The 63,727-nt window shown below is 32.7% G+C and overlaps 4 protein-coding genes across 5 annotated transcripts in view; 2 read left to right on the top strand and 2 right to left on the bottom strand.

The window, feature by feature from the left end:
* The first annotated feature begins 16,217 nt into the window (after positions 1 to 16,217).
* LOC106752652 (GATA transcription factor 28) lies at positions 16,218 to 22,333 on the top strand. Of its 2 annotated transcripts, XM_014634378.2 has the most exons (8): positions 16,223 to 16,484; positions 17,038 to 17,368; positions 18,525 to 18,611; positions 18,692 to 18,825; positions 20,471 to 20,602; positions 20,691 to 20,796; positions 21,940 to 21,996; positions 22,077 to 22,333. In XM_014634378.2, the coding sequence occupies exons 2-8, from the start codon at positions 17,048 to 17,050 to the stop codon at positions 22,131 to 22,133; spliced, it is 894 nt and encodes a 297-aa protein (XP_014489864.1). In that variant the 5' UTR covers positions 16,223 to 16,484; positions 17,038 to 17,047; the 3' UTR covers positions 22,134 to 22,333. The 2 variants fall into 2 exon arrangements, with proteins under 2 accessions (XP_022632906.1, XP_014489864.1); XM_022777185.1 differs by lacking the exons at positions 20,691 to 20,796; positions 21,940 to 21,996; positions 22,077 to 22,333 and having other exon boundaries at positions 16,218 to 16,484; positions 20,471 to 20,606.
* A 173-nt stretch (positions 22,334 to 22,506) lies between these two features.
* Positions 22,507 to 28,022, bottom strand: LOC106752650 (KH domain-containing protein HEN4). The gene is made up of 7 exons (XM_014634377.2): positions 27,456 to 28,022; positions 26,306 to 26,716; positions 25,553 to 25,801; positions 23,355 to 23,717; positions 23,120 to 23,190; positions 22,885 to 22,999; positions 22,507 to 22,796 (listed from the first exon to the last, which is right to left on the bottom strand). The coding sequence occupies exons 1-7, from the start codon at positions 27,912 to 27,914 to the stop codon at positions 22,653 to 22,655; spliced, it is 1,812 nt and encodes a 603-aa protein (XP_014489863.1). The 5' UTR covers positions 27,915 to 28,022; the 3' UTR covers positions 22,507 to 22,652.
* Positions 28,023 to 51,024: 23,002 nt separating this feature from the next.
* Positions 51,025 to 52,466, top strand: LOC106752640 (B-box zinc finger protein 32). Its single transcript, XM_014634352.2, has one exon. It carries the CDS (start codon positions 51,271 to 51,273, stop codon positions 52,006 to 52,008), a length of 738 nt encoding a protein of 245 aa, XP_014489838.1. The 5' UTR covers positions 51,025 to 51,270; the 3' UTR covers positions 52,009 to 52,466.
* An 8,221-nt stretch (positions 52,467 to 60,687) lies between these two features.
* Positions 60,688 to 63,727, bottom strand: part of LOC106752635 (beta-glucuronosyltransferase GlcAT14C) — a 3,102-nt gene continuing 62 nt past the window's right edge. Inside the window, exons 1-4 of the mRNA XM_014634347.2 lie at positions 63,019 to 63,727; positions 62,516 to 62,591; positions 61,696 to 61,811; positions 60,688 to 61,592 (exon numbers count right to left, since the gene is read on the bottom strand). The exon at positions 63,019 to 63,727 is cut by the window's right edge and continues 62 nt beyond it. Coding sequence (XP_014489833.1) covers positions 61,024 to 61,592; positions 61,696 to 61,811; positions 62,516 to 62,591; positions 63,019 to 63,547 — 1,290 coding nt within the window. The 5' untranslated portion in view covers positions 63,548 to 63,727 and the 3' untranslated portion in view covers positions 60,688 to 61,023. The remainder of the gene's footprint in view (positions 61,593 to 61,695; positions 61,812 to 62,515; positions 62,592 to 63,018) is intronic.

Below are 63,727 nucleotides of genomic sequence, written 5' to 3'. Positions count from 1 at the left end.
GCAACACTTGTATGAAATACTAACCAACCATGTCTATACTAAAGCAACAGGTCCTTGGTCATGAAAATCAACCTTTTAACTCAAAATCCTTCAAACAATCTCACCAACTTAGGACCAAGCACAGACTAGGGAGCGCCTCTATAAAAGCATGGCAGCAGCGTTGAACTTTTAGTACAAATTTCTGTTTTTCCACTGGTAAGCGATTACAGCCACTCTGTAATCGATTACACAGGCAGATAAGTGACAATCTGACTCTTCCTCACAACAACACTTGTATGAAATACTAACCAACCATGTCTATACTAAAACAACAGGTCCTTGGTCATGAAAATCAATCTTTTAAATTAACATCCTTTAAAAAATCTCACCAACTTAGGACCAAGCACAGACTAGGGAGCGCCTCTATAAAAGCATGGGAGCATCGTTGAACTTTTAGTACAAATTTCATTTTTTCCACTAATAAGCGATTACAGCCACTCTGTAACCGATTACACGAGCACATAAGTGTCAATCTAACTCTTCCTCACAGCAACACTTGTATGAAATACTAACCAACCATGTCTATACTAAAGCAACATGTCCTTGGTCAGAAAATCAACCTTTTAACTCAACATCCTTAAAAAAATCTCACCAACTTAAGACCAAGGACAGACTAGGGAGCGCCTCTATAAAAGAATGGGAGCAGCGTTGAACATCTAGTACAGATTTCAGTTTTTTCCACTGGGAAGCGATTACAGCCACTCCGTAATCGATTACACAGGCACATAAGTGCCAATCTGACTCTTCCTCACAGCAACACTTGTATGAAATACTAACCAACCATGTCTATACTAAAGCAACAAGTCCTTGGTCATGAAAATCAACCTTTTAACTCAACATCCTTCAAAAAATCTCACAAACTTAGGACCAAGCACAGATTAGGGAGTGCACCTACCAAAGCATGGGAACAACTTTGAACTTTTAGTACATATTTCTATTTTTTCACTGGTAAGCGATTACAGCTACTCTCAACTCTCAACCGTTTAATTAATTATTGCATAGCAACTGAAAAAGAAAGCTTATTGAAACTTTGGTTGCAAAGAAATTTGGTGTGACAAAAGAGCAATAGAATTCGTTGTATATGGCAACCATTTGAAGGTCGCTCGCAGTAGAATTCATTGTACATTGTTTAGTACGTTATAATATATGTTTTTTTAAAAACAAAATTGATTATTATAATTAACCTACAATGAGGTTATAATCATATTCCTGTTGAGTTCTAAAAATTAAAAGAATGAAAAGAAGAAATTATTTTGTTACTTTAAATAAATACCCCTTTACCACTACTTCCAACATTTCCAGATAAGGTAGTGAAAAAGACACCAAACTATATGTTTTCTCATATTATATAAGCTATGTACATATGTATAAAAAAATGATATCCTGAAATCCAACATTCAATACATTGCATATAGAAATATCAACTTTAAATTGTACCAATCTAGCTATTACAGGAAAGCAACACACTCATGAAAACCAGTCCGAAGAGGATAAAGCCTTTCACATGAATCCTTGAAAGCTCTTTTCCATAAATAAATAGAAAAACTTCCTTGATCTTGATCACCCACACGGGTTCTTCTTTCATCTTCGAGATATGAAATTGTTTTTCTATGTTGCCATTTTCTTCTTTACGATGAGTGTTGCCAATTGCACCACATTCACGTTGATGCATGAGCCATCACCAAAGTGTATATTTTCAACTTCTTTGCTCACAATTGCTCTCAACAATAATATATTTGAGAACCAAAATGTCACATATTCATGGATAAGAAACAGTAAGCTAACAAATAATATCTAATAAATGATTGTAATAAGTATCCACATATCATTTTAAAACTGATGTTAAATAAACCAAACTTCATTAGATAAGCCTTACCCCATTACTTGGAGTTGGCTACATTAATCAAACAATGCCATTGCAACCTTATGCCTTTCTCCCAAACGCACTAGGCTCGGTTTCTATCCCAAAATTTATTATCAAACTTAGTTTAAAGTTTAACATTTTTGGTCTCCAATAATATTAGTTTGAAGCTTCCGATAATATCACACATATTGTATTATTAGTTTATTTGACAGAAGAAGAAAATTCAGCTCAGAAGGCCAAGGTGATAGGTAAAGGTCCAAGGATATGCTCAACAAATAAGAACAATAGGATTTAATCCTAGAGCATGGGAGGGATCGACCAATCCCAAAACTGAAATGACAGAACAATCACTATTTAAATTATATTATAAATGAAATAAAATTTTATATTCTTTCAGCTGATTACTACATATTTCATTTTCAACTAAAACAACTGGTGGTAAATGAACATTAAAGATAACAAAACTAAACCAAAAATCAACATATTTTGCAGCTAGTTGAGTATAAATATTGCAATATCAGTGAAATTAAAATGGCACAATCAAATTGCTCAAAAATCATACAAACTAGCAAAAGTCATCATGCAAACCATGCGAACATATTTCAAGCACNTGTCTTTCATGTGAAACCAAACTAACGTTATATTAAACANTGCTGCATTAAGAAACAACTTACGATTTTGTTANATATGCATGATCNAGAGTTCTCAATTTTTAGAACCATACCTATCTTGTAGCGTGTATCAAGTTAAATATGCATGGGGNTGTCTCAACTTCTNTNTCCCAAACAAGATTCCAGCTTTTCATCTNCAACAACATAAATAAAAGATTAGGATGAAATAAATGACAAGAAACTTAAATATGTATACAAAGTAGGGGAAAATATACGAGAAGTATAANAAAAGACAAGTGAAAGAACCCANCTATGTTATATAGAAATAGCAATATCAGAACAACACAAAGTAATCATTATGTATGACAATCGAACAAATNTCGAGTGAATTTAGTCACAAGACTGCTAGCATCCTTTGCTCTGAGAAAATGTAACAGAAACCTCCAAAGATTCACGAGGCCAATTACTTAAGCACTACCTATAATGAAATGAATGCAACTATTTATTTATACAGGTGGAAGCTGATTAATCCTATCTACTTAGCTCACTAAGGAAGCTGACAATTCATCTTGTCTCCTTAATACTCTTAGTCAAGCTTATTCTAGGGACAACAAATTCCAAATCGTAATATCTCACACATGATAAAAGCTGCACTCATTATGAGGTTGCAGTAGCATAATGAAAAGAAATAAATAACAAATGATTTCTACGAAGTATAATTAATTAGTCAAAATTATAAACTAAAGTTTCTATGGGTATTTTAAGTTGGAAAGAGCATTTTGGTATGGCCAATCTAACATGACCTTCGTGATTATCAAGAGGAAATGATTTTCATCCATTTATTCTCCTCTGTGATGGTTATAGTATGATTTAATGAAATATTATACTACAATTATACACTCTCTCCATTAGAACCGTGACATTCAAATTGATATTGGAAATTCATCATCATTCAAAGTTTTACAGAATCATTAAGTGCATGAGAATCATACCATTCGACACTCTTAGCAAGTCTTTAATACAACATAGCATGCATATCACAGAATAAGCAAGATACAACTAGACACAAGCCTGACAGTCATATCAGAATAACAACATGGTAAGATTCATATACCCAGACTCAAAGTTTCAAGGTAAACATACAAAATTCTACACTAAGTAAAATAAATAGTTTAGCTCTCCTGCCTTTATTCTCAAGTAGCTCCAACTCATCTACATGGTCTAAGAGATCCCGAAACCTTCAGATCTATTTAGCTTGTCTAGTTTCTATTCCCTGCATACTCACCTCTTTTATCTCCCTCTCCCATTCTCCTCCTTTGTTCTTTTTTTTTTTTATTTCTTTCTTTATGTTCTTCTCATTAAAGGAAGAAATCATTGACAAACCAAAAAACCACATGAACGAAGCGCGATATAGTGTGTGAATAAACAATAACTTTCGATAAAAGATGAAAATCGCTGGTAGACAAAGTCACCACCGCACCCACCAACGAAGAAACAACAGCGAGAGCGAAAAAACGAAACCTTTGACTAATGACTTCGTTGGTGGAACGACAAACGGCGCCACACACGACTTAGTCCACAAAGAAGGGTGCACCCAAGCACGTTTCTTCAACAACGCAAATTTGACAACAATGACCAACTCACATAAAAAAAACAATGAAGGGCAAAACACGACAGTGCCAGCAAGAACCCACCAAAAAATCTCCAACAAACCAAATCCAACAAAACGGCACAGAAAATACCTTTCGATTAACAATGCCCAAATCCAAAAAAACGTCTCTTTTCGGTCACCCCTATCGACCCCTCCTCACAACACTTCAATATGGACAGACCTCCACAGAATACCTGAAAACAACGACAAACGACAAAACGGTGAACAAAAATCACTTCGGTGGTGGAGAGAGATTGAGAGAGAAAGGTTAGATAGCTTTGAATGACTTTCGTTTCGTTAGGACTGTGAGAGAGAGAGAGAGAGAGCGTATGCCGACACATTCAAAGGCCTCTCCACAAAATACCTACAAACAACTACCAACGATAAACGGTGAAGGAAGACCACTTCGGTGGCCGAAGAGAGATTGAGAGAGAAACGGGGGATTTCGCTTCGTAAGGGCTGTGAGAGAGAGAAGCAGAGCGTTTCGTAAAAGATGAAGGCGCCATCAGCTTTTCAGAAATTTGATTCTTCCAAAAACACCCTTCAAAAGACATTTTAAACAATTTATAAATTATTTTTGATAACAAATAACAGAACGACACCTGTCGTTGTCAAATTGTTGTCAAAATCCCGTTGTTGAAGAAACATTTTCCTATTTTTAAATGATTTTTCTATTTTCATTTTGTCTCAATACAAATATATTGTTAATGAAAAATAATGTTAAAAGAAAAAAAAAATCAAAATTAATTTCAAGAAACAAATATGTTAAACTTATTAATCAATTATATTTTATAAAATAAAATAAATTTATCAACTTATTCAATTTTTAAAATTATTATATATTTATAAAATGAGTACAATTCAATAATTTCTATATAAATTTTGAATTGGTTTAAAAATAATTTTATAAATTTAAATGTAAAATTTTAAAATAATTTTAAAAAAAATTATAACAAATAAATTTAAAATTTTAAAATAGTTTTAAATAAAGTTCAATATAAAATATAAATATTAATAAATTTCAAATATTTAATAAAAATATTTGTATAACATTCATATAAAAAATTAAATTTTATTTCATTTTAGAGGAAGACAAAATTGATTCATTTAAAAAAACTAAACTAAATTGAGACAAAATAAAAATAGAGGAAATAAATTTAGACTAAGACAATGATATCTGGTATAACAATCACATGTGACACTATTACTACTACATCACACTATCATTGCTATGTGGTACAACGTCACTTTGACGCGTGATAATTTTTTATTTTTTAATTAAAAAATAAAATTAATTAAAATTATATTTAAAAAAAATACAAATTGGCATATGACATATTTTTAATGGTGTTAGTGTAAAGGACCAAATTGAGATGAATAAAAATAAAGTAAAACGATGTGAGATTTTCTTACATAAATCAAGATGAATGAAATTGTTTAACCTTTTTTAAAAGTTCTCTTATTCAAAATGACTAACATATACTAATTAATTAAAAAATAGTAATTATGTAATTATACATGTTAAAAGAAGATATTAAAATTAACATTATTTGCTAACAAATTTAATATTATCAATGTTAGTACTACTTATACCATCTCAATTTTCTAAAGGTTGACTCAATATTTTGGATCGAAAGGTCGATCTAAAGTTTATGATCAAAGAATTAGGTCTATTCTCTTTCATGACAAGTTGACATTTTATTAACAAATATTATTGTATAATAGATATTTGATATTTTGTTATTATCTTTGTATTTTGTTATTAATTTTTGTATTTGAAATATTTTTTATTATTTTTGTAACCAATTTTTGTATGTTTTTATCGGGATTCCAACTATGATCTGTTGAAGAATCTTGATATGTACTCGTGAGGGTTGGAATACAGGGGAAGATTCACTTGCAAAAGACTCTTAAGTTAGTAAAAGAGTTTGGATCATTCAAGTAAAAGAGAGATTGTGAGTGAATGTGTATTTCGTCGTAAAATACCATGTGTATTTATAGGATTTTTGGACCTCATGACATATCTAATAAAAATTGATAATATCAATGAAAATAATTACTTATCATATATATGATAATCAATAAAAGAATCGTAATAATTTGATACCTTAACTGATTAACCAAATATTATATAGATATATGGTATTAAAGAATCTTATAACATAATCAAACTACTAAGATTTGGTCATATATTTTGTTAAGCTTAATACCACTTTTGGTCCATATTTTCGTCGACTTTGTTTAATGTGAGATTCATTTTTTTTTAGTGTTCAATGTTGTCCCAACTTTTGCAATTTATGTTCAATTTGGTCTTTTTTTCATGACGTTGTCTAAATTGTTAACGACAAATGAGTAGTGTGTTCCATGTGTTTGATCGTGGCTTTTTAAATTTTTTATTTATTTTTTTTAATTTAAAAAAATTATCCACATGTCAAGTCAATATTGATCCACGTGACAATGTTAGTGCCATGTGTCAAAACAATGTAAATACCACATGTCAAGTAAGTATCGGTGCCAAGTGTCAACATCAGTGCCACATGTTAGTGTCTTGTATTTAATTCAGTCATTTTCATTATTTTTGTTGAATTTAGTCCCAAATTTTTGTTAATTTTGTTCAATTCAATTCCAATTTTGTCCCTCTATAAATTGAGATTAAATTAAACTTTTATTAAAATTCACATTATTATTAAATATTTTCATTACTTTTAAGCCAACACTAAAAAAGTATGGAATTATTGGCGAATATATTTCCTTAGTGAGGTCCGAAAGTCGTCGGTATTACATGATTTTTGACAGATTACTAACGGATTAGAACCTATCGATGATTCCATTGTCAAATATAATTACCGATGGTTTATATCCGTCAGTAATCATTGACAAACTATATCTGTTGATAAATACCAACGATCTATATTTGTCGGTAATTACCAACAGATATATTTGTCATTTATCTGCCGATAAATGGTGAAACAGGTTCAAGTGCAATGGACAACATTTGTTTCTCACCATATTGAATCTAGACATAATCAAAGGCAATAAACAGTAATCAAAACAAAAGAATCTAGATATATCAAAACATCAATCAACCAATTCAGTGGTAACAATGAAGTTCATATCATTAAAAACATAGTATAATGTCAATAATACTAAATATATTATTGGAATATAATTATTATATTTATGTTTGATTTTTTCTACATATAAAAAAAGGATAGAGTCTCGTTTAAAAATAATGGAGAATTTTTCTTCTAATTTTAAAATAATAAAGAATTTTATTCTAATTTTAAAAATAAATTAGAATTTTGCTTCTAATTTTAGAAATAGATTAGATTTTCTATTTTAATTTTAAAGTTAATGAAAAATTTTCCTTATAATTTTAAAAATTATGAAGAAATTTCCTTCTAATTTTAAAAATAATGAAAAATTTCCTTTTAATTTTAAACATAACAATTTTTTTTCTTATAATTTTAAAAATAATGAAATTTTTTATTCTAATTTTAAAAGTAATCAAGATTTTTCCTTCTAATTTTAAAAATAATGAATATTTTTCCTTCTAATTTTAAAAATAATGAAGAACTTTTCTTCTAATTTTAAAAATGATGAAGAATTTACATTCTAATTTTAAAAATAATGAATAATTATCGTTCTAAGTTAAAAAAAAAAGTTAATCTTAAAAGTAATGAAGCATTTTTTTTATGATTTTAAAAACAATGAAGATTTTAAAATTAACAAAAATTGAAACTGAAACGAAATTAACAAAATTTGAGACTAAATTGAATAAAATTAATGAAAATTGGGACTTAATTAAACAAAACTAACGAAAATTACGACTAGATTGAATACAAGACAAAAGATGTGGTATTGACGCTGACATGTGACAATGACGCTAATATGTGACACTAACACTGACACGTGACATCGATATTGACTTGACATGTAACATTGACATTATCTTGATAAGTGGCACTGAGATTGCCACATGGCACTTAGTTTGTCACATTACACATTATTGAATTGACACGTGGATGGTTTTTTTAAATTAAGAAAACATCTTAAAAAAATAAATAATTTTTTTTTGATAAATATTTAGAAAACCACAAACTGACATTTGGCACACATTGTTCATCTATCATAAATGATTTAGATGACGTCATGAAAAAGGACTGATTTGAACATAAATTATGAAAATTGGGACTACATTGATCACTAAAAAAAATAAGTCCTACATTGAACAAAGTTGACGAAAATATGGACCAAAAGTGATATTAAGCCGTTATATTAATATATGAATATTTACTTCACCAAATATATCTTAGAATATTATATAATCACTTTAGGTCATTAGTACTGGATGCACCTCGTTGAGTCGTGTCACTTAGCATATTTGATGAGTCGAGTATGTACATAAGCTCCTTAAGCTCAGAATTTTGATTAGCACGTAAGGAATACTTGTTGCGGTTGTAATTAATGCTTTGCTTGAGTTGTAGTCTACTTTGTGTTTGTAAGTGGATTGGTTGTTTGGCTAGATTGTATGTGGTCGTCTTTGACTTTGCAGGTGGATTAGCCATTTGATCGAGTTGTAGGTAGTCGTCTTTAACCATGGATGTTGTCTTGAGTGCTTTGAATTATTAACTTCGAAGGATCTGATGCCACTTATTTGAGCAAGTTTTGTGTTACTGATTACTATCGACTTAAGGTGGCTTTGTTTTATGCTGCCAACTTAGTAGGATTTTATTTGGTGTTGCCGACTTAAGTAGTTAGTATTGCTTCCTTTGTTTGTGTTATTGTATAAGTAACTCAACTTCATTTTGCTTCTAAATATCTTGGTAACTTTGTGCCTCGTTTAAGGGCTTTGCTTATGTTATTATCTAAATAACTTGGTGCCTCGTTTGAGGGCTTTACTTATGCTACCATTTAGGTAACTCCGGCGTCACGTTTGTGGGCTTGTACTTATGTTACCATTTAGGTAACTCTGGCGTCGCGTTTGCGGGCTTGTACTTATGTTACCATTTAGGTAACTCGATGCCTTGTTTGAGGGCTTTACCTTTGCTTAGTGCCTTGTTTAAGGGCTTTAATGATGTTATTATCTAAGTAATTCAGTGTCTTGTTTGAAGGCTTTACTTATGTTATAGTGTAGGTAACTCGGGTACCGCGTTTGCAGGCTACTTATGTTATTGTCTAGGTAACTCGGGTGTCGTGTTTCCAAACTTGTATTTATGTTATCGTTTATGTAACTCGGTGCCTCATGTTAGGGCTTTACTTATGTTTAATGCTTCGTTTGAAGGTTTTACTTATGTTATTGTCTACGCAACTTGGGTGCCTCATTTGAGGGCTTTACTCAGCTCAGAGGTTTTCCTCATTGTGCATTTCCTAAAAATATTAACCCTGCCAAGAAGTTTCGTTAATCTCTATTGGTATCATGGCATCATTGTCATATGCTAGTCGGAGCGCTTAGGAGGCTTGTCAGCCATAGACTGAACGATCAACTGCCATGAGACGCACAAACAAATTGTAGCACCCCATTTCAGGATGCCAAGAGTAGGTATAAAGTGTTCAAAAGTTTTAAAACTAAAGCTCTGATACCATCGCGAAAAACGGAATGAATTAAAATTTTACTATTGTATCACACAATTAAAACAATATAACTAATAGTCTCCAAATAAAATATGTAGCTTAAATTACATTGTCTTTAAAATTTATTCAAAGTGAAAATAAAATCCCCGAGTTCTCCCCATCTTCTCGCCACTCTACACAATATCAAGTGCATATGCATTATCACCTACTCCCATATAACAAACGAGTTATATGATCATCGTACACAATCAAACACATAGGGATGAGCTAACTAGAAAACCATAAAATAAAATAAGAGAACTCAAAGCAATAAGCGTTACTCAACATATCGGTGTCATCAACAAGCTGATCAACCATGGTCATCACAACAATAGTTCTAACTAATGGTCTATCTCTTGTATCCTACCATACAAACTTGTTCACCATAACAAGGTAGTTCGAGTCGTCCTGCCATCACAACAAGAATTTGTCTCCCGTGCTCCTTAAGGACTTACAAGTAACAACTTCGGTGCATCTCACACTGAGCATTATACTTAACATTGAGCCTGAACTATCGGGTGAAACATTTTTCCTCTCCCCACTACCTCTCACAGGCGAGAGGGTGCAACTAGGGATGTCAACGGGTCGGGCATGGATAGTGCCTACCCGCAACCCGACCCGATAAAAAAAATCCACCCGCTACCCGCACGGATACCCGTTTAAAAAATATCCGCAGATATTTTAAAACCCGCGGATATCCGTGGATACCTGCAAATATTTAAAAAAATATATTTTTATAAATTGTTAAAATAAAATTTAAATATAATTACAAAAAAATATATAAAATATAATTAAAATTTAATTTTTGTTTCGGTTGAATTGGTCTGAAGGTCAGTCGTTCTTCTTTGCTTTGTTCTCTTTTGATCTTCAATCCTTCCTGAGAATGTCATCCACTCCGATGGGTTGTTGACGTGCAGAAGACACTCCCACGTCCAAGATATAAAAAGGTCCAAATTTTATTAGGATAGAAGAGGAAAATTGTACCTAGACATCAATTGTATATTTATAGAGCCTATGGCAGGCAAACCCATTGATTATGCAGTATATTTTTAGGCAATCAAATCCAATAATCAACAATTAATACCGTATATTTTGTAAAAAGTAACACAATCTGACCATTTAATTAGTGCAGTATATTTTTAGGCAATCAAACCCAATAATCAATAATCAATACTGTATATTTTGTGAAAAGTAAGGCACTCTGACCTATTAATACCTGTTAATTGTCCATAAATGACAATTAATTTCGATCTGTATACTTCATATAGTACAATTTTAATTAAATTTAACCTTGTAAAATATAAATTAATGCTAATTTTTATTAGATTTAACTTAATAAAATAAAATAAAAATTAAATTTTTATTTTTATTTTTTGCGGGTAGCGGATATCCGCAGATACAGATAGTATAATACCCGCACTCGACCCGTTTATAAGCAGGTATTAAAATACCCGCTATCCGCGGGTTTCGGGTAGTAAATATTCGCGGGTATCAACTATCCGTCGTGGATTTTATCCACGGGCGCGGATTTTTTTTGTCATCCCTAGGTGCAACACTTGAACCCATCCTTTTCCACTGCCTCGCACAAGCGAAAGAGACATTCCGGGTTTACTAAGTGCAACAAGAAGACCCAAAAAAAACCTGTCTTTCACTCTCATACAAGTAGTCAAGCATGGAAACCATAAAAACCTCTCGACTAACCTAAGCTAACCAAAACTGGCTGCAAGAATACAATTGTCATACCTTGGGCTTGGACAATCCCACAATGCCAAACTAGTGTATAAAATAAAGGTTTTGATCAAAGTAGTCTTCAACTTTTTTGGGCGTTCAAAGTGGTCCCAATATTTGTAATTTTTGTTCAATTTAGTCTTTTCCTTGACTATGTCTAAATCGTTAACAACATAGTGTCCATATGAGCATTAGTGAATGACGTGGTTGCCACATCATCTCATCTTTTTCCCAATATCCTCAACTTCATCATCGTCGCTTCACCGGTCACCAAAATCTCCCTCCTCACCACTACACTGTCATAACGCACCACCATATTCTACCTTATCCCACATCCTCGTACCACTACCGCGAGACAACCAACATCTTCGAGCTAGTCACAAATCGCATATGTGCAACCTCACGAGCAACCTGCGAAAAACCCTAAATTGCATATAGACTGTGAGATCCTCCATGGCCAGCCACCGATAGAGAAAACATGAACCACTGCAAAAACTCCAATTAGCCACCACTTCCTCACACCACCAACAAAAGCCACGACGAAACCTTAACAACTCATTTCGTGCCTCCTCCGCACGAAGCCATATTGCGAGTTCGAGCCTACAAATTAGAAAGCGAAAAACCACAAATTGCAAATGAAACACATCAGGATCCTTATGGCTAATCAAGAATGCACTAAAGGGTATGACCTGGCCAAAATGGGTTGTAGTGGCCCTTAAAAAGGTTTTTAAGGTCCTCTTGTCATACTTGATAAGCTTGCCCCACACCTTGCATCATCTCGGCCCATTTTCTTCCAATTGATACGCATTTGCATAGAACTTTTCACTAACACTTCATCTATTTCGTTAGGGAGGTCCCTTAACACTAAGTCCTAGTGTCTTCTTTCAAGCTCCAGGCGAAAGTCATCATACTCCCTTAGAATTAATCTCACCTTTCTCTCAGCAATAAGGCTTTTTTTCGGATCTCAAGAAACCATTTGGCGGTTATCTCATACAAGAATTTATGTTAATCATAATTTCTCACCAAGTCAGTTTCCATCATGTCAGACCGAGGAGCTTGGGATAGAGCCTTTAGTTACACTTCTCTTTCTAGCTTCCTAAGAGGTTTAAGAAGGAGTCATCTGCAAAATGGAAATCACCATAGTCAATGAGGTTATTATTTACACCTATATTTACAAAACAACACATAAATACGTATAAAAGCAACACATAACTCACTTGGTTAAAGCTAGGCTTGCCTAGCGAGTTTTTCAAAACATAACACCGAGGTTAACTTGTTAGGTGAGTGACAAGCCTATTGAGTGAGCTACAAAATAGTAAAAACCTGAGAGCATCCCTCGATAGGCTCAAGTAGCTCGTTGGCACACATAAAAAAACATTACTCACTGGGCGAATCAACTTCATAGGCTCAACGAGTAACAAAGAAAAAAACCCAAAAATTCGTACAAACGTACAATCGTTTGGGTGAAACAACAACCAATACCTAGCGAAAGACGAAAAACAAAACCCAAAGAGACATAATAAGCACAAACGTGGGGCAAGCCCATTGGTTACCCGTGAAACAACAAAAACATGTGCAACCATGTTTTGAAAAATCACAAGAACAATCAAAGAACATACATGAACATCTTAACCCATCACAAGAAACGATTAAAAAACGTAGAAAATAGTCTAAAACATCACACAAAACAAGCAACCAAGAAGGAAACTTAAAACGAAATTCACTTAAAGACAACAACATACACAAATTTAATGGAAAAACTTACTTGAGAGAGAAGATGACACAAGAGAAGAGATACAAATGTAGAAGATGGCACACAAAAACACAAAGAGTAAAAAGGTTTCGCAAGTGGTGGTTGGACGACTATGTTAAAGTGAAGAATAAAGAAGGGTAAAATAAAAATAAGAGATAACATTGTAATTAAAGTGGAAGAACTGCAACCTCTGGTTAGGCGAGTCCATCCCACTCACTAGGCGAATGACTTTATTTTCAAAAAAAAGCAAGGTTTGACTCAACTACCACCTCACAACATTAAATGCTGTCCCACTCATTGGGCGAGTTAGGTATCTTCACAGGGCGAAAGACTCAATTCCCTCCAAAACTAAAATTATTCAAAATATTTTAATTCTTTTATTTTTTTTAATTTAAAACAAAGGATACTCGTTGGGTTAGTTGCTTGTGGCAACATCTATTTAATCTTCTTCAATCCTCCATTTTTCTACAAAATAAACCAAAAATATATCATTATCTCTACATATGAAAACTTATACAAGTTTGACATCTTTTCATGGAATTCAACACAAAATAAATAACAAAAAGATAAATAAGGGGTTCTAATAAGTGCGAATAATATGTAATTATCACACTTATCAAGCACTTAGGGCAATTTTCGTTAAATAAAATATTCAAGACTATCCTTCAATTATTATAAACTCAAAACTGACACACACAAGCCACAACCATTCTTCACGACAAGTTTAGAATATTTAACTAATTTGGATTCATACACTTATCAAACTAGAAATTTATTTCTTTGAAACAATTGATTGATCTTGTATTGACAGGAAGTAATATTACAATATAGCAACTAAAGCACACTTTAAACTGAACACACCTTACACCACAACATACATTAGTTCTACACCAAGGCAGTCAATCAAAACCTTTCCAAAATTAGGACCAACTAGCACGTGAAATCACTTTTTAAACCAAACATCTTAGGCCAATTTTTATTGCACAAAAAACAAATTGAAGTCTATTATGCTAGGGATTTGGTACAAACCTGGTTATTGTCCTTGCTCTCACAACTTTCATTCTAAGAAATAATTACCTAACCATATATCTCATCCCATTACAAGTAGTGTACACTCATAGGATATTCACATATACAATTAACATTTGGATTCAACCAATCCATCACATGATCATACCAATTTCACATCACAAAAGGGAAAATGTATCCAATCCAACAATGCTTAAATGTGCATCATTTCAAAAACAACATGGCATTATTGTGACAACATAGCCAAAACAAAAATAACATACTATAATTTACAAAATTGAAAACCAGATTAGCATCCTCTTCTTTGTTTTTCATCTACTTTCCTGTCTGTTCACTCCTCATCTCCATCCTGAGGAAAACTCCAGTCTAGGTTTAGAGTTCCTAGGTTAATTGGTGCATAAAACAAAACTGACCAATGAAAGCTTAAAAAATTAATTAAAACCCTCTTAAGTCATCATATTCAAACCCTTTTACCTTAAATGCCATACAACCATATCAACCATCAAGCTAATCATATACATACCACACATGTCAATAATAACATAAATAAAACATTTTATGCATTCGTCGGGATTTAAGTACAAAACCATTAGCCTAAGAAGAAACTCTCACCAACTAAGCTTCAGAACACTTGTGAAAAAAGATACAATTTTTCTTATTAATAAACATTAGTCACGCTACAACATCACTTTCATACACTAAATTTTCTCGGATCTTACACAAACCACCACTAGAACCAGACGGCTAAGGAGTCAGATTGATCGGTCAATGGTCAAGACGATTAACTTTAATGCTGAACAACTTAAAAGTAAAGTGTGATTACCAATAATTGTACTGTAATTAGATCGTTGTTAATCAAAAGCCCACCTTAGAATCTATAAATATAAGTTTGAGGTAAGAAGGTAAGTAATATGCATTTATGGTACACGTTGAGTTAACTTTGGCATTGAAGTGTCTTCTGTGAGTATCTTTCAAACGGTTTAGACAAACAACAACGAGAAGACTTGAAGTTGAAGACAAATTTGGACCTTTAGATGACTTACTAGATGTTAGTCCGTTAACCTCCAGTTATATCCCGATACGAAATATATATATATATATATATATATATATATATATGTATGTATGTATGTATGTATGTACCATATGAAATATACCAATCGGAGTCGGCAGATATTAATGAGTCAGATTGCTTTACGCTTTACGAATATACCATATTAATTATTGATTATTAGGTTTGATTGCTTAAAAATATATCGCATTAGTGGTTAATCAAGGGGTTTGACGGCCACAAGTCCTATAAATATACAATTGATGTGTAGGTGAAGACATCCTTTTCTAACCTTGATTTATCCTAATAAAATAATGACTTCTTTATGAAATATATCTCACTTGAGCGTTAGAGTATCTTCTGCAGGTCAACAATTCATTAGAATGGATTGCATACTCGGAAAGAATTGGACCATTAAAAGAGAGTAGAACAAGAAAAGACAACATATCCTGAAACCAATTCAACCGAAACAATATATATATATATATATAATTTGAAATATTTTTAGTTTTGTGAATTTTCTTTTGATAATACAACAACATATTAGTTTGTATACGGAGTTTTGCATGCTCTCTTATGGGTGCATTCTATTCTCTCTATAGAAACCAAATACAAGTGCAGAAAAAATGGGTATCTATCTTGACGTTACCTTTTAGGGTTAAAAAGCCACATAAATAAAGACATGCTGAAAACTGAAACAGTAAGGAAGGCATGAACAGTGAACTACTTTAATTCGAATAATAGGATGTTTTTAGTTATCCGTGAAGGTGAAAAAAAAAATTAAATTTAAATTTTTTAGTGGTCGCAATCACATTGCACGCAATGATGAAATATTTTTCGGTTTGTGAAAAAAAAAAAAAAATATTGCCTTTGAAACAAAACAAGGCACTGTTTCGTGTCTCCCTGACCCTGATCTCATTCTCCATCACCTCTGTTACCGACCCATTTTAACTCTCTCTCTCTCTCTCTCTCTCTCTCATACATTTCCCCGTTACTCTCTCTCTCTCTCCATTTTCATTTTCTTCTTCTTCTTCTTCTTCACTGTTTTCTTAGTTATCGTGTGACCTTATCCTAACCCCTTTTTCTGTTGCGGAGGTGCCTCTGGGGCGTTGTGCAGATCAACCCACAATCTTCAATTGTTGTTGGTCTGCTCCTTCTCTCTAAAAATGCTTTCTTTCTTTCTTATCCCTTATTCCCATTTAATATTTTCAACAATACTTTATGTGCCCTCTTTCATTCCCATCCTTTTTGCTCTTTGGGTGTTTTTGTATGTCATGAAAAACTATTGCTTTACCTCAGGGATTTATAAAACTCTATCATCGTATCACTCGGATGTTTGCCCTGTTTCAAAATCTCTTTTTTGTCTTATCCGTTGCTAAGTGAGGTGCTCCTTACTGCTTGCTGTGATGGGATAGTTTTACATTTTTTGTTTAGCTCGTTATCACGTTTAATTTCCTAGAAATGTGTTTAATTAGAATGAAATGTTGCACTCTGTCCTTTACTATCATGTTTTACTATCCTTGCACTTTCCTGATTTTCATGTGTAGTTTGGTTTGCTGAAAGAAATTTGTGTTCTCCTTAGTTCGGAGTTCATAATTTGTTTTCATTTCAATCTGTCATTTTTACTGTGTGCTTCTTCTTGTTTTTACTGTTAGTTTTTGTTGGGTTGCCTTTAACAATCTTTCTGGCATTTCCTAGGTGTTTTACCATGGATGGTATTCACGGGGGTGATTCTCGGATACACATCAGTGATGGACAGCATCCTATACATGTGCCATATGTGCAAGAACATGAGCATCATGGATTGCACCATATGAGCAATGGAAATGGGATTGATGAGGATCAGAATGATGGTGGTGATACTAATTGTGGTGGAAGTGAGAGTGTGGAAGGTGATATCCCCTCCAGCCATGGAAATCTCCCTGACAATCACGCTGTAATAATGGATCAAGGGGGTGATGCTGGGGATCAGCTTACTTTGTCTTTTCAGGGCCAAGTTTATGTCTTTGACTCCGTGTCACCAGAAAAGGTGCATCAACTTATGTTTTTTTACCTTTGCATTGACATAATATGACATTGCTCCTCATGTCTACAACCTACTATGTCTCGACTTCTCAAGCCTTATTTGGAAATATTGATTTCCAGTGGCTAATTAAGTATGTTCAATTTAAAGACTCCTATATTGTTGTGCATCGGAGTATCTACTCTGAGCTTGGATATGCATCAGATCATAAAAATGATGATGCTTGAGTTATAAATAATAGGATGCATTGATGAAAATATGGTCTAGTAGCACTAGGGTGAAAGTTTTTTTCACAGCCTCTAAACCATCAGTGTTGTAAGGAACCGAGTAGAAGAAAACAATGAACTCCATACACTAGAGGTAAGAAGTGTTGCGATGGATTAGTGGAAACACTATACATGAATGCAATGAAAGGAAAGTTGGAATAACACCTGTTGTAGAAGAAGAGTGATAAAATCTGTATTAGGTGGTTTGGATGTGGAGAAGACTTGTGGGAACTTTTAGTAAGAAGAGTAGGTCATCCAGTGAGAAAATCACAGGTAAAGTCATCAAGAAATTTAGTGGTGAATGGTTTGTCTTTTAACATGATGTTGCTGCTCAATTCTTGCAGCCAACCTTTCCTATTGGAAAAAAAATCTTGATTGTCAACTAGTTTTACCTGTCAAAACCGAGGTGCCCATTCTATTCTTTTGGAATTTTATTCTTTATAACTGTGGTATCTCTCTGTGAATAATAGGTTTATGTATTTAATAACTAACCCATAATTGCAGGGATTTGTCTCCGTAGGATTAGTTGTCCATATTTCCTAAACTAGTCTGTAGCTTCATGTATTTATAGGTTCAATGACCTCATAATTGATATAAAGTAGAATATTATTTCTTCTATATCTGAGAGAATCAATTGAGAAGTGTTGACTAGTTATTTTCCTCTTACCCCTTTCCAGCATCTGCACAGGCGCAGACGTTTATTTTCAACCTTCAATAAATTCCATGTTAAATTTATCATTGTTTGCAAGTTTAACAAGCTTCTTTGTTATGTGTTATATTGTGATTGTACAAATGGCTTGAACAATTAAAATCAATAATTTAATCCATTATTGACCAAGTTAGGAACTACTACCAACATTGATTCACTGATGAAAATCCTGCGATGTTTTCCTCAGGTTCAAGCTGTACTACTATTATTGGGAGGCCGTGAAATACCTCCAACCATGCCTACCATGCCAGTGTCTCCTCACCATAATAACCGGGTATTACTACTTTATTTGGTTGGAATGCAGTTGATGCTCTTTTTCTTGTCAAATAAATGGCTCATGAAGTATTTTATTAGGGATTTACTGGTACTCCGCAAAAATTCAGTGTCCCTCAGAGATTAGCTTCGTTGATTAGGTTTCGCGAAAAGCGAAAGGAACGAAATTTTGACAAAAAAATTCGGTACACTGTTCGGAAAGAAGTAGCATTAAGGTATGGTGTTTCCTATCATTATTTTTTAGATTAAGCTTCCACGTATTCTTGTTCACTTCTTTGGGTTAAAATTGGGACTTTACTGTAGTCCATTTATGTTTGTAATGTTGTGTTATTGATAACACTAGAAGGTGAAAACAGAACCCAGCGGTGAGTTCCGTGAAGGGTCTGCAATAATCTAAATTTGTTTATTAGAGCATTGTTATCATGTATTGCCTCATTGTACTTTTTGGGATATCATGTCTAAATTCTTTCAGAATCCATGATCTATTATAATTTGGTTTGTTAGGTTTTTTCACTCTTTCAAATCTGCCAAGGGCAAGGATATTCTTCTTTGAGAAAACCATAAAAAGCATAACTTTGATAACAAGTACCAATGATGTGGCTTAGGTGTAACTCAGCAATAAATGGGGGATTTGATTGCTAGACAATCCAATGCACAGTAACGTATTATGCAGTACACGATACAATCATGCAATATGATTATTCTCCCCCAGAATACAAATCGTTGAAACACTCATTGTTGCTCCCAAATCACTCGTATTGTTCGAATTGCTCTTAGAATCGTGTGAATTGTGATTGTTTTTTGAATCCCACCCTGAATCGTAGAAAATTGCATTCGGGTTTTACCAGGTTTGATAAAAACCCTAAATTTACTTTTCAGTGTGAACTTAGCGGAAGTAGATGTGTATTGTTCATCCAAATAGATGCGTATTGTTCATCCGCACTTTCCCTCCAACCCTTAGCACAAACTTACTAGAAACAGCTGAACAGTAGCACAGTGGAGGATTGTGAACAATAGAACAGGAGAACAACGGAACAGTAAAAAAGCGGAACAGTCATAGTGAACTTAGTGACTCTTCAACAACACATGCTGGTGCAGTGATGTTGAAGTAGGATATGAGGAAGAAGTTGAAGACACTGAAGAAGGGGAAGAACTTCTAATAAAAGGTGAAGATGACTTGAGTGACGTAGATATTGAAGAGGAAGAGGATGAAATATGATTGATTAGGATAGAATTTTTGTTTTTGTTTTTGAGGTTGTTTAGTATGTGTAAGCAAAGACCATAGAATGCAGTAATTATGCAGTAGCAGCAACAACAGCACTTAATTTTTTTGGATTTATTTAGTAGGATATAGCCATGGTTATAGTAATCGTATGTAGCAACGACATTCTTTTTTGAAGGTTGTGTTGCTGAAATTGTGTAGTACATACACATAGATACAATACAACCACTGTTTTTGACTACGTGGTTGTTTTGTTATTAATTATATCTTTGCATGTTGAATGTCTTATATATTTAAGAATACGTTGTACTTTTGAATGTTTATGAATCTTATGATTCAATACAATATGGTTCATGCTTTAAAATATAAGTTTTCTTATACATAATTTGTCTCTCGATTCAACTACCATGGTCCAATGAAGTTCCATCTAAAACCTGTGAAATATGTACCATCATCTATCTTCTTATTGCTCTAGCTTTCTTAAAGTGATGTAATAGCACAGTGAATGTATGATATCTTGCAAGTTTATGTGTTTGCTTTTTTATCATGTAAATATATTTCTAAATCCACATCCTGACTGGCAATATTACCTTAATATATCTGCACCACTTGCTAACGAACACAAGTAACTTCTGTAGGATGCAAAGGAATAAAGGTCAGTTTACATCTTCAAAGTCCAATCACGATGAATCTGCATCAACTGCAACAAATTGGGGGCCAAATGAAAACTGGTCGGCAGAGAATAATGGATCCCAGCTGCAAGATATTGTGTAAGTTTACTAGTTCATCCTAGGACTAGAGGGAGATTATGTCTTGTATATCATTTAACAAACAGTGTTTTCTGTCAATTTATGTCAGTTGTAGGCATTGTGGCATCAGTGAGAAGTGCACACCAATGATGCGACGTGGGCCTGAAGGGCCAAGAACCCTCTGCAATGCTTGTGGTCTTATGTGGGCAAACAAGGTAAATGAGAGTTATGTTTATTCCTCACGTCCATTGCTATTGTTTTATTTTATATATTCCATGTTGCGCCATAAATTTAATTATTGTCTGAACATCACAAAATTAAGGTACATTGTGGTGGTTTATTTTTGTCCAATTCATTGTTGACATCCTAATACTTTATTATGGCATGTGTGTATACATGCAGTGTCAATAATTTGATGGCTATTAAAATATATCTATTGACTGTAAGAGAAATAGTGGAAAGCTTTGATAGCTGTTAAGAGAAACCAAACATTGTGAAACTATGTCATAAATACTTCAATTTGTTTCACATATCCGTTTTTAATATTGTCTCTTGATAAAGAGAAGTTGAAAGTTGTTCGATTTATGAACTATTTCAAGAAAGAAAAGAGATTGTGGGTAGTAATTTATGATATGATTATTTATTTTAGCAATGTCTAAAATATGTTTTTGATATGGATTTTCGCAATTTCAATTATTTATTTATGAATTTTTAAACATGTTTCTTGCACGTATTGTGTCTTAATATTTTTAGAATGACTATATCAGAATCTTGTTTTATATATGTGAATCAAAGGCATATAAACTGACCATTGTTGTTGGAGAGGCCAATACCTTATAAACCCCACAATTGGATAAAAACAAAATGTTATGAAGTTTTATTAACCACGTGAAGTTAGGAATCTGTGAATGTAACTCAGCATAAAATCGGAAATATAAAATTACTTTGAGAAGAAAACAAAGATAATAAATAGATGAAAGCTTTTGAATGAATGTTTTGGCACTGATTTTGAGAGAGACCAGCATAGATAAAAGATTCTATATATCCTTGTGGGGTATGGACCACAATTTGCCAGTTCACTCTCAAGCCTTTATTAGGTTTTGAGGAAAGTGTAAAATATTAATTTGTTTTCTTCAGTGCTATCTCACCAAAATGCATTTAAGGAGATTACAACACAAACAGTAACTTTCTCTTAAATATCTGACCCATTTACTATCTGGGAGATGAGGAAAATGTTTCAAATCGATTTAAATTCCGTTGGATTCTTGTACCACTATAGGTATTGCACAAGTTCTCTCATTTTATTAGTAATATCAGTTACATTCAGCAAAATTTTTTTGTGTCGTATATTAATTTAGGGAACCTTGAGGGACCTATCAAGGGCGGCACCCATATCTGGACCAATAAAAAATGAGGTAAGATACCATGCATTCAATAAATTTCTTGCCAACTTAATTTTATGACGTTAATTTTTCCTGGAATTGAATATTTACAGAATAAAAGTTTGGAGGCCAACCATAGAGTTGCAGGAGAAGCTGATGATTTATCGTGATGAACTTTATTTTAGTCACAATGGAGAGATTTCATGAATAAGGATGGTGGGAGAATGTTTGCACCAAGATAAAAAAAATTGTAGAAAGTAACTTATTCTACTATGTTTTTAGTGAATGAAATTGTTTAAATGAGCATTCTGTATTTTGTTTTAAATATATGCAGAAGGTCATTATTGTCCGTGACAGCTACTTCTTTTCAGAGATTTTTATTTTGGGTAATGCTGAACAGCTTCAATCAATGCACTTCTTGTAGCTGTATTTATATATATACACCTTTCAGTAATTAGTGATTTTCATTTCACCTTTTAAGCTTTTCAACATGGGATAGCTCGTTACCAGGAGCAGAATTTGAAAAAGGAACCATCACCCGGGTGTAAAGAACAAATAAATTATACTAATTGAACAACCAAATTCTGAAAATTGGTACAACAACCTTGATATAAAATCCTTAATCTATCATGATGGGTATATCTATTATAAGTCCTGCTGCTTTTAGATTGCCTCTTGTTCCTGCAGTTTCAGGCTACGGTCTGCCCACATAAAATGAAAGCTTGAATCAGGCATTGAGCAGCATGAGTTTGATCTGGTGCTCCAGAGACAATCACCAGACCCTCAGTGGCTCCAGGTTTTGGATCATGAATCGCCACGTTTGCACCAGACGTCTGAGGAAAACCAAATGGAACAAAACTGTTATAAGACAACCGTTCAGCAAACAGTAAGAAATGAATTACTTATCCGATATAAACAGACCTGTCGAATCTGAGTAAGGTTGCCATTCTTCTCTCCGTAAACGTGGGCTAAATACATGTGAGGGACAGTGATCTCAATCGTTAAGTTATTTGGATTCTGTAATGGGTGTCCATTCCTGCAAATAACAAAACACCATTATAAGATATTTAGTACAACACCTGCTTTTATAGATGTTCGAAACAGCTATCGACTTAGATAAAATATAGTCACTTCCAAAAATACTTCCTAAACTCACTTTCCAGGGTTCTCATTTCTGGAGGAAAAACTAGAAGTATCAGCTGTTCCTGGATTTCCTCTGTTAACTGCCTGAAATATAAACCTAAAGCGTTATGCAAACATAGTTCCGAAATATAAAGGGCAGGCTGCAGGGAGGTGTAACCCCCATACCCTTCCTCTCCTCCCCCCAAACTCAAAAAAAAAAAAAAAAGAATCCCCAGGCATTAAACCCTATATTTGAAAGGGAGACTGACCAGAGGATGCCATGATCTTGGAGAAGTTGGCCCTTCATAACCACGAGGATAGGGAACTCGATCCATGTTTGGGGGACCACGTCCCATACCATGTACAAATGCATGTTGCTGATGGTCAATAGGCATGGGGGGAACAGTTGAATGGTCGATTCCATGGTGCCCAACTTGAGGAGAAGGAGGAGGGTGGCCAGAGGACATCATGTGATTTCTTGGCCTAAATAAAGGAGGTGGCATTTCTGGATATGGTGGCAAATGTGGTGGTGCATTAAAATTTGGAGGGTTCCTTACTGGGAAAATGGTTTCCCTAATTCTGCTTGTTATGTGAAACAAAGCATCCTGAACGGATTGTAAGCTCCCAATAACCTGTGATAGAACACAATTTTATTTAATCTGCTAGATCGTACTCGTAGCACAGAAGACCACCAAAATACAAAAATTAAATCTAAATATAAGCATATTGACAGCAGGATTATCAGCAAACAAGAACTGGAAGTCCTTATTTTCCCACTAGCTGCTAAACAATGTGAGTAAACAAAATCCTAGTTAAAATCAGGATTTCACCTCAAATCGGGAAGGTAGGTAAAGAATAATCGCACACTGTGAATAGGATTTTACACAATTCATAATACAATATAATCCTAGAACCTAGATGTCAACAAACGTGCCACAACATAAAGGTTGTTGTGTGGGTTCAGACAACGATAAAGGGTGGGTTTGTAATTCAAACAAGAATAAAAATTCCAAAAGTGAAATGAAGGTTCAAACAGAGGACGAGTGGAGGAAGACGGACAGAGAACAGCACCAGCTCAATGAACGGAGGAAGAACAACAATGACCTGAAGAAAAAGGGAAGAATAGAGAAAGAACGCTTGGCGAAATATGGTGAAGGACAATGAAGCAGAGAATGCCTCACATAGTGATTAGGTTTCACACGTTTACCAAATCAAACAAGAAAATGGTGTGCACTGTTCAAAGTGAGTCGTGATAGAAAAATAAAAAGTGGGAAAATCGTATCAATTGTCCAAACAAGACGCCAACAAAAATGTATAATCAAAGGATTTTAGCTATTTTGGGATTTAAATTGTGATTTTAGACGGATTTTAACTAGGAATTTTTGTCCAGGAACAAGTATTTCTCAACCCACTAGACTAGAAACAAATCTCGCTCGCAGTTGTAACTGGTGCTAGTTTAATGAGTTTCGCACACAGCAAAAGATCAAACAAGGGTTATCCGCTACAGGATCGTTCCCAAAGTGTGTGAACGCAGGAGAACCAACTAGTCCACAGGTTATTTTAACTAGGTTTTGGATATTATTTAGAAGGGATTAAAAGAGCAAAATCAAGGGATTTTATGACTTGAATCTGGATTTTAAATACTATGACACCAGCATAAGAAGTTATCACCACATCCTTGTACTCATTACAATAAGCATTTATTTGGATTCTTAAAAGTGAGAAAGATTAAAAAATTTGTGGGATCCACAAATTTAGCAATCCGTCCAAAAAGCGGAGAGAAAGATATTGTAAATGGCCAGGATACCAATATTTTGTATCTATTTCTTAAGAATATTTATGACATTATATAAATATAAATATATATTTCCTACCAAAAAACATAAAAAATCATATTTGCTTTTGTTCTCTTTCCTTTCATTTTCTTCCCTAAACTGGCAACACGGGGTAGTCCAATAGCCATATGAAGAAAAGCAACTAGCTCAAAACCTGGGCAAAGCTCACACAGGATTGAAACTAATGTTGAACGGTAGGATACAAAGTTGGAGTAAGCCAATGAAAATGAAAAGACATAAGTTGCTTTTCCTCAAGATACACTAAAAATTACAGAGCAAAACTCAAATTAGAGTCAAAAGCATTTAGATTCAAGGGAAAGAGAAATACGACATTTCCTAATGACTTGGTAAAATGGGAAATTTTGCACCCTTTATTCTATCTGTCGTACTTTTACCTCTATTTGATATAGAGGAAAGAAAATGAGGGGAGAAAGAAATGTTTGAAATTCAAGTTAAAGAGAAAATGGAAGAAAAAATTTAAATTTTGTTTCTAAAGATTATCTCTCCTCTTTCTTTTATTTTAATTTTCTCTTTAACCATTGCACACAAAGAAAATGCATCATATAATTTCAATAGTACATATCATTAAATGTGCATAAAATCCACATGAAAGTGTCTAAAGCAACAATTACCTGTACAACTTCTTCATTTTGGGAAATGAACTTGACTTGTTCCTTTGAAAAAATGCGTATACTGGCACCTGTGGCCCTTCGCATTTCAGATATAACAAGACCTCCCTTGCCCAAGAGGCAACCCACCTGTGGTGAACGCACAAGAAGCTTAGCAACAACTGCAGCACTTGGCTCAAATCCAATCTCTGTAAGTCGGCAATGAACACGGATGACAGCTTCTTGTGCAGGGGAATGCTTTTGCTCGAACACCTACAGAAGACTATATCATGTTTAGTTTGTTTACTTGACAAATATCATGGAAATTGTATATCAGGTTTTATAATTTTCTGCTACAACACTCTCATAAGCTGCAAGCATGTTTTACAAAGAAAACTACCAATACAGAGAAGTTACCATGATTAGAATAACTCAACAGCAACTCAGAGTAAACACTCTGAAGATGAACCCCAGCCACAAAAATCAGACAAAGGTTACCTGTTTGATTATAACAAAAGAACAATCATATTTTAGATTTTTAACAAAGATCTCCAGAATAACTTGACACCAGAGAGCCAGCTCACAATAACCTCAACAAGCAACCAAAGTTACAAACAAGAAACTTTCCAAGACAGAATACTGAAGATCCGACAAAATTTACTCCCATCAAAGCAAAACTTTGCAAACAAAGATATAGCAAGGTCAATTTTGTGTAACAAGCTATCATACACGGGTAGAGCATTGCTTATCAGACAAATAAAGTAGTTGATCTCATACCTCTCGTGCAGATATCACAACAATGCGCTCGTCTGAATCAGGTCCAGCCTCAACAATTTGGATAGATGCACCAGTTTCATTTTGAAGAGCCCGCACCACAGAACCGCCTTTGCCAATAAGACTACCAACTTTATCATGGTGGCACAACAGCTTGAAGACAACCTCCTCTTCCACAAACATCCTATGAGGAGGTCCAGCACTTTCTGGACCCGGAAAAGAATAACCTCTGGAATGGTGATCAGGTGGAGCATATGAACCAGACGACCCATAACTACGTTGAGGATAACCATCAACCTGAGCAGGAGCTGCTCCAGAAGGTTTAAACGCACCAGAATTTGGTCCATTGTTATCATGAAGACAAGTCGAAACAGATAAAATCGCTTTCTTTACTGCCGTAAAGTTTCCTGTTATCTACACACATCACAAGACCGAAATCAACACCATTGTATCATAGTCCATAGTAAGAAAAAGAGCCAAATCTGTTTTAATAAACTTCTCCACAGCATTTGCTAGAGAAAAAAAAAAAAAAACTAGGTTAAGTGTATAATTTAGTCCCGGCACATGTAGTGAATTCTTAATTTGGTCTCGATATCTAGAAATCCATAAATTTAGTACCTATACGTGTCAATTTGGTTTCTGTCACCGTTGTCCCCTTGCACACTCTTAATTTAGTCCGTTTGTAGTGTAGTTTTAATTTAATCTTTATTGCACACGTCAATGGCCCCAACTCAACATCATTGAATCATAGTCCATATTAGAAAAAGATCCATCGCTGTTTTAATAGACCTCTACTAAGCATTTACTAAATCGGTTCATATTCGTGTAAACCCTACTTGATTTGGTCTACGCCACCATTATCCCCTAGCAGCTCAGTTTAGTTCCTAGTAATGTCGCATATTTTCATTTTGATCTTCACACGAGTAAAGCATCTTTTAATTTGGTCACATACATGTATCACATTCTTAATTTGTTGCCTACATAAAAATAAAAGTAAGGAAAGTTTCTCCATAAGCTAATCTGAATTACTTATATATCTTAGTCTTGATTAGGGCAGAAGATGAACTTATGTTACAAATTCTGCAAGTGTTTACAAAGAAATTATCAAACGGCAAAGAGTGTGCGCGTTTTGATTAGATAATAATAATAATACCTGAATGAATTCATCTCCGGTAGGAGGAAGAGGAGGTTGATCTTTGGGCAAAACCCTGATGTGGGCCCCACTCTCTTGCCTGATCTTTTCGACGATCTTGCCTCCTCGCCCTAGCACGCAACCAACTTGATAGCTAGGCGCCACCAATTTACACGACACTGTAGAATTGCTGGAATTCTTAGTTTCATCTTCCACCGTTCTTTCAAAAACCCTAATCAATGCAGCCTGCGCAGCCGATTCCTCGGAAGAAGTCGCGCCTGCCGCTGCCACGATTACAACAACGCGCTCCTCCGCCGCGCCCAAGTCCTCCACCATAATCTTAGCTCCATCGCCGGACAGAACCATTACGTCCGCCGCCTTCGAGGCCGGACACACGATGCGAAAAACAGCGTCGGCTGCTGGTGGCGGCGGAGCATGGCGGCGCTTCTTGCTGTTGTTGTTGGACATCACATCAAACATCAAACTCACTCCAACCCAACAATCACTTCCTCATCGTTTATTTCGCATCCCAAATGCTATGCAATTTACACGTGTGCACACACGACGCTGGATTCGCTGCGTCCGTTTTTCCACGAGACTATGGAGTCAACTAATCAGATCCGTTGGATACGATTTGAATCTAAGTCCTTTATTGCATAAACAAATTTTAGTTTCTAAACTTGAGAGAAATACCTAAGTTATTTTAGTGTTAAATTATGATTTAAGTTGATATTTGAGTTGAAATATAATAAATTGTATAAATAATTTTTATATCATTGTAGAAAGTAAAGTGATTGAATTAAGATAATTATATTTATTATTTTTAAAGTTTTATATTATATATGAAAGTTTAAAATAAGAATGAATTTTAAATTTATATTTAAATTAAAAAATAAAAATATATTAACACAATTATAAGATTTGTGAATTAAATATTATATATATTTTTTTATGTCATATTAGTCTTTGTCATTAGAATATTTTTATTTTATGTTTTAGTAAATGAAAGATAAAAACTATACTAATTATAAGTAAAATTAACCAAAAAAAATATATATGGCCTGAGCATACCTTAAAAGTATAAAGTGAAATAACAACTATTAATAGAAAAGAAAATACCTATCTAAAAATTAAAATTCTGTACACACAATTAAGTGAAAAAACATAATTAGTCAGATTTTATTAAATGAAAACTTTAACATGATCTCTCGAATAATCTTTTTATGTATAAGATTGTCCATTTATATATTATGGTATCAATGATATAATTTTTTTGTAGAGAACTGTCTGCAATAAATTGTGGTAAAAGAAATTATAATTAATAATTATAATAATTTATTTAGTAATAAACGCTCAATCCAAAATATTGAATTGAGATGATTATTTAAAAATAATAAATTTATATATATAATATGTGAGTTTGCATATTCTTATATCCATATTTGAGTATATAATTTAGAAGTTGAATATATAAATTTAGAAATGAAAATAAACAGTTATATATTTAGTTGTAATTTTAAGAGAAAGTTCAATTATTCATCCTTGTATTTATTTAACTTACCATTATGAGTTATTCTTTTTCTCTGTATTAGAATTTTTATTTTAAAGATAATGTCACTCTTTAATAATAATTTCTTCTTGATAGTTTCACAAAATTCACAGAAGATTACTTTGTTCAATTAAAATTATCAATTAAAAAATAATTTTTTGTATATTTTTTTATTTCATAATATAATCCCATATTGAAATTGAGATAATAAAATTGGATTAGTGATATTGGAAAAAAAAAATAATTGCATTTTTTTTAATTCTATCACATAAGCGTGTGAGATGTGGTTGAGAAAGGTAATTATAGGTAGTGAACCTTTGAATAGAAGGAGATGGTGTGATGATAAAAACAAATGTATTTGTTTAATTCTAAAACTAGAAATTCTTTAATGTGTGATCACATATGAAGGTTCGAATGAAATAAAAAAAAAAGTTGAGCTTGTTGACTAGGCAGTACGAGTTATTATTATGTTAAACATTGAAAGCATACATGTTATGTTCAATAGGTTTCAAACGATAATAAACAAATTAACGAATTAAGATCGCTAAGAAAGAACATGAAGATTTGAGGACAAATCATTTCCAAGAAGGAGGGAATGATAGCATATCCCTTAGCCATGACCAAACACATTCAAGAAGATTTGGAATTATTTGTGGCAGGTAAGCCCAAACTCTTATCATCATGAACCATTAGTGAGTCTTTAGTAAAGTATATTTATTTTAGATATTGTATTATGGGCCTAGTAATATAAGATTTCCTTTTGGGCCAAGTAGTGTAGGGTTTTTAGGCTTGGAGATAACCTAGAGGTGAGGTGCATTTTGTGGTTGACTATCAAGCAACATGCACCTAAACAAGAAGGCTTACTTTCCAAGGTTGAGGGCTTTTTGGTCTTTCATCGTTGGAAGAGTAGTGACCACTTAATATGTTCCTCATGGATATTAGTGGTCATGTGACACTCTCTTAATGGAGAGGATTTCACTTGAATAATGGGCATATGTCTTTCTCCTAATGGAGGAGAATTTGCCTTGGTCTCCAAGTTATAATGTTAGGGTTTTGCTTCTACAATTTAAAGATATCTTTAAAGTTACCGAAGCTTATAAATAGAAGTGTCTTTCCCATGGAAAAACTACCTTTGAATTTAGTATTGTTATACTGTCAAATTTGTGCTATACTATTCTCTTAGGTCACCAAAGGCTAAAACATCCATTTTAGGTTTATTCTAGCCACCGTTCCTCTTGAGTTGGCCCAACCTCTCTTAAGATCACCTAAACACAATCATCTCACTACCAATATCTCACCAAAATCAAGCTATATCCCCCAACTTTCCATAGCTTCCACATACCACTCACCATTTGGCTCATATACCTTGCTTGAGTCATATAGCTAAGAGGAGCCTATCATCATGTTTAGATTTAGACCATAATTACTTAACCACCACAAGACCAATTAACGCAAACTCATGACCTTAAGTCTAATATTAATTGTTGGATTGAATGCTTATAATTAAACCAAAAGTTATAACTAATAGTCAAGATACAAACAATTCCTATTAGATTATGACTTGGTCCACTTGAACTCCATCACAATACAATTGATACACCCTGCAACAATTTCATTATTATAGAGATACAAAATTATAATCTAAAATATTTAAAATTAAATTACTCACGATTTAAAGTAGATGATTTAAACTATGTATACTTTTAAATATGAAATATAAAGAATCCACAATTTTAAAAATATGATCTAAATTATCCACATTTTAATAATTATTGCTTATAACTTTCTACACTTCTTAACACGTTGCTTAAAAAAATATAAAATGCTTTTATTATACACTCTAAATTAAATATAAACAAAACTCATTATATAATCAAGAATAAAAAGTCGTAGATAATATTGCTATATAAGTGTTGTTAAAATGCTTACAAAATCTCATACCACAATTTCCTTAGCCGTGTAGATCACTGTCCTTAAGGACTTATCCGCGGTGTATTGCGCAAGTCCCCCAGGATACAACAGGAACTTCTCGAAAATATTCGAGGATTACAAAACTAGCAAGAAACTCTGATAGAGTTTATACCCAGAATAATTTTTAGAAGAGAAGAAGAAAGAAAATGAAAAACTCAGAAGAGAGGATGAGAGAATGAAAACTAAGAAGAAAACTAAAGATAAAGAGTCAACTTGGTGTTTTGTAGTGGAGAAAGTGGATTAGGCCCATGACCTAAAATATCTCTTAGAAAATTGTTATTTTTAATAATGTTCAAAAATAGATATTTTGCAATATTATATTCAAAAATTATAACAATCCCCCACATATTGCAAAATATATATACAAACGAAAGAAGAAAAAAAAAATTATTCTGGGTTTCACAAGATGTAATGCATCAGAACTAGTATAGCAAGCTATATGAACCAGTCTTAGATTAAGAAACTTAACACACAGTGTAATTGGTATAGCAAACTATATGAACCAAAGACATTTGATGTGTGTTAGAGGTTTATCAATCACAATACACCCCCACAATCCTTGCTGTTATCGCTGTGTTGCGCTTACTAGGCCATGCGCGTTCCCAGTATTCATGAGTGCTCTAGAGATCATGCCAAGATCTCATGCAAGCGGCCCCACTTGACACTCATATAGGTGATTTCATCAAGTGTATGCTGCAAATCATACACCACCCATAAGGGATATGAAAATCATTAAAAACTTTGTTTAAATTAAAATTCTTTCACCACATAGAATTTTAATAACAAAGTTTAGCCTCTCAATAATGCAGTCTCTAGCACTTTCACACACACCATAAGAAGGGACATAATTGATTAAAATCAATTTAGTGCTATCAGAACTAACAAGTGACTTGTTTTTACCCATATGAACCTTATTCATGGGATCTCCAATCACAAAGGTTGGGTTACCATCACTTGTTTGTTTGCAAGTGGCTTAAGCCTCATTCCCCTCGATGTTTCTAAAATCATATTTCTTCCCAAGGGTTTTGCCAGAGGATCTGCTAGATTCCGTTCTGACTTCACATAGTCAAGGGAAATAGTTCCACTCTTTAGTAGCTGCTTCACCAAATTGTGTCTCAATTGGATATGTCTATTCTTTCCATTGTAATTCTTATTTTTAGCTATAGCTATTGCTGATTGACAATCACAGTTACAGACACCGATGGGGTTGGTTTCATTCCTAGTGGAATGTTTGCTAAGAAGTTTTTCAACCACTCAGCCTCACTACCAGCCATCTCAAGAGCGACAAACTCATATTTCATTGTTGATCTTGCAATAATTATTTGTCTGGCTGATCTCCATGTAATCGCACCACCCCCAAGTGTGAATACATAACCATTAGTGGATTTTGTCTCATCTGAATTAGAGATCCAGTTAGCATCACTGTATCCTTCTAGTACAATGGGAAATCCACTATATTCAATGGCGTAATCCATTGAACCTCTTAAGTATCTCATAAGTCTGGAAAGTGCATCCCAATGTTCTTGATTTGGACATTGAGTGTACCTAGTCAGTCTACCTACTGCATAAGCAATATCAAGTCTAGAAAAGCTCATCAAGTGCAGTAAGCTCCCAATTATCCGGGCATACTAAGGTAGAGATAATGATTCTTCTCTATTTTTCATTAATTTAGAGTTAGCATCATAAGGGGTACTCACGGGTTTGAAATCGTAATACTCAAACTTCTTAAGAAGTTTCTCAATGTATTGTTCTTGGGATAGTAATATACTATCTCCCTTCCTTATGATTCTAACACTTTCACTCATATCTTTCATTTCAAATTTTGATCTTAGAAACAATTTGGTCCTGGCGACAATTTCATTACATGTCATTCAATTCTACCAATCATATTCACCTTATTTCACATAAGCTAAATTATCATTAAATTAACATTGAATATCTTAGCTTCAAAATGTACCTACCGTCAAAATTCTTCTTTGATTGGATTTTCATAAAAAAAAAAAAAACTCATATATGCTTATTTATAATGCACCAAAAGCATATAAAATAATCACCAACACATCCTGTACATTTCAACATCACACATAAAATAGTTTTCCAATCCGTTAATAAAAGAAATTGTCAGCTTAACTCCATAATAACCAATCTATATTAGCATACCGTTTCTACAAAAATAATAGCATCCAAACCCAAACATTGCACCTTTCGATATGCATGTAAATTTCACTATCCACACATTATTAAACATTTTTCTACTAAGGAAGTTTCCAAAGTTTAAATTAAATAATGGTTATTATAAGTGCACCAAAATATATACATCATATCAACTCATTAGCCTAAAATTATAACAATGCATCAGATAATTAACTTAACCAAAACAGCCATTCAAACAACAAATTATAAATAAATATAATTTAATATTAATTCAAAATAATAATTCATTTATTATTTTAATTAATCATCTCATTACTTCTCTTTAAATCTCATTCCTTCCTTTTTAAATCAAATTAATTTATCTTTCAATAAATTAATTTGATTTTCAATTAATTACTAAATAAATAGTAATAACTTTGTTCCCATAATTATAATTATTATTAATCTTTTCTTTTCTCTCCCTTTATAATTTATTTGTATTAATTAATATCAACAATTAATGGGTTAAATATGTTTTTAGTCCCTATACTTTGGGGCGATTTTGGTTTTAGTCCATTTTCAAACTATGGTACAATTTAGTCCTTCAACTTTAGAAAACTCTGATTTTAGTCTTTTTTACCAATTTTTTTCAACTTTAGAATGTTGTTGCACCAGTGCATATCTGCGACAATCTTTCAGAAAGTTTCAAAGGCTACTATGACGAAGGAGATTTGGGATATCCTGCAAGATGGCTATGGCAATTCTGGAAAAGTCACGAAGATTAGATTGCAGTCACTACAGAGGCAGTATGAACTTCTCGCCATGGGGGAGCAAGAAACAATTGTCGAATACATTGGAAGAATTCAATTGATTGTGAATGCAATGAGAGCGTGTGACAAGGTAGTGAAAGACAAGAAAATTGTAGAGAAAATACTCAGAACATTAACCCCTCAATACGATCATATAGCTTTGACCATAGAAGAATGCAAAGATCTCGAGAATATGAGGGTGGAGGAATTGCATAATTCATTAGAAGCGTTTGAGCAAAGATTAGTCGAAAGGAGAAATATAGAAAAAAGTGTAAATCAAGGTGTGAGTCAAGCATTACAAGGCATAAATGATCACAAACCCAAAGGTCGTGGTAAAGGTAGAGGTCGTACTCGGAGAGGTCGAGCTAGAGGCAGAAATTCGAGTGGGGCTGACCAAAACGATGAAGACGAAGGCAGTGAAAATAAGAAGGGCGGCAGGAGAGTCGGAAAATATTCAAAAGGAAGAGGAAGAAGTAACGTTGACAAAAGAAACATTCAATGTTTCACATGCAGTAAATTCAGACATTATTCTTTCGAATGTTGGCATAATGAATCCAAAAAAGGTAAGAATGATGAAACAGCGAACTTAGCCCAAGATGATGGTGATTCAGAATCAGATCTTGTAGTCTTGATGGGTGTTGAAGAAAGTTACAGCTGTGAATTAACAATGAAGGACAGGTGTTGCTGCAAAAACAATGAAGTCTGTAACGCTGATGACGTGTTGCAAGCGAAGATAGTGGAAGATAGGTGTCGCTGCATAGATGGTGAAGTTTGTAGCGTTGAAGACATGTTGCAAGCAAAGAAAGAACGCCATGCAGTGAATAGTTGTGTGGAACACGTGCTAAATAAAGAAGAAAAGGATCATGCAGCGAGTCCCACAAAGGTTGATCATGCATTGCTGACAAGTGATAACAGTGGCTGTGCCGATAATGATATGTGTTGGTATCTTGATACCGGATGCAGCAACCATATGACTGGAAATAGAGAGTGGCTTGTAGACCTTGACCCAAGAAAGAAGAGTGACGTGAGATTTGCTGATGATAGTACTGTGACTGCTGAAGGAGTTGGAAGAGTGTTGATCACCTCTAAGAATGGACGAATGGCTTACATGGATGATGTCCTATATGTCCCAACGATGAAAAGTAATTTGTTGAGCCTTGGGCATCTTTTGGGGAAAGGGTATACGATGAACATGCATCAGAATTTGATAGAAGTGTTTGATAAAAGAAAGCGTTTGGTAATCAAGGCACTACTGGCTAAGAATCGAACGTTCAAAGTGAACTTGAATATTGCTGCAATAAAGTGTTTATCAGCAGCGCATGATGAAGAAGAGAGATGGACTTGGCATTATAGATTTGGTCATCTGAATTTCAAAAGCCTGAGGGAATTGAACAACAAAGGATTGGTGCTGGGAGTACCTCTGATAGATGTCCCAACTATGGTTTGTGAAGGGTGTGCAATTGGAAAACAAGCTAGGAGAAAATTCACGCGATCTGCACCAAAAAGGGCGAAGCAGCCACTTGACGTAGTTCATTCAGACGTATGTGGTCCCTTCGACGTGTCTTCACTTGGAGGTAATAAATACTTCCTAATCTTTATAGATGAATGGACTAGGAAGATTTGGATTTATTTGCTGAAAGAAAAAAAAGAAGTATATTCATATTCTGACAAATTTTGTGCAATGGTGGAGAGGCAATCGGCCCTGCAGATCAAGATTTTCAGAACTGATGGTGGCGGTGAATTCAATTATGGAGAAATGAAGCAGTTCTATGATAATAAAGGAATTGTACATGAGGTAGTAGCTCCTTACACACCCCAACACAACGGCTTGGCAGAAAGGAGAAACAGAATGTTGCTTGATATGGGTAGGTGTATGATCAAAGGAAGAAGGTTGCCACATTGTCTATGGGGAGAGGCCATCTCAACTGCAGCATATCTCCTTAATAGAAGTCCAACCAAGGCTTTCCCAAACTGCACCCCTGAAGAAGCATGGTCTGGAGTGAAGCCTATCGTGCATCACTTGAAGATTTTTAGATCGGTGTGCTATAAACATGTGCCAGATGAAAGAAGGAAGAAGCTGGATGATAAGTGCGAGACGCTTATACTAGTCGGTTATCACCCAACAGGTGCCTACAGACTATATGATGTAGCAAAGAAGCAAGTTGTTGTTAGTCGAGATGTGTTGGTGGATGAGACAACAACATTTGAATGGGAGAAGATTGAAGCTAAAAATGAAGCAGGTTGTAACCCGAGTTGGCTAGAAGATAGAAGCTCATCTATTGCTGAACCTGCAGACCATGGAGTCAATAACAGAAGATCTCAGAGGATAAGATTTCCATCTACCAGACTCATAGATCATGAAGTCTTTGCAGATAGTGATATAACCGACTCAGGTGATCTTGTGCATTTTGCATTCTTGACTGACACAGAAGCACTGACTTGGGAGCAAGCAGTCGACATAAAGGAGTGAAAAAATGCAATGTTGGAAGAACTAAAAGCCATTGAGAAAAACAGAACCTGAGAGCTAGTAGACCCACCCCTACATAAACAACCCATAGAGGTTAAATGGGTGTTTAAAATCAAGCATAGACCATATGGTGGAATAGCGAAGTTCAAAGCCAGATTGGTTGCCAAAGGTTTTCTACGAAGACCTAGAATCGATTTTAGTGATGTGTTTGCTCCTGTAGCTCGGCTGGAAACTGTGAGACTGGTGCTTGTTGTTGCCAACATTAAAAATTGGAAAATCTGTAAAATGGATGTCAAGTCAACGTTTTTGAATGGCCCTTTGGAGGAAGAAGTTTACGTAATGCAACCTCCAGGTTTTGAGAAGAAAGGAGAAGAGCAAAAAGTTTACAAACTGAATAAGGCCTTATACGGTCTAAGACAGGCACCTCGTGCTTGGAACAATCACATCAACGCATTGTTGCTCAAACTGCGATTCAAGAAATGTTCAATTGAATCAGGAGTCTACGTGAAAACTGGTGAAAGGCAAGGTATGTTAGTGATATGCCTATATGTAGATGATCTTCTCATCACAGGAGATTCAGTGATTGAGATTGAAGAATTTAAGAAGTTAAAAGACGAATTTGAGATGAGCGATCTTGGCAATTTATGCTACTTTCTGGGGCTAGAATATGTGCAGACAGTTGATGGAGTTTTTCTTAGTCAAAGAAGATATATTCGTAATGTGCTGAGAAGGTTTAATATGGAGAATTGCAACAGTGCAACAATACCGATTATGGCAAACTTGAAGCTGATAGATAACCCAAACGAGAAGAGGGCGGACGCCACATTATATAAACAGATGGTAGGTTCTTTGAGATATATTTGTAACAGCAGACCCGATATCTGCTATGGGGTTAGGCTGGTGAGTAGATTCATGCAAGAGCCAAGGCAATCCTATCTAGCTGCTGCCAAACATATATTGCGTTACTTAAAGGTAACTATTGATTTTGGCCTGTTTTTTGCAAAGAATCCTGACAACTCTAGAGGAACACTGGAGGCTTGGTGTGATGTTGATTGGTGCAGTGATAAGGTTGATAAGAAAAGCACGTTTGGATATCTCTTCAGATACAAGGGAGTTGCAGTCTCGTGGTGCTCCAAGAAACAGAACGTGGTTGTTTTGTCTTCTTGTGAGGCAGAATATATTGCAACTGCTGAGACTGCTTTTCAATGTGTTTGGATGGAAACTATGCTTGATGAACTAAAGATTGATTACAGCAAGCCGGTGCAACTTTCAGTTGATAATAAATCGACTATAAGCTTGTCCAAAAATCCAGTTTTTCACGGTAGGAGCAAACACATTGAAACCAAGTTTCATTTCATACGAGATCAGGTTAGCAAGGGTAGATTGGAGCTGGTTCACTGCAACACAGATGATCAAGTTGTTGATGTCTTCACCAAAGCCTTGAAGCAAGCTAGATTTGATGAACTTAGAAAGTTGCTTGGTATTAAACTAATAGATTCAGATTAAGGGGGTGTGTTGGCATTAATCTGAATGTGCTAATTGTAATAACGGTCTATTCACTTTCAGTCTCTGTATCAGTTTAAATATTGTTCTTGTACTCATTCTTTGTTAATAAGAATTTCACTCATTCCTTTAGCTCTCTCTCTTCCTCTATGTTAAACACTCTCTACATAATTCATTTCCATTCTGCATAGTCTGCACAGAATCTAACAAATGTTACTCTTTAAGTGAAAATGCGAGAAATTATTTACGATGAAGACCTATTCATTTCGGTTGATTTGTGACGATTGAATTATACTAATTTGTGAGATTTGCTTATTTTTATCATCTCGCTATTTTGGTGTGATTTTCAATAAAATATCATATCTACTCTTGTTACTTTCTAAAATACCACGAAAAAAATAACACGTTAAAATGTGTATTCTATTACAGAGGAACAATCTTGGGTTCCACCTCAAGAAAGAAAATTGAATGGAGCTGTATTCGGTTCTCGGCCAATGTATTCAGTTCCCCTTCTGTGAGATCGATTCACTGTCGTCATTCGGTTCTTCTTCCACAGTATTCGATTCTCGCTTTGTGTATTCGCAAGGAGAACTGTGAATTCGGTTCTCACCTCCATACTATTCAATTCCCGCATTCATGTAGATATATGTTTTCGGTTCTATGGATTCTCACCTTCCATGCTATTCGGTTCCATGATTTTCAGCCTATCAATCGTTGCCCTTTAATTTAGCTAAATATACTCTTTTTTTTTTTTTTTTTCTTTTTGTTGTGTCGTGGTAGTTTGCTTGGCATTGCCTGAAGTCCACCAATTTATTATATTATAAAAGCAAAATCTATTACATTTTTGTGGTCATCTTAACCATTGACTTATAGTATTTGGTTAAACTATTTCAAATAAGCTTAATATATAATAATAATAATAATAATAATACATTTTTTTTCATATGTTAAAAATTAATTTTTATTTTTTTCTTCTTATAATAATTTTTATAATTATATATAATATTAATCATTACAATTTTATATTATTTTTACTATTAAGGATATTTTGGTAATCTTCAATTTTTATTCATTAAACAATTTTTTTTATATGTCACATCAGTCAAATCTTAAACTACTTTTCACAAACTTTACTTTCAAATTCACTCAAATAATAAATAACAAAAAATTTATTCTCAAATCTATTCAATTACTCTCGCCCAAATCATCTCCAAACTTCCTCAAGTGAACACACCATTAAGGATCACTACAAATAAATTTATAGATAACTCACAAAATCCATATGTAAGATAGTTGTATCAATAGATTGCATAGAGACAAAAATTCGTAGACAAAGTAGTCATGGTTTTATGAATTTATGTATAAGTAATTATCTACATATTTATTCATATATAATTATTTATAGATAAATCAGATGGTAATGTGCTTGTTATTTTGTTGATCCTATTTTTTTTCCTAAAACACTATTGCAAATCTGAACATTAAAATTCAAATATTACTTCATTGTAAGAAATTTATTTAATATCTAAAAATTAGTCACTAAAGTAAATAATTTCAACATACAGTATTTGTACCTAGGTTTAACAACGTAAAAAATCCAAACATGATATAATACGATGAGTTGAATATAAAAAAAAATTCAGTCATATGATCATATGTAAGCAAGATTTTCTAATACAGTAATAATGTCTAAAATTCACTTGATTATTTATGATTGACTTGTTTAATATATGGTTGTTGAAAAATATTTTATGCAACCATTGTTGCGGAAGCCTAAAAATCCCAAAGACATCTTTCCTTAGTGCAATACTATCAGTTGGAAATGCACCCCTCTTAAAAGCAATCAACTTGCAACATCAAAACAAAATCTTTCTCACCATAAACATAATGGAAATAATAGCATGCAACCTTATTATATTATTGAACCATCACAACAACAGGTAAACCAGAACAAAAACATTTCTTGTGGCTTACAAGAAACATAAGGGAGCACCTGACTTGAAAAAGGTAACATGGTCATTTAATTCATCCCCTCTAGCTTAAAGACCAATATATGCCACACAAATATAAACATGGTCACCTTTTGTTCGCAGATGTCTACATTGGTCTCAAACACAAGCTCTACAATGATGCCAACCTTGACAAAAGATGAAGGAGAAAGAGGTGTGAGTCTAAGAAAGGGGAATAAGAGTTAGAAATTTGGAAACCCTCTTATTACAAATAAAAAATAAAAATAAAAAACTACTTTCTATATCGGTTATAATTAGAATCGATATAAAAACTTTTCTTACATAGTATAAAAATAATACTACATTCATTTTCTATATTAGTTATAATTAGAATTGGTATATTCTTATTTATTCCAAAAATATCACCTCATTCATTTTTTATACTCGTTATAACTATATCTAATATAGAAAATTTTCTTCTTTATTACAAAAATGTCATAGTATTAACTTTTTATACTTATTATAATTACAAATGGTATAAAAAATATTATCTTATTTACAATTATATTATCGCGTCACCTTTTATATTTGGTAGATTTCAACCGGCATAAAAGTCGTTATAATTTATTTTTTCACCAATGGATTTTTTTGTCATTTACATTATTTTTCTTTTAGTTACTTAAATCGGGTTTGATTTATCTCTCTATTTTTTTCTCCCTGAAATTCAAACAACATTAAACCAAAGTAAATTAGACATCAGTAAAAAGGCTAGATGATCATTAAAGAACAAATACATTGGTTTGCAAAATGGGGTTGGGGTTAACATTTGGAAAATGCATTATCTTACAAGGAAATATTTTAAATAAACAATTAGAAGATAAACGTCATAAACATTGAAATTGTTGAATATTGTGAATGCTAATTTTGTTAAGATATGTCAAATATTCTATTAAAGGATATTAGACAACCAAATATTATATATTAATTATATTTTAGATATTATTATAATTTGTGCATATTTGTGCACATGTCTTTCCTTTAACAGATGAAGGATTATAAGATCCTTCTATGTATATATATGGTACTCTATTCTTTGAAATAATACATCAAAATTATTCTTTAGACTTTTATTATGGTATCAGAGCCAAACATTGATATCCTCTACAGTTTAGGAATCAGTGCTTTTTTACATTTGAATATTTCTGATGGCTTCTTCCGATGACAATCAATCGGAGAAACATGATTCTGGAACTTTCGATGCTTCCAAGAGTTATATTTCTACTGTTGTCGGATTTGTGACCAAGTCAGGTCTATCTAACTCTGCTCTTAATCTTTCTGTTGTTTCTAAGGGTAGTAGTTGGATAATTAATTCAGTTGCTATTGATCATATGACTTGTGATCCTCAGATATTTACTAATTTTTCCTCTAATTGTTTTAAAACTGTTATTATTAATGCCAATGAGGTCTCATCTCCTATTGAAGGTATAGGTACAATCCCTCTCACCCTCTTTATTGATTCATGATGTTTTATTTGTTTCTACATTAAACTGTAATCTTATTATCTCCGTCAGCAAGTTAACCAAATCACATTCTTGTGTTGCCTTGTTTTACCCAACCCATTGTCCTTTTCAGAACATCCATTCCAAGGAGAAAATTGTCAGTCGTAGAGAGAGTGAAGGACTGTATTATCTTGAAAATATCTCACAACAAAACCATAAAAGAGGATTGGCTTGTCTTGTGAATGATCACATACAAGATAAAAACAAAAAATAAATTTGGTTGTGGCATAAACGGTTGGGACATCCCTCTTTTGGTTATTTAAAAAAATTATTTCCATCACTATTTCATAAATGCAATATTTCTGATTTTTTTTTTGTGAAACTTGTGTTTTGGTAAAAAATCATCGTGTTGTGTTTCCTTTAAGCAATAACAAAATTGATTTTCCTTTTTCATTAATTCACACAGATGTTTGGGGTCCTGTCCCACAATTTACGCATAATGAAAAAAAAATGGTTTATCACTTTGTTGATGACTGTACTCGGGTAACCTGGGTATATTTGCTTAAACATAAAAGTGAGGTGTGTAATGTGGTTCGTTCATTCTATCATCTGATTGTTACACAATTTAACACATCTATTAAGGTCATTCGATCAGAATGGAAGGGGAATATTTTAAGACTAAATTAATAGAATTCATGAACTTTAAAGGCATCTTGCATCAAACTACATGTCCTTATTCACCACAACAAAATGGAGTGGCTGAGAGGAAAAATAGACATATATTAGAGGTGACAAGATCACTTTTGATAGATGGTAATGTCCTATCTCATTTATGGGGTAAGGTTGTGAGATTTGTCGTATATTTAATTAATCGAACCCCTTCTAGTGTGCTTAACTTTCAAAGGCCTTATGATGAGTTGTCTGATCATTGTATCCTTCCTCCCATAGTTTATTTACCACCTCATATGTTTGGATGTGTTATATATGTTCACTTACACCCATATCAACGTACAAAGCTTGAAGAACGGGCTATCAAATGTGTTTTTGTTGGGTATGGATGAACTCAAAAAGATTATCATGCTTACCATCCACCATCAAAGAAATTTTATATTTCTATGGATGTGACATTTAATGAGCATGAATTTTTTTATGTTGATTCTCCACTTCAGGGAGGCAATGAAAGTGAAGTGCATAATCATGATGTTGGTATGTTTGATTATAAAGATATATTATCGTGTGAGGATCATTCTGCAGCAAGTGAGCCAATTCTAAATATGGACACTTCTATTCTGGATTATCCAGTGTCTTCTGATCATAACCAATTGGCTCAATCTTCTCCACAGGTTCAATTTGACTCTTCAGAGGTACCTTTTGATCCTATCTCTGATAATACTAATTTAGATGAAATTTATTCTTGTCTGCCTGAAACCACCAGCATACCAAACACTGAGTCTACTACTGTTCAATATAATCTTCCACCTCGTTCTAACCGTGGTCAACCTCCAGCTAAATATGAACCAGACCTCCAAGCCAAAGTTAAATATCCCATTAGTAAATATGTGTCATCTCACAGGTTATCTCAATCATATGCATCATTTGTATCTCAATTATCTTCAATTTCTATTCCTAGTAATGTACAGGAAGCTTTGACAGATCCTAGATGGACCGAAGCAATGGTTGAGGAGATGGCGGCTTTAGAAAAAAACAATAATTGGGATCTTGTGTCCTTACCAAGAGGGAAGAAAATTGTGGGCTGCAAATGGGTCTTTACAATTAAGCATAAAGCTCAATACTGTGAGAATACTTTTGTCGCTAGCTGCAAACCAAGATTGGCCTCTTCTACAATTTGATGTGAAAAATGCTTTCCTACATGGAGAAATTTCAGAAAAAATTTATATGGATTCTCCACCAAGCATGACAAATTCAAATGGAATGAAGGCTTGCAAATTAAAGAAGGCTCTATATGGATAAAAAATTCCCCAAGAGCATGGTTTGGAAGGTTTACCAAGTCTATGAAGGCTTTTGGCTATATAGCAAGTAACTCTGATCACACTTTACTTTTGTAGGATGGAATCTTGTAACTTAGAGGAGTAAAAAACAAGCTGTAGTAGCAAGATCTAGTGCTAAAGCAGAATTCAGAGGCATGACACTAGGTGTATGTGAACTTTTGTGGATTAAAAATGTGCTATCATATTTGGGATTTAAACCAAATGAAGTTATGAGTTTGTACTGTAACAATACTTCGGCTATTGCAATTGCTCATAATCATGTTCAACATAATAGAACAAAGCATGTGGAGTTTGATAGATATTTCATCAAAGAGAAGATTGAAGCTGGAATAATTTCCTTTCCTTTTGTAAGATCAGAGTTACAGTTGGATGATGTTCTCACCAAAGGAGTGTCAAGAAGATTGTTTAATGAGTCTCTATTCAAGTTGGGAATGTGTGATATCCATGCACCAACTTAAGCGGGGTGTTAAGATATGCCAAATATTCTATTAAAGGATATTAGGCAATCAAATATTATGTTAATTATATTTTAGATATTATTATAATTTGTGCAGATTTGTGCACATGTCTTTCCTTTAATAGATGAAGGATTATAGGATCCTTGTATGTATATATATGGTACTCTATTATTTGAAATAATACATCAGAATTATTCTTTAAACTTTTTATTGAATTCAATATTTGGAAAATATTAATCCGTACATATAAAATGTTGGAATGTAAAATATTACCTAAAAGCAATTTACTTGACTCTTTGATGCCCTCAAATTCAATTTACTTGACACTTGCATTAAAGACAAATTATAAGTACTGTATAATTAGAACAGTTAACAAAAAAACTGATGAAAACATGAACAAATACCCTCTTAGTTTTTTCAAGGTCCAACTTAACACATTTAATTTTGTTCAAGGAACTCGTAAGGATTTGCTCCTTCTCCGAAGGTATGCTAACAAGTTTGTGGCTAAGCCCCACCAAATGTTTTTTCCATTATATATATATATGGGTTTGCTAACTTGTGTATGCCTGTTTTTCAGTTGGTACATTTTAGCAATGTGTATCGCATTTTAGTAGACAAAAATATCCTAATATATCATAGACTTTAAGTTTTAAGGTTAAGGATATTTTAATAATTTTCATTCTCAAAACTAAAAAAAGAAAAAAAAAAACCCCCAAACCCTTGCTCGCCTCCATCATTCCTCTCGATCCTTACTCTTTCATCTCTCTCACTCCAACATTTTCTCTATCATCCCTACACTAGTCTCAACTGAAAAAAAATACTCGTTGTTAAACAATTTGTTTTTTGTAAAGAGTTGAGTCGTTGACATATTCTCCTTCAGGGAAAGGTTCATTCAAGATCTCTTCAATTTCATCATTTTCACTAACCTCTCTAACTTCAAATCATCTGCGGATGTTGAATCATCATCTCTAAAAAATACTTCCAGGCCAAATACCAATTCCTTCGAATGTCATTATGCTTTTGAAAATTAGATAAAATTAGATAAGACGAAAATTATAAAATGAAAACTCATTATAAAATCATTTTTTGTAAGAAATTGTTTAACAGTAAGTGTTTCTAATTTTTTCCAGGCCAATTACCAATTCCTTCAGATGTCATCATGCTTGTAAAAATTAGATAAAATTAGACAAGACAAAAATTATGAAATGAAAACTCATTATAAAATCATATTTTTTTTGTAAGAAATTGTTTAATAGCAAGTGTTTCTGATTTTTTTTCATTTGGGGCTACAATAGCGATGACAGATAAAATGTTGGAGTGAGAGAGATGAAAGAGAAAGGGTTGATAAAATGTTGGAGTGAGAGAGATGAAAGAGAAAGGGTTGAAAGGAATAAGGGAGGTGAGCAACGGTTTGGTTTTTTTTTTTTTTAGTTTTGAAAATGAAAATTATTAAAATACCCTTAATCTTAAAACTTAGAATCCATGATATATTAGGGTATTTTTATCTACTAAAACTCGGTACACATTGTTAAAATGTACCATCTGAAAAACATGCGTACACAAGTTAGCAAACCCCGTATATATTTTGTGAATTGACCTTATCTATAATCAATGTGGGACTTTCAATAAACTCTCTTATGTGGAGATATATACTTCTCGTAGGTGAGACTAAACATTAATTAGTGATCCGATAACAGTTTACTCATGGTTCTAATATGATGTTAAGAAATAAATTTTAAACCTAACTCAATCTTACAAAACCAACTTGTAAGATAGAGTTTGCATTTACTTATATATTATGAATTGACATATCTCTAATTGATGAACTTTCAATAATAAAAATAGTAAATGAAAATCAAAGTATTAAGTTACATAATTTTACAAAGAAATTAAACATTCAAACTATTCAAACATCTCTAATAGTAATTAGAACTAGTAAATAATTGTAAAAAACTTGGAAAAAAGTGATAAGATGGTGGGTTGCGAATCAAATCAGAACCTTTTTAACATATGGGTTAAGTAAGCTTCATTTAATTTGATCCACAATTAAAATAAAATAATTTTTCTTTTAATTTAAACTTACTTGAATTTGCGATCAGTCAAGTTAACTAACAAATAAAACATCTTTATGCATAAGAGCATTTGTTTCCATTAATACAGTATAAGGTAAATAATAGAATACATTTATTTTAATTTAGTAATGATAATGCATATTTTATTTTATTTATGTTCTTTAAATCTAATATATTGATGTAAAATATCGTAAAAATCAATTCAAATATAGAAAACGTTTACAAAGAAATTTTGAAATTTAAAATTTAAATTTCAAAATTAAATATATTTATTTATTTTAAAATAAAAATATAAAAATTATACATAAAGTTTGGTAATCATCCACACAATGTTCTCTATACTCTCCTATTAGAAGAGCCTCACAATCACACATTTCATTCAAAGCACAATTCCCAAAAACATTGAAACCAAATGATGAGCACCTCAATTTCGGCCACACCATAAAATGCTCGTTTGTAACACGTAGCATCATATCACACAATGTACCCAAAGAAAATATCGTCATTCCATTGATCTCTTCCCCTTGGTAATTTTCTTGTGTCACTTTCAAAAGGAAAAGGTAAATTCATTCTGTGTCACAAAAATTATCGTACCATTCAGATTTTTTTTCATTATTTCTTTCGAAAACATGAAATGTTTTTGTGGCTCTTGTTTGGTGCAACCAAAGTTGAGGCTATTGCCTTCCTCCATGTGGATATCATATTAATAAACCCTCTCCACTTCCACCTCTTTTCAGGTCCCACTCAAAAACATATTCTCATCATTTATAAACTCTGCTCGTGATTTCGCTTTATCTTTTCAACCCTAATTCTTAATTATTAAATTCGTAAACTAGTAAGACTTTACTTTAAATAAAAATAATTATAAAAATAATATCTTAATTTAAAGAAGTCTACAAAATTATATAATTTTAAATAAATAAAATTTATAAATATATTGTTTATAAAAATAAATATTGTAAAACATAAATATTTGGATTATTGTCATTAATTTTGATGCATTTTATTAAATATATAATAAAAAAAGAATTGTAGCAGTGCCATAGAGAGATAGAGGACATGAGAGATAGTGACAATCAGGTCATGAAATCCTAAACTCCAAACGACCTCGTTTTTCTTAATTTGTCTCCTTTTCAAGCTCGCAAAATCGCTTCAAACTCGTAATTCTACACAATCCTACCGAGTTTATGCAGAAAACGAGTTTACTTCCGAATTAACTCGGAAACCATGTCTAGGAACGTAAACTCGTACGAGGAATTTACGAGTTAACTTGAAAGTTTGATAACAATGTTAATTATCATTAGTGTAAAATAAGACTACAACGTCCTGTTCAATGTTAAAAACCAAAAGATTAATGTTAAAAATAATGCGTTGAATGTTAGAAAACGAAAAATTAAGTTAACGTTAAAAATAATCCAAAATAATAGATAACAGAATTGTCAATATTATGATGTTATTGTTGTAAATAAATGCAATAACCTAAATGTATGAATTGTCAAAATTTTGATATTTATTTAATGACGTCTGAACACAGGTCCTTTAACATTGATTAACCCATCTTGAACGTTATATTGAGTTGTGTTGTATTACAAAAAGAAGAGTAAGTTATGTTGTGTTGTATTACAAAGAGAAAAGTACTTTTTTTAATGGAAAGTGTAAAACATGTGTTTGATTTATCATAAAGTTTTGATGTGTTATTATATGTTAAAGAGAAGATTATCTTTAGAATTGGAAAGCTTAAAACATGCGTGTAATTTATCATAGAAATTTGAGGTGTGTGGTACGTTAAAGAACATATTAGGTTTGGATTTAGAAAGCTTAAAATATGTATCTAATTTATCGTGGAGTTTTGGTGTGTTATATGTTAACAAGGACATTAGTATTAGAAAACATAAAACATGTGTCTAATTTATTATAGAGTTTTGACATTTGTTGTATGTTAAAGAGAAGATTGAGTAATGGAAATATGTATCTAACTTATCATAAAGTTATGACATGTGTTGTATGTTAAAGAACAAATTAGGTTTAGTATCAGAAAGTTTAAAACATGTGTCTAATTTATCATAGAGTGTTGTTGACATGTGTTGTATATTAAAGAAAATATTTTGTTTATTATCGAAAAATTTAGAAGATGTGTCTAATTTATCATAGAGTTTTTTTTTTTTTTATGTGTTAAAAGAGGAGATTAGATTTAGTATTGAAAAACGTAAAATATGTATCTAATTTTAGCATATAATTTTAACATGTGTTGTACGTTAAAGAGGAAATTACATTTTTTATTGGAAAACTTAAAAGGATATGTGGCAAATTTATTATATTTCTGTGTTCAATATGTTTCTAGTTTTAAAATTTTAAATTTTTTAAAGCGAAATTTGTTTATGATCGAAATTTTAATTTAATTTGATTTTTAAATTTAAAAAATAAATTATTATAATTCTTCTAAATCAATAGTGTATTATATTTTTTTTTTATGTTTTTCAATCTCAAATATCAACTTAAAAGACAATTTAACATGTAAAAAGAAATATTAAAATATGTTAAGTTAAAATAATTATATTTGTTCACTTGTTTTAAGTTTGAAAATCAAAATATATCAAAATTTTAAACATAAAAAGATTTAATTTTATGTTTAAATTTAAGAACTACAAACAAATTTAACCAATAAATTTTCATGTGTTGTATGTTAAAGAAAAGATTAAGTGAATCAAATTTAAAATAATTTAAATGTATATACCCATTTCACTAATGGTACGTAATTGATATTTTGACATCCAATAAGTTTTTATACATTATTCTTCACTATCTTTTACTATTTTTCACTCATACAAATATAAAAGTTTACCTTTTGGAACTATTGTACTCCTAAGTGTTAGATGATCTTTTTCTTTCACCAATTTTACCATGTAGAAGAATAGGTATAAACGGAAAAAAGAAAAAGGAGACATGTAGAATAGAATGAAGGGTGGTAAGAACAACATTAGTTTTGTTTGGTGCAATCCATGAATGTGGTTCACACATACCTTATTTATTACGGTTCTTCCGGATCTTGCCACTTCATCTATTTTCTTTCTAATGTTCAACATTCATCGATGAAAAACGATAATACGATATATTTTTACATTTATTTAATATATTATATAAAAATAAAATTATTATTATGGGTTTGAAGTTAATCGATTGGAGAGGATGACAAGTTAGAGAGACAAAACCGAGCCAGTGGATGTGAAAGAAAGCGTCTCTTGGTCACTCAAGCATAATTAATGTCATAACGATTACGGTCAATCGGTTAAGATTTGCATTAATGATCAATAAGAGATAAATTAATTGGTCAGATCATTATAAACTTTATAAATAGAAGTTTAATTTCGAAATAAACTCACTCTTAACTGGTTGAAGCACAAAGCAAGAAGAACACTACAGAAAGTCACCACATCGTCTAAAATTAAATTTTTATATATTATAGAAAAAGCAATAAAATAAAAAATGTTAAATAAATATAAAAAAATTAAAAATTAAAATATTATTTTAGATGATGAAGCTTTCATAGTGTTCCTTTTAATTTTCCTTCAGCTAAGCAACCACTGCAACAACCCTTTTCAATTTCATCTTCCATTCAAACTTCAAACTCAATATACACCACCTTTCTACTTTGACATAAATAATTAATGAACTATTTATTTCCACTTTTATACTTCTTAAAACTTCATCATTTTCTTAATCTTATTTTCTGGATTGATGAAGCAATAATAGGGTTTGTGTATGTTTTCATGATGAAGAAAATGGAACGTGGAGAAGAATCGCTGATAGATTAAATTTGTGGTGGAAAATGCTTCTGACGTGTTTCGTACTCATTCTTCACCATTTCTCATACAGATATTTTTCTTTTTTTTAGTCTCTACAGAACCAGATATTTTCCACCTCCATCTTAATTACCAACCACTTCTATTTTCTTACCCTTTAGCTTCCACCTTTTATCGATTTTAAAATATCAAATATTAAATATTTATTATAATAAAATATAAGGTCAAATTATTATATACAAGTAACATACAAACATTATATTAATATTGAGTTAAACTTAAAAATTATTTTCTAATATTATATTAGAAACTATCGAAAAAAAAACTAATATTAAAAAGAGTTCGAGAGAGACGAGGTTTTGAATGCTAAGGATAAAAGGCACGATCGAGAAACAGACGTAGCAAACTCAGATAACCGAAAAACCAGAAAAAGTCACTCTTTCAATCAGTTTCAATCATTTTACGTTGTTAAAAGAACACTGCATTATATGAAAAATAAAATACTAAGAGAACAATTTTTATTTTATTTTTATTAATATAAGTAAGAAAACAATTTTTTATCGAAAAGAAAATTGATTATTCGATAACGTTATTCCGAAAGTTAATGTTAATAAATGTTTTTTTTTTTGAGTGTGTAAAAGAAGAGGCTAAGAATATTGGTGGGAAGGAATATTTCTCGTGCTGTAGCTTGGTTATATTAGGTATATAAACATTTTTTCCTCGTGTTTTTCCTTGTTTTAGAAAGGGGTGTTAGGCACACAAGTTTTTTAATTGGGTGGATACTTCAAATGTTATAATAGCACGTTGATTGTTTCATACATTATTATTGTAGTTAAAACCTATATTAGTAAAGTGTATACGAAACAAATAGAAAAAAAATCAAATCAAAAACATTCGGATTTCTTTCCTCTATTTCCTTTGTTTCGTTTCGATAAGTAAAATATAACTAGCTATAAAAGTTCAATCTATCGCCTTTAAAAGTTAAAAATTGTTTACTTTTTCCAAAACTATAAATTTGAATTGACAATTTTTTGGATCGATCGTGTACCTAAAACAATAGACAATGTTGTTAATTTGATATATTACATTAATTTTTTTTATAATTTATATATATCTTGCTTTTGACATGATGTTGTAATGATTAGAGGTGGTAAATGGTATATTAATGTTTGATTGAAAAGATATATATTTTATAATTAAGCATGTCCACAAAAGGATGGCTGATGTGTTATGCATGTATGTATGAAAGTATGAAAGTATGAAAGCATGCATGGATGGATGTATGGTGTTTAACTGTTAGGGTGAAGAATTGAGGAGCTCTCACATTCGTAGCCACAAGTAAAACAAAAGGACAGAAATAAGCATTGGAAAGCAAAAGGCATAGTTTTTTTGGTTGCGTTACTTATTTTAAATATGCTATGCTATGTTCGTCACGAGGGGTATTAATATGAGACACTGTCCCTAACATTGTGTACATAACACAAACACGCCCTCTGCAATTTTCGCCTTCATCTCTCTCACTTTTTTCTCAAACCCTATTCGCCAAACTGAACAACTGCAATTTTCTTTTTTTTTGTTATTTTTGAAGTTAACGTTCCGAGGAAGGTTGTTGTGACGATGGTCAAGGCTTGCGAGCTTTGCGATAACCAAGCTTCTCTCTATTGTCCCTCCGATTCCGCATTTCTCTGCGGCGACTGCGACGCCGCCGTGCACGCCGCGAACTTCCTCGTCGCTCGCCACTTCCGTCGTCGCATCTGCGCCAAATGCAATCGTTCCACCGGAATCTACACCGCCGGCGCCACCTTTCCATCCACCTGCACCTCCTGCTCGCCGGAGAAGGCTCTCTCCGACGACGGCGATTCTCTCCCTTCGTCCTCCACCTGCGTCTCGAGTTCCGAGTCCTGCGCCACGAAGAAGATTAAGGCGACACGCGGCGCGGCGGGGAAGAAAAGGAGGAGGAGTTTTTCGAGTTCGGTGACCGACGACGCGTCTCGGGAAGCGAAGAAGCGACGGGAGAAGGTCGGATCGGTGGAGCAGGAGGAGGTGTTCGCAAAATGGAGCAGAGAGATAGGTTTAGGGTTAGGGATAGGAGAGAACGGTAACCGCGTGGCGTCGCACGCTCTGAGCGTGTGCCTGGGAAAGTGGAATTTGCTTCCGTTCAGGGTGGCCGCGGCGACGTCGTTTTGGCTGGGCCTGAGATTTTGTGGGGACAGAAGTGTGGCCACGTGGCAGAATCTGGCGAGGTTGGAGAAAATCTCCGGAGTGCCAGCTAAGCTGATTCTGGCCGCACATGCGAACCTCGCACGTGTCTTCACGCTACCCCGCGAATTGCACGAGGGATGGGGCGAGTCATAATAGCCCAACACATGATGGAATTGTATGTTGTAATCCTGCGATTAACCAAAGTGTGGATTTCTTTTCAATTTTCTTTTCCGTTTTCGCATTTAGGGTTAGAACACTACAAATATATATCTTCATTATTATTAATGTGTATCAATTGGATAAACCAATTCCCAATCTTTTTCTTCATAACAAAACACTATACTTTTCTTAATGTTCATCATGTCTTTAAATTTCTTATTAAGGTTCATTCATAATCTTAATCCAAATTTTTGTTTTGACACATGAAAATGGATGAATGGTGTGATGCGGTGCCACTTGTTATCGAATTGTGGAAGAAATTTGATGTTTGGTTTTGTCAAGGTTCTGAACAAGAACCAACAACCATAATTGATGTTGTATCAGTGAGACAGTAACTAGGAGTAGCGAGTTTGAAAACCACACGTCTGCTACGTTTCTGGTTTTGGTCCCACAATTTCTGCCTAGTAATAATGCACGTCAACAACCAGTGAAAAACAATATAAGATAGTTGTTTTTTATTGTTGTTGTTGCGTTTTTAGATTCTTTGTGCTCCAATTGGATTCATTATGTCTAAACCACATGTTTCCCTTACTTTTAATTTAAATTCATAACATTGCTTTTGTTGTCATGGCTCATTCTTAGCCATGATTTCATTTCCTTAAAATATTCATCAACTAATAAGCTTTCCATCTTTTTAATTGCTAACTTATTAAGAGAGCTTTTAAAGACACTTATGTGTGTGTCATTGCTCCAAAATCATCGTAAGACTCAATAGATAAAACCTTAAATTATTTAAAGGAGGATGATATTTTGACAACATTTTTTGATAACTTTTTTTACAACGAAACACGTATCATCACTTTATTGGTCTATTTAAATTTATGTTTAAAAAATATTTAAAACGAACTAATCACAAACGGTCATATATACGTTGTCAAAAAGTTTTTAAAAATTATATTGTTAAAAGAATTTTTCCTTATTCAAAACTAACTTTATATTTTATTATTTTACTTTCCATTTAAACCAATGGTGTATATCATATATGTCACTACCCATTTTTATATAGAAATCTCAAACACGTTATCTTTACTAAATATATAAAAAAAAAAAAAAATAGTGCGTGATATACATCGTATTATTTATTATGTGATGTTTAAAACTTCAAAATGTGTTGCTTTTCCTTACTATTGGTACCTCTTACATGGGTCTATAAATCAATACTTTGGAGATCATACAATTTTGTTTATTTAAAGTCAGCAAAATATAAATATAAGGAAAATATCACGTTGATAAATTTAAATAGAAATAAATTTTAAATAATTAAATATAGTTCAATACTAAAAAATAATGTTTATTAAAATAAACTGGTCGTATTATTTAATTGATTAAATAAATTTTAACCGATTAATTTTTTTCCCCTAATAATATAAGTAATTAGAACATTTAGTATATTTTAAGGGTTAATTAATATTTGTTTGGTTTGTGTTTTTGTATTTTTCATACTATCTTTTTCTCGTTAATAATTTTTTTTTTATTTTGTTCATATATATTTTTTTGGTTTTTATAACATATATCATGATGATGTCATTATAAGAAAAAATAGATTCATTATTGGTTAAAATATGTTAATAATTATAAAAAGTCATTTGTATATTAAAATTATTAATGATTTATCAATAGTAAAAAATTTATCGATAAATCTTATCGACAAATAGGAAAATTCATTAGTAAATATATATCAGTAATTACTGATAAATTTTATTTGTGGATAAAAATGTATCGATAAATATCATAATTTGGTCATTTTCTTTCTTTTTTTCTTCTTTTTATTTTCTTCTTCTTTCTTTTCTCCTTCACCATCATCGTGATTGTGTCTATTGTTACATTTACTTTTTTTTTCCCTTCTCCTTCTCCTCATCTTCTTGCATTGTTGTCATTATTTTGGTTTCCTTAACTGTTGTCAGTAGACATCTCTTTTTTTTCCTTCTCATATTTATCTTTTCATTTCTTTTTATCTTCTTCCTTCTTCTCTTTTCAATTAATTTGTAACAAATGTTTGGTTATATTTGGTGATAAAATTGGTGTTATTTTATTTATGAATTTATAGACAAAGTTATTGACAAAGTTTTAAAAAATACAATTATTGACAAGTTTAAAAAAATATAATTATTGACAAATTTAAAAAAAATACAATTATTGACAAACTTATTATGAGTTAAAAAAAATAAATTATTGATTGATTTATCATTGGTTTTTTAAAAAATAAATAAATTATTAACAGATTAAAAAAATTTATTACTGACAAATTTTATCACATAGTTAAAATTCAAATAAAAAAGTTTGGTGTTCTCAACAAAAAAATATTTGTCAATAATAAACATTATAAATTATTGATGAATTTTACCGGTGATTCATTACCGATAAACATTTTAATTAATAATAAAAATTCTATTTTATGTATAGATACATTATTAATAAAAAAATATCTATTGATAATTAAAATTTTAAAATCCATTAATAAAATTTGTTGATAAATTTTGTTTTATTAACAAATTTTTTCTTTTAATAAAATTGTAACATCTCATTTTTAATAGTAAAATACTACTAAAATGAAATATTACATATATGATAATGAAACCACTAGGAAAATAAACCTATGAAAGGCAAGATCTACACTAGTAGAGTCATCTGACTTTCCAACTACTTCACCTTCATCTCTTACCGAAACAACTGAAAAAGATAGTCTCTCTAAGCTTACACCATTAAGGTGATCATCGCAAAGAGAAAACATACACAAAGGCAGACAACACAAAAGTAAGGGTAAGCTAGTGGTAAAATAGTTCATCATAATACAATAAACATTCCATTATACATTATATTTCACACATAATAAACATACATTGTAATCATGTCACAACATTTGACTTGACTCATCCGGATATAGTATGAATGTCGAGCTATGGTGGTTCCTGCACTTGTGGTGGCCTCTACTGCTTTGCAAAGCCCTTGTAATTGGGTTTCACCCTTACCACACACAAGGTTAGTCCTCAAACGCCCTTTTGCCAAATGAAGAAAGGCTCCTCAGGCTAAGACCTCTTGCTACTCTCTATGACATAACCATCCATCTGTACTTGAGTTGAGGTTATTGAGAGCACCAGGATAAACCTCCAACGTAACTCCGACCATTCATACCAACAATAAAACAAGACACCATCATGTATCTTCTCCACGAAGATCATGGAATTACGTCCATCAATACCACCCACATAATCATTCACATAACCATCATCAACATATCCCTCTCATAATCATACACACAAACACACATACACACACTTCACACAAACATGACACATTCTTACATGAAACCTCTAATCATACATCAAACAACCAAAAACACCATTATAAGTCATTAAAAGTCACATAATTACACAATTTCTTCATGGTGTATTGATACTCATATTTAGGTTAGGAAAATAGCTCTGAAACCCTCTCCAACATCTCCAAAAGGGTCCAAAACCCCCAAATAAAAAAAACGTCCAAAACGGACACCCGAAACCCCAAATTTGAGATCCCGAAAACTGAAAAAAAAAAAACAAAATCTATTGAGTTGCGCCCAGCACTCTAAAAGGGGTGCTCGAGCGCTAGACCCCTAGAACACGACTCTCAAGGGGTGTCCAGGGGGCGCTTGGGTGAGTTCTTCTTGCAAAAAAGGTGCTCAGGGGGCGCCAACGCTACACCAAGTTCGAAAACTCACCTATTTGGACTTTGGTGACCCTCTATACAAGTTTAAATGATTCTTAAACACTCTTAGGCGCTGAGAAACATTTAAAAACAGACCCCTAACTTGAATTGACCACTCCAAAACCAAATTGACCTATGAAAACCCTAATTTATTCCTATAAGCTACCCAAACTCAAATGTACACTTTTTAACCGCTATACCAATTTCCCAACTGCATAACCAGGTCCAAATACACTTGCTAGCACACCCTACCACCCCAGGTTTCTCACAGTCCCTTTATTTCAAGATCTCACCATTCAAAACCTCAAATTGGGCCAAAAACCTCTAAGAACTTACCCTAAAATGACACAAACTATCCTATGCCATAATTTTCTCATTTAACAGCCTAGACTAGTCCTAATGGGTCTTATAACACACTCCCAACTGTCCAAAACAATCAACATCTCTTACTTCCAATTCTCATACTCAAAACCACCCATTTTCCACTAAAACACTTCAAAACTTCAACAATGAACCCTAATCTTTGCTCCATATCAGTTTTCAACCATCTAACTCTTCTAATAAGTCCCAATTAACCACATAACAATGCTAGACCAGTTGCCATCTCACTCCAATACCAAATTCTCAATTTCACTCACCAAATCCTCTTTTTTAAGCTTGAAACTCAAGTAACTTGACCAATATTTCACACCACCACTTGAATTCAGTTTCAAACATTTCAACATCATCATCATACTCAATTATAACAGTATTAATCATCACAATCACACTATACCACTTATATTCAACGTCACACTATCAAAATCACCAATCAAACACACATTTTATACACTCAATCATAACAATTTTCTCAAAATCATCTATAACTCATAGAGACACTAAATTCATAATATAAACACAACTAAGACAATTTTTATCTTCCCTTACCTTGCAATAAACTATCCAACTCAAAGAAACGTTCTACCGATTGTTTGAAACGCAAGGAATCTCCAGACGAACCTACGAGACACTAAATTGGAAACGAACAGAGTTCTTAGATCTCTAGATGAACCAAGAATGACTAGAAGAAGCATGATTACACACGCAAGAATACTATATCATTTTAAAACAGGTTTAGGAATGGAAGGGAAAAATGAGTCGAAACTTACTTGCTCTATTCTTGAAATTGATAAGTTAGATTTGTAGACCTTGACACTATGGTCGATTAGGCACCTCCTGATCGTTAAAGAGATGACCCAAGAGTTAGAACTCTTAGAGAGAAGGTAAAGAACTCTAGAAAAGTGGTTTATAGAGAGATAATACATTTTAAAATATTGAAACTCGTTTATAACACAACTATTTATAATAAAACTCTTTAATATTAAAATAACTGAATCTCACTATTTTTAGACTACCACCATTTCTAAAATACCATTTTCTGGGGTTTTACAAAAATTTTATCAATAATTTAATATTTTCTTGTAGTATGTATAGAGATACTACCGGACTTAAATGATAGAAACAAAATAGAAAAAAAAAAAGAAAACTTAGAACTTACAACGAGAATTTTTACGAAAATTACAATGATGAAGAATGCCTATAGAAAAAACAATGATATGAACGTAAAGTGCTAACACTAGTGTAATCAAGGGACATGAAAACGATTATTATCGCTTATAGGTAGCGGTTCTACAACCGAGGCATATACAAGCGAGACAAAAAGATGTAGGCTTTTTGCCTCAGTTCTGAACCAAGGCAAAAGGGTTCAGATCCTGCCTCGGTTCACAGACAACCGAGACAGTAGAGTGTTTTTAATTTTTTTAATCTCAACCGTGATCACTTCTTGGCGATGACGTTTCCTCATTCTATTTTGTTTTCTTATGCTCTTTTGTTTTCTCTTTTCCTTCTCTTTATGCCTTAAACTTCTCTCTCTCTCTCTCTGATATACACCTTGCCAAAATACTTCACTCGTTGAAGGCCACAATCAATGCCTCTTAGGATCATTAGAATCTGATAGTTCTGCCAAGTCCTCATTCATGCTCTTAAGGGTTCTGTATGAGAACCGTGTGATCCACATCTGACCCTTGCGACTCTTGAACTTGTGTTGTTCCTGCATTACTCCAGTCTCGGGGTCCACATACACCATTCTCCTTGCACAATGGTATGCTCATACATTCACAAGAAGCTCAAGAAGCCATGAATAACAATAATGCTTATTCTCGCTCAACCATAATTTCTTTCTAGGAAAACTCCAACGTGCACTGACAACCCAGATTTTCAACCCCAATCATCACCATCCATCCTAAGACCTTTCCCAGCGAGCAATTAGAAGTCGTAGAGAAAACTAAGAAGTAGAACCCCCAATTCAAGAGGCGAATCCAAACCACAAACACTATTTTGCTATCCACCTGTAGAGAAACAGAACCAAAAACACATGAAAGAGAAACGCAGATCTAGCGCCTAACCGCCACCATGCCACCACCGCCGCCACATCCTCGTCGTGCTATGAGAAAAAGGTTTCCTCCTGATCTCGCGAAACTTCACCAAGCCTAACGAAAATGAAAGGAAGAATGCCTCCTTGAGTCGTGCCATTGTTGCTTCACCAACTACGCCCTCGCCACACCGTCGCTGCGCTCTCACTGCCACCCTACATCGTCGCTGCTCTCTTGTCGCAATCGCAACGTCGTCGTTGAACTTGTTCATGAGAAAAAGGAGAAGAGGAGAGGTGCTTCCCTAGCCAATATATTAAAGAGTATTGCTCAATACTTCTTCATTTTATAAGAGTCCAAACATACCATACTTTTGATATTATGTATGATGATGTATCATTATTTTGTTATTAATTACTCTTTTATTATATACTTTGTTGTAAGTATTATTTGAATGGTAATATAGATTTATAATCCATATTAATTCTATAAATATAAATAGTATTTTTCAAAAATATATTTAATTAATAATCACTCATACTCGTTACAATATTTATAAAAGATTTAAACTCTTTTATTGACTTTGGATGAAAAGTGTTTTGCCTCCCTTTAAACAATAAAGAATTCAAACCATTACAAATAAAAACACATGTAAAAATATTCACTCTCAAAATCGATTGACATCAATGTATATATGCAATTTTCATGTATATTATATTCTGTTAATACTTTTATTTTATTTCATAGTATGCATCACTTCTTAAATTCCTTTCTCTATTTTTTTTTCACTTAAGGAGTTAATTTGTAAGGTAATTCAAATTTTAATTTAAAATTTATGAGAATATTTTCGTTACATAGAGAATTTCAAATTTCATTAAAGAAGCAAAAGTTTAAAATTCTCCATACCCTCTTATCTCAATGTCTTTTTTTTTTCTTTGTAATTTCTCTTTTATCTCGATGATGTTTTTGGTCTAATATTGTTGGCATAGTTATTTCTTTTATGGATTGAGGTCAGTTATCTTCCAACAATGTTGTTCGGATTTTATTTTCATGAAGAGTTATTTCTCAAACAACAATAGTTAGAAAACATCAATTATATTTTTAAATTGATGTCAACCAAAATTATTATTTTTTATTAAAGTTACTTTTTTGCTAACATAAGTTGAAGTTATTTCTCAAACTATTTTTTTCTTCTCATGTTAACTATTTTTTTATTAGTAACAATAAAATTGTTTTCCAATTTAAAGTTTCCATTCAACATTGATAGAGTTTGTTTTTGGTTTACATGGCTTAAATTTTTCAATCAATATACCTAACATTGATAAAACTATATTTTTTTTTCTCTTATATTAACTATTTTGTAATTGGTAACAATAAAACTGTTTTCTAATCTATGAAAGTTGGAGTTTTCAGTGAATGTTAATGGTTGACATTGCTCAAATAAAAGAATTTCAACCAATAATGAAAAAAATATCATTTATGTTAAAAAAAAATTGTGTCCATGATAAGTTTAAAATAGTTTCGCATGACAATATCTTATTGATCCCAATTAAAAAAATATTGTAAACCTTAATAGGAAAATAAACTCGGTCAATATGTATTAAAAAATTCAACAATTACTATTCTTGAATTATTAAATATATTTTGATACTGAAATTAAGTCACATATTTATTTGCAGTAAAAAAAAATTATATTCATTTATACTATTAATAAAAGGAATTTATCCGTACACAATTTTTTTTTCAGTTTTATTTTTTAGTAATTATTTTTTAATTTAAATAATTCATTATAATGAAAAATCACTTTTCAACTTTACTTTTAATTCAAATAATTATTCATATTACACAACAAAATTTTTTATCTATGATAAAATTATAAAAATTATTTATTTTATAATTACATTTTTATTAATATTTTTTTTCAATAATTAAAAATCATTTTGTACTTTAACAAAACTTTTGTCATAATAAAAGAAAAGTGGATACATAATGGCACTTGGGTTTCTACTAGTTATATATAAATGAGATTTGGTGTTCAAATTTTTTTTTCCCATTTTATCCTTTAATAATTACCTGTTTTAAATTAAAATAATTACCTTATTAATAATCTTTTTAAATTTAATATTTTTATTTGACCATTTTTTTGAATTTAACCTTTTTAAAATTAAAATAACTACCTATAGTAAAAAAATTACCAACAAAATAAATAAAAGCTATATACAATAAAATTAGATTTTTTTTTTATAATTACAATTTTATTATTTGTTATTATCACAAAAAACAATGAACACACGTATGCCATATGTTTTCACTAGTTTAAATAAAGAAATTAAAATGTAATAAATTTAATTAATTTTATCAAAATAAAATATTTAAAGAATAAAGAATTTAAAATGACAGTAAATTCAACCCATTTAATTTTTCTCTAAAAATGTAGAAATTTCCTATAGGAACACAAGGTATAGCTTTGGTGTCCATGATTTTAAAACTATTTAAAATAGAAAAGAAAGATAGCAAGTGATTTATACAATTCATTTACTATGTTCTAAGAGTGTGATTACTTCAATTGTTTCTCTGTGAGCATAAAGGGATAAACTACAAATGACCCACCAAGCCAATCCTAGAAAAATTCATGAAAAAAAGTTACCAAAATGAGAAAAATTACATCTTAACAGAGAAAACTGTTCTGGGTATAGAGAAATGGAATCAAACTCAGCTTTCAGCAGACACAATCTTGAATCTTCTGTTCCAAACTCTGAGGACTAAATAGCAGCACCAAGTTTCAATGTCTGATTCAGTTTCAATGTCTAAAAGGATCCAATTTCAAAGTGGTTTTGGCAACACAACATTCCATTTTTCACCACCTTTCAAAGGATTTGCACTGGTTTGGTATGAATTTTCTTTTGTTCACAATTTCAGCTAGCAGAATCTTAAGCTTGATGCCAAATGGCCCTGGCTTTACAACATCAACATTACCAGATTCTGAGCACAAAAACTCTTCTTCTTGTTCTTCTTCCTCAGATTCTGAAACCTCTGTGGTCTTATTTGTTTCTGAGTTTGAACACCACTCTCCTTGAACCAACCCATTGGATGATCTGTTAAGGATCAAATCATCAATTTTCTCCAGAACCACATCACCTTCGCCAAATGGACGAGCAAATGCAGCACCAGTTTCCAGCATTGTATCATAATGTGACATATCAAGAAATTGGGATTCAGATGGATCAGTGTCCCAAAGACTGTACATTAGATTATTGTCCACAGTGGTGTTTTGGAACTGTTTGGAGTTACACAACACTGTGTGGAAATATGATTCCACAGGGTAAGCCACATTGGTGAAGAACATTAGAAGTTTTCTTGGTAGATTGTCCCACCCTGTGACACAGTACTCCATGAAGGCTCTTGTAAGAACCATCCAGGGTGAGCCTATTAATTGAAAAAAAGACATGAATGAGAAAGCAATGACCGAAAATAGTACTTTTTCTTTATTAAAATTCAATTATCAGACTCTGTTTGAAGGTGAACTCACCTCGAAATAGCTTAAAAGCATCTGGGGTATCTCTTGATTCCACAGCAAAAAAAAGTGGACTATCCTTTTCATAATGCAAACTTTGGTCTACCACAATTTGATTAATATCTCGTTGCCTGCATCATCAGGTCATAGACCATTTTATAAATCTATTAGAGGAGTGGTGGAGATATTTGAAAAAGGCCAATTTTTTACACAGATAGCAGCACAGTATCATTTTCTTTTACTAAAGTAACATACTATAGGTCTTATTTATCTAGATAGCAAACTTTTTTCAGAATTTGAGTTTTGAAAAACTGAATTCTGAACATATTTTTTATTTTTCTGTTTAAAAAAGCAAGCTAATGTAAAATTATGTTCTGAACTAGCACAGTAAAAGCCTGCTATCTGAGTAAATAAAGCCTACATTATGCTATTTTGGTAAAAAGAAATTGACAGTGTGCTATCTGTGTAAAAAAAATCTTGAAAAGGCTTGTTTCTTTATTCTCTGATACCATACCAACATGAAAGGTTGAACACATTTTGATTAAGATCATAATCTACACCTTTTTGAGTGAAAATGATGAATAAATTAAGAAAGAAACCTTGGTGTCTTGCATCTTTTTGACAGCAACAATTGTGAATTGTGATTAGATGATTTCTTTATTGAAGTCAGGTAATGTATGGCTTTTCACTATACATAACAAATAAAGGCACTGCTAGACTACTTCTTTATTTTAGCAGTTAATGTTATCACTATGATTATTTGATTAAAAGTTTACTCTTATTATATGCATATAGTTAAGGAAATAAGCTAGACCTTAATTTGCTGACTACTTACTCGTTCCGAATTGTCTTGTTAGTGTAATGAATGAAGTTGACATATCTCGGCAAGAATGTGAAAGCATGAAGGATATCTGCACAGAAATAAATAAAACATGGTTGATTTGCTATCCCATTGAAGGCACATTGATAGAGATCTCAGGCTCTAAAATCAGTGTTTAATGCCTTGGTTATCACAGTTTATGAAAAGCTAAGTACTATGTAGGTGTTAAGGTGAAGATCATGAGAAATTGCATATGCTAAACCATTGCAGCATCTTTGATGGATCATTTTCTTTCTAGATCTCAACATAACCACGCAAACCAAGAAAAGGGCAATTCTAATATTTCTTGCAATCAGCTTATTTTTTTTTGCTTGGTTGGAGCTATTGAATTCAGAGTCCTAACATTTCAGATTGACCTGAATTTGGAATCCAACTCATGATGCATACTATTAACAGCAAGAAAACTTCAGAATGCAAGTTTTTATAGTATGTAAAAAATTTGCATTATTGACACTTACCATCCTGAGTCATGAGAGGATAATCTGAAGCACTTAATGTGATGAACCAGTCCCATTCTGAGTTCAGTTTAAGAAGCAATGCAGCAGCATGCAGAGGAGCTGAGAGAGCAGAAGATCCCATCTTATTTATGGCATAACTTTTCCCAATGACATTCACATTTCCAAATTCATCAAACACCTTAAATGACTTGACTGAAATGGCTAAATCCATTCTCTCAGACTGAGAGGAACGATCATCAAGCTGAAGCAGGTACTGGTTTCTTGGATGGTACACAGCCTTCAACAGCCTCAGCATCTTCTTACTATCTCCTTTGGTGCCAAGAATCCAATATGCAAGCACAGGAGGGTACCCTTTTCCTTTTGATACAACATGCTTAGGATTGAAGTGCCTTAACTCAGACACTGTGGCATGAGAAACATTTGCAGTATTCAATCTTGAAACTGTTCCATACAACACCAGACACACAACAAAAATCAGAAGATATAGACGGTAATCTAATCCCCTACATGGAAATTTGGATGTTCTCATTGGATGAAAAAAAGGTTCTAGAAAGATTAAAATTCAGATAAACTTGGTTGCCATGAAGAATTTCATCTATTATGAAAACAGATTATCCTGCAGCAACAAAAATTGCCTTTGATCTGGGGATCTGATGCATGGATGAAGTCTCCAAATGCTAAAGAATCTCAGAAAGTGTAAAAATGGGAG

The sequence above is a fragment of the Vigna radiata genome, unplaced genomic scaffold (assembly GCF_000741045.1).
Source record: "Vigna radiata var. radiata cultivar VC1973A unplaced genomic scaffold, Vradiata_ver6 scaffold_153, whole genome shotgun sequence".
Classification (NCBI taxonomy): Eukaryota; Viridiplantae; Streptophyta; class Magnoliopsida; order Fabales; family Fabaceae; genus Vigna; species Vigna radiata.
Note: the sequence above shows the minus strand (reverse complement) of the source record. Positions and strands in the feature narration are given on the sequence as shown.

Bases quoted from the DNA above. Each gene is read 5' to 3' on its own strand.
- LOC106752650 (XM_014634377.2), bottom strand. From the start codon at position 27,914: ATGTTTGATGTGATGTCCAACAACAACAGCAAGAAGCGCCGCCATGCT. The intron at 26,717-27,455 runs GTATTATTATTA...TGATGTGTGTAG, and splicing joins CCGGAGATGAATTCATTCAG to ATAACAGGAAACTTTACGGC. The intron at 23,718-25,552 runs GTAATTGTTGCT...GTTCTATCACAG, and splicing joins AAAATGAAGAAGTTGTACAG to GTTATTGGGAGCTTACAATC.
- LOC106752652 (XM_014634378.2), top strand. From the start codon at position 17,048: ATGGATGGTATTCACGGGGGTGATTCTCGGATACACATCAGTGATGGA. The intron at 18,612-18,691 runs GTATTACTACTT...GTATTTTATTAG, and splicing joins CTCCTCACCATAATAACCGG to GGATTTACTGGTACTCCGCA. The intron at 21,997-22,076 runs GTAAGATACCAT...GAATATTTACAG, and splicing joins CTGGACCAATAAAAAATGAG to AATAAAAGTTTGGAGGCCAA.
- LOC106752640 (XM_014634352.2), top strand. From the start codon at position 51,271: ATGGTCAAGGCTTGCGAGCTTTGCGATAACCAAGCTTCTCTCTATTGT.